The sequence below is a fragment of the Pelmatolapia mariae genome, linkage group LG20 (genome assembly GCF_036321145.2).
Source record: "Pelmatolapia mariae isolate MD_Pm_ZW linkage group LG20, Pm_UMD_F_2, whole genome shotgun sequence".
In the NCBI taxonomy this organism is placed as follows: Eukaryota; Metazoa; Chordata; class Actinopteri; order Cichliformes; family Cichlidae; genus Pelmatolapia; species Pelmatolapia mariae.
In genome coordinates this window covers 34,538,530-34,610,618 of record NC_086244.1, presented here as the reverse complement: position 1 = coordinate 34,610,618, position 72,089 = coordinate 34,538,530, and the positions used below count along the sequence as shown (strand labels likewise).

The 72,089-nt window shown below is 41.0% G+C and overlaps 1 protein-coding gene and 3 long non-coding RNA genes across 9 annotated transcripts; 2 read left to right on the top strand and 2 right to left on the bottom strand.

Moving 5' to 3' along the window:
- The first annotated feature begins 1,562 nt into the window (after positions 1–1,562).
- Positions 1,563–9,358, top strand: LOC134618166 (uncharacterized). 3 transcript variants are annotated; one of them, XR_010091840.1, is made up of 10 exons: positions 1,563–1,689; positions 1,953–2,015; positions 3,693–3,818; positions 3,925–4,043; positions 4,210–4,307; positions 4,736–4,844; positions 4,963–5,029; positions 7,523–7,715; positions 7,890–8,008; positions 8,108–9,358. It is a non-coding gene; the product is annotated as an uncharacterized LOC134618166 (long non-coding RNA). The 3 variants fall into 3 exon arrangements; XR_010573370.1 differs by lacking the exons at positions 1,563–1,689; positions 1,953–2,015 and adding an exon at positions 2,048–2,302; XR_010091839.2 differs by lacking the exons at positions 1,563–1,689; positions 1,953–2,015; positions 3,693–3,818 and adding an exon at positions 2,048–2,302.
- A 4,949-nt stretch (positions 9,359–14,307) lies between these two features.
- On the top strand, positions 14,308–17,597 carry LOC134618181 (uncharacterized). Of its 3 annotated transcripts, XR_010573373.1 has the most exons (6): positions 14,308–14,434; positions 14,698–14,760; positions 16,438–16,563; positions 16,670–16,788; positions 16,955–17,052; positions 17,492–17,597. It is a non-coding gene; the product is annotated as an uncharacterized LOC134618181 (long non-coding RNA). The 3 variants fall into 3 exon arrangements; XR_010573372.1 differs by lacking the exons at positions 14,308–14,434; positions 14,698–14,760 and adding an exon at positions 14,793–15,047; XR_010091859.2 differs by lacking the exons at positions 14,308–14,434; positions 14,698–14,760; positions 16,438–16,563 and adding an exon at positions 14,793–15,047.
- Positions 17,598–38,966: 21,369 nt separating this feature from the next.
- On the bottom strand, positions 38,967–46,132 carry LOC134618131 (polynucleotide 5'-hydroxyl-kinase NOL9-like). The gene is made up of 12 exons (XM_063463423.1): positions 45,806–46,132; positions 45,511–45,718; positions 44,296–44,426; positions 44,042–44,177; positions 42,993–43,089; positions 42,697–42,794; positions 41,919–42,101; positions 41,253–41,505; positions 41,047–41,161; positions 40,675–40,849; positions 40,035–40,168; positions 38,967–39,041 (listed from the first exon to the last, which is right to left on the bottom strand). Exons 1-12 carry the CDS (start codon positions 46,130–46,132, stop codon positions 38,967–38,969), a joined length of 1,932 nt encoding a protein of 643 aa, XP_063319493.1.
- A 17,008-nt stretch (positions 46,133–63,140) lies between these two features.
- On the bottom strand, positions 63,141–66,047 carry LOC134618186 (uncharacterized). Of its 2 annotated transcripts, XR_010091864.1 has the most exons (6): positions 65,870–66,047; positions 64,361–64,486; positions 64,136–64,254; positions 63,872–63,969; positions 63,303–63,411; positions 63,141–63,184 (listed from the first exon to the last, which is right to left on the bottom strand). It is a non-coding gene; the product is annotated as an uncharacterized LOC134618186 (long non-coding RNA). The 2 variants fall into 2 exon arrangements; XR_010091865.1 differs by lacking the exon at positions 64,361–64,486.
- Between the last annotated feature and the right edge of the window lie 6,042 nt (positions 66,048–72,089).

Genomic DNA, 72,089 nt, shown 5'->3' with positions numbered 1-72,089 from the left:
TCAGACTGTTACTCAAACTCTTATATCCTCTGGTGGCCCCCACCTAGCCATAAAACCAACAATCAGAAAAGCAAGGCCACGATTGTCTGCAAACAGTATTCTCTTTATAAATCAGCAGGATGGAATGTCATAAAACAGTGTAACTCATTCACAGTAAATCAGCAGTATAATGTAATACAAATCAGTCTAATAAATCTTATAGTTGTCACCTTCTTCTAAGTCAGGAGTATAATGCAAACTAAACTACATAATGATTACACCATCTATAATAAGTATAAGTGTAATGTGGCCTACAGCAGTATCATGATTCAACCATTCTTTGATTAAAAGTATAATGTAACATATGACAGTATAATAACCTCACACTCATTAGATGCAGCACGGATGACATCTTGGAGAAGCTTGCGGCTGCTGTGAGTACTGAGACTCTGACAACATCTGACAACATCTGGGAGAGGCTCGCGGCTGTCGTGAACACTGGTGGTGAGAGACCAGTGATGGACCTTAGACGACTGTAAAATTGACATGCAGTGGTTCGCGCTAAAGAAAGAACAGCACCGTTATTTCATGCGGCTACCATATCGGCGCCAGCTGCGGTCTGGAGGCTGGAGCTGAACATAGCAAACAATCTCTCCCCTGATAGCAAACTGTGTTTAGACTGTTAGACTTTTCCAAACGCCTTGGTATGCTGATCTCCAAGGCCGAGTCGGAACGGCGGGTGTGTATGTAGCTGCTGAGGGACAGAGTGCAGATGCAAGTGATTTGTGTCCATTTTGTGAGGAAACAAAGAGTTTGTGAGCAAGTCCTACAATAATAACAGTAAGATTTTGAGAAAGCCCCCCAAAATAGCTAAGTTTTGATGAATAGATTGTGTGTACAGAGCGTAAATTGAGTGAGTTAGAAGCATTTGTTGGGAGGTGAGAGAGCAGATTGAGATGGGCTGTTGAGCAGCTGAGAGAGCTGATTGTGGCAGTGTTTTGCTGAGAAGAGAGAAGAGGAAAGAAAGAGCAAGTGTCATTATTTGAAAGAGAGAAAGATGGCGGGCAGGCCGCCTTTGCGCAAAGAAAAAGGAAAAGAAAAGGGCAAAAGAGTGAGGGGCTCCGGTTCTTTAAGCGCAGCCCAGAAGCCCACTAGCTGCTGAGGGACAGCGTGGATTCGAACCAGCGACCTCAGGTGTCACACACGAGCTAGTAGCCTGGCAGTATACTCCTGCGCCACCTGCGCAAGCCGGAAGAATCGGGACATATTTGGTATATTTAAGTTCTATAAACATGCTCCTACGCAGGGGCGATTTTAGCCCATTTCTGGGGGTGCTTCAGCTCCCCCAAAATGAATCAAAGCACCCCCAAAGATTTCTTACTTCTTTTTTTTTTTTTTTTGACAATATTTGCTGTTTGTGTGACACACTACTAAAAATATAAAAAGCATACAGTACTTGGTTGAGACGGAACATTTGAACAACAAAAGTATAGAGAACCCCTCCCCCCTCCCAAAATGGTTTGTTCCAGCTCGCCCCCACTCTGGCTCTAGGGTCGTTGCTGCCACAGCGATGGTAGCTGAGACGCAGCGGAGCGGAGGTGGATTGGCTGGATTAAAACAGGACATATTAGCAGCATTTAACCTTCAGTTACTCTTTATGTAGTTAGGTAGGAGTCGTGTTTCTTTTTAGCTGAAAAACCTTACACCCAGGTAACCTGCAGTGCTGAAAACGTGTTTTCCAATGATGTTTGCTACCCTACAATCCGTCCTACTCTGTAGTAAATTCTGCGACATTTGACCGTCCTGTTGCTCCCACTGAAATGTATACAGCCTATTTAAAATCTAAAACTTAAAATTGTCCGTAGCCTGCCGTTGTTACCACTGTCCTGTTTGAAATGGATACTAACTAGCTAACTGACTGAATGCCCATTAACCTTATAACTCCTGTTGTGTGTGTGTGTGTTTGTGTACAGAGAGACAGCCAGGTTCATAATGGATATAAGGAAGGCTTTTTCAAAAACAGGAGCCACATTCAGGTAAAAGTGTAAGAACAAATGATCCATCAATAAAGGATAATGTTGGATCAGTGTTTCAATATTTTATATCTTTTATTAGATGTTCATGTGGTTTGGTTATTTGCCTTTTGGTTGAAAGTACACTGAGAGAGGACTTTTCGTTAGTGATCTTAATAATTTTTTTTTTCACATGAATGTAATTTTTTCATCTAATTGAATACAATCTATTTGTGTATGATTGTCAGTCCAAAGAGGGAGAGAGGAAAGAGGGGAACGTGAGGAGAAAGTACAAGGTCAGGAAGAACCAGGTAAGAAAACAGACAGGGAACAGTGACAGGCAAAAGAGAAACTATGAAACTGACGAAGAGAAAAAACCTGATTTTACTCATACAGTCTGGAAGTTGTGTCCTCCCTATATTAAAGCTGCTATCTGCAAAACAAACTGGGTTGAAACATTTTTGACCCTCTTTAACAACATTCCAACATAACATTATCATTGATTGGGGAGATTAAAATGAATGATATATTTTTATGTGGTTCAGCCACAACTCTACTAAAACCTCAGCCAGTAATAGGTAGGCCAACTTTTGGACTGTCCAGTTGTGTGTATGACTGCCGCATACAGACCCCCTTATCAGTGTTTCTCAAACTTTTTACAGTGCACACCACCTGAGAAAAATGTCAAGCTCTCCCAAGTACCACTATGAAAGCATGAAACTCATAAATCTTACAACACAAAATTAGTATTATTAAATTAGTATCTGCAGTAAAGATTTTTTCATACATTGTATACATTCTACCACAGGCAAAGTTGCCTCCATTTTTATAGTACTTGTTGACCACCTCCACCTCCTCTCTCTCTATCTGAACTGTCAGTGGACCTGGTCTGGACCTCCCGAAGTCCACAACCAGTTCCTTGGTCTTTGAAGTGTTGAGTTGCAGGTGGTTTGTGTGACTCCATGTAACAAAGTTTCTCACAAGACTCCTGTACTCCTCTTCCTGGTCATCCTAGATGAGGGGTAGGCAACTCCAGGCCTCGAGTGCCGGTGTCCTGGAGGTTTTAGATGTGTCCATGATCCATCACAGCTGATTTAAAGGGCTAAATGGCTCCTCAGCATTTCTTGACGTTCTCCAGAGGCCTGGTAATGAACTAATCATTTGATTCAGGTGTGTTAACCCAGGGTGTGATCTAAAACCTGCAGGACACTGGCACTCGAGGCCTGGAGTTGCCTACCCCTGTCCTAGATACACCCCATGATGACTGTGTCGTCCACAAACATCTGAGATTCAGAGTTGTAGCAGACATCAGAGGTGTACAGGGTGGAGAGAAGAGGGGACAGCACAGTTCCCTGTGGTGCTCCTGTGCTGCTGACCACAGTGTCAGACGTGACGTCCTTCAGCTTGACGTACTGTGGTCTGTCAGTGAGGTAGTTGGTTTTTAATAGTATTCATTTATTTCTCCTCTGACTTTGGCCTGGGTCTTGCGGTTCCAGTGAAAGGAAATCTTAACGCTTCAGGTTACCAAGACGTTTTGGACCAGTCTGTGCTTAAAACACTGTGAGAACAGTTTAGGGAGGGTGTTTTTCCCTTCCAACACGACTGTGACCTAATGCACAAACATGGTCCATAAAGACATGATTGAATGTGTCTGGCATAGAAGCAGAGTGGCTTGCTTTGAGCCCTGATCTTAACTCCTAGATCACCATTGTGATGAACCAGAATGAACCCCTCAGTTTCTTGCACCGTCACAATGAGGCTTTTTCCACCGAGCCTCTGAAAAACACTGGCAAAGGAGCTCCTCTGGGCTTTTACCACGTCCAGAATGTGAGTGCACACACACACATCTGCACCTACACACACACTAACTGTGCTTCAACGATTTTATTCTAACTCAGTTTGTCAAACCCTTTATTTTTATCTGTTGGAGCAGATTTCTGTCGAAGTTACAGAGTCTTTTATTGAGAACATCAAGAGCAAGCCCGTCGTGTTTGAAGTGTTCAGCCACTACCAGCAGCACCCGCTGCACCTCCATGGCCAGGACGTGAACAGGTTGGTGGGGGTCAAACAGCAGATCCAGTCATGCAGTGATAATTCATATTTAATGCAGCAGATTTTGTTAGAAATGTGTAAACGATTGTATTCTAATCACATTGGCTAATTTTATATGCATATATAAATAAAAGGTATTTTTATTAAGTCAACATTCCTCCAACAGCATCCAGGAAATACTATCCTATTCCCATCCGTTGCTTAGAAACTGTCCTGAGGAGACAGCTTCAGGATCAATGACGTGTCATTCACACCAATGAAGACGTGAGTAGAGCAGTTTTCAAGTGTAATAACATTCCTTTCGATCATATTGAGTATAGACGAATGCAACTGTGAGCTTTAGCGATTAGCCCGTTTCAACAGGACCGTGATCCTGATGTGTGAGACAGCAGGGTGCTGCCACTGGTGTTGTAATCTGTGATTTAGTTCCTCCTAATATTTCAGTTTGCTTCCAGTATCTATCCTCTGTGATTACTGGCTCTATAGACAGATTTAATAGAAGTGTGTGAGCTACTGGCTCAGTATAAAGGGTCAGTAGTGTTTTCACGTCACCTATCCATCCTCCATTCAGTCACCCAAAGCATGTAGTAAATACTCCTCACTTTTATTCATCTTCTCTTCAATTCAGAAAATTTTCAGCTTGATAACATTGGGCTTCTGTGTGTGTGTGTGTGTGTGTGTGTGTGTGTCAGTTCCAGCCACCAAGTTGAACACCATCACCAAATCCAACCTGGGTCAGTGTGTCAGCAAGTACGACCTGCTGGTCTGGTTTGAGATCAGCGAGTTGGAGCCCACTGGAGAGTGAGTATCCACCTGGAGTGTTATATTCACGCACAAGCTTTAAAGGAACCATAAAAATGATCTCCATGAAGAATATTATAAGTTGGGATGCTGTGTCTCCTCCTCCCTCCATGCACAGGTGCATCCCAGCCATCGTGGATCACAGTGGAGGCCTGCCCTGCCATGGTACCTACCTGCTGCACCAGGTACAGGATTGGTGCACATGTTGTTTTCTTATTAAAATGGCCTGTATTTGTATAGCACTTTACTAGTCCCTAAGGACCCCAAAGCGCTTTACACATCCAGTTCACATTCACGCACTGGTGATGGCAAGCTACAGCCCCCCTGGGGTGCACTGACAGAGGCGAGGCTGCCGGACACTGGCGCCACCGGGCCCTCTGACCACAACCAGTAGTCAGACAAGGGTGAAGTGTCTTGCCCAAGGATACAACTACCGAGACTGTCCGGGCCGGGGCTCGAACCGGTTTACAAGGCGAACTCCCAACTCTTGAGCCACGATCGCCCGCTTACTCACACAGTGGTAACTGCTTCCTTTGTACACAGTTTAATATCTTCTTTTAAAGCGTAATGTTGCTCTAGCTGTGCTCACTGTGATCCTGAGCTCCTGTTATGTTTGCTGCAGGATCAAGGGTGACCCTCATCCACGAGAAGGGCAGCGAGATATTTTCAGTCTGGAAAGATGAATCTGTCGGGCTTTAGGCTGCTTCTCACTTTAAGCAGTTCATGCTGTAGCTGTAGCTGATGGACCAAAAAATTACATTTCATATTTTAGACATTCAGCTGCTGACTCTGAAGCCAGCAGGGCTCTTGAGTGTGGATGATTGTGTTGGTACTGGATGCTGTGATCAAACAGCTGTTCTGATCTGTCTTCATTCATGCCTGTCGATATTAAGCCTCCTAAGCTCCAAACCAGTAAAAGCAATATTTGGAGGCAACACCCTTTTTACTACTTTTCTGTATTTGTTTGTGATTGTGTGACACTGAACCACAGTGCTATGTATATCCTCTGTAACACTCAGACGTTTCCAGATCAATGTTTTCCCCCTCAGCTGTTTCTCACTATAGAGTCTTACCTCAGGAACAATGAGGCCAATGAGGCACCAGCAGAGCATATCTGGCTCTCAGTCTGTGGCTGATAGTGCCCCCTGCTGTTAATAACAGGAACAGTGTAACCTTGTATAGAGCTCATAGTGATGGTCTTAAGATTGCTGCTGCAAGGCAGTCATTTGTATCCATGTGTGCTGTATATATTCTGAGCATATGCAGTTATGTGAGCTCTCAGGTTTTATGTTTTAGGACATAATTAAAAATAAATCAGGTCCTTAGTAGGTCTTAATATGAGGTAAATGCAACCTCAGATGAACAACACATAACACGTTATACCACGTCATTATTTATTTAACAAACACTGAGCCGAAATTCAGATGTTTAAAAAACTAAGTACATCCAAGACTATTTCCATAATTAGTTAAGAGGGTCAGTATTAGCCAAGTGCTAATCAAATGCACTAGATCAGCGGTCTCCAACCCCCGGGCCTCGGACCGGTACCGGTCCGTGAGTCGTTTGGTACCGGGCCGCAAGAGTTGAGGCTCAGGTGTGAAATGTATGGTTTTCAGGGTTTTTATCAGTTTTCAGCGTTATTTTGTTATCGTTTTTATCGTTAACTCGGTTTTCCTGGGTCTTTTCACGTGTGTTATGAATAAATCGTGATGATTATTTGGGCTTTTTTTGCTGCCAAAGAACCTGCAAAGTGTCTAGGTCACTGAGTGAGCCATGAAGTACTCTAGAGTCAAATGAGATCATCGTTGGGTCAGTGACTCCAGAGCGCAGCAGCAAAGCAACAACAGAGTGGTGCTGCAGTGGCTCAAAGTTGAGACTTCAACATGATTGAACGTTAAGAAAGCTGTGAATGAATAAATATCTGCAAACTTCAATGAACCGAAGAAACATTGTAAAGACAAATGGGCCACAAATCCGTCCACACTGCTGTGAAACACTAATAAAAAACGATTACCTCAAGTTTTTGCTGCTAAAGTTGGTTCCATCAGCTGCTGAATCACAGGTACTCACAGGTCACATGTACTTGGTTATAGTCATTTGTGCATTTTGGGTTGTTTTAAATAAATAATGATGTGTTGTAATAATCTAGATCCAGAACCTTAGACTGCTTTTTCACGTGTCTGTAAATGAATTTCTCTCTTATCATTGTCCCGATTGGTGTCGGCTGACACTTGACACTCTGTGGCTCCTGATTTATCTGTTGTCAAGGTCTCACCTCAGTGCGATTCCTCACGTTTTGTCATGATTCAAGGATGAATGTGAACACCGCTTCAGTCACTGTGTTCACTTCCTGATATGTCAGAACTCTGCTCACGTCACTCACTTTTTTTTTTAGCAACATGACACACTGCTGTAAACAGACACCCTGTAATGTTAGCACCAAGTAGGACTTCATAAAAAATAATGCTGTTAAACTAACTTTTCCTCTTTCTGTCTATACTCGTATACTCTATACTCGACACTCATGTTCTCTAGTTCAAGCAGAAATGATGTGGATCGATTCAAATTCCTGAACCTGGATGATTTCAGCTGGAAACAAACCAACTCTGCTTCTTCCTCAGAAAAACAAGCACTCTCTTAAAAAAAAAAAATAAATGAATCAAATCTCTTCTTTTCAGATCTGTTGTGTCCAAGAAGGGTTTTCTAAGCTTCGTGGAGCCTCGCTCTAACTCATAGGTGAAGCATTTTGTGGTTGTTCACCGGCCCTACGTCTTCATCTACAACAGCGACAAGGACCCCGTGGAGCGAGGCGCCGTCAACCTCTCCACAGCACAGGTGGAATACAGCAAAGACCAGCAGGCCATGCTTAAGGTTTGAGGCAGGATAGAGAAAGGCTCGATGTAACACGTTTGTTTTTAATGAGATTCATTCAAATGGTTTTGGTGCACGTTGGCCAATTTTGGACACATTGACTGATGAAATGGCAAATGGACTGGGATTTATCATTTGAATGAACATGAATATAATGTGATGTTTTCTTTTCAGATGCCCAACACATTTGCAGTGTACACAAAACATCGAGGCATCCTCCTGCAGGCCAACAATGAGAAAGACATGAACGAATGGCTGTACGCTTTTAGTCCTCTGCTAGCAGGAAGGATAAGGTACACACACACGCTCCTCTCACACCACAGTCAAACGTGCAGCTTCTGCACCCTTCAAAAACATTCCCTTCTCCTCACAACATAAAACTCTCCCCGCAGATCTAAGCTGGCGAGGCGGCGCAGCGGCCTGACGAAGAACTGAGCGGGCGGAGCGGTTCCACTGTCGTCCACGTCATACGTAGATCCTCCTCAATCTGTGTACATACGCCGCCTCTAAACCCCCAATAGTGCCAGTGTCAGTTAGTGAGTCAGTAAAATACTCATGCATTTGTGTTAACATTAAAACTGCAGACTAACTAGAGACAAACAAGCGAGGATCGCTTCATATCTCAGCAGTTTAAAAAAACAAACAATGACCAATTGTTCCTGCAGGAGTAGATTTGGGCCCCTTTTTGCTTTTTCATCCCAAGGAATATAAACAAGGTTACAAGGAGATGAGGAGGAGGAGGACTAGGAGGATGAAAACGAACTAAGGAGAAAACTTGATTTGTACATCGGGTGTGTTCTGGGATCAGTGTGTTAGTTAACCCTCATTTAACACATTCCTCTCTGCTCCTCTAGCTTGCTCTATCTCACTGAGAATCAGAAGCCTTGACATTTACTGCTATTAACTTTACACTCTTGTTGTCAAGACGCAAAGAAAACACAGTGAAAAGGTTAGAAGGACGTAAGGAAAAAAGAATGAAGGTGCAATGTTTCTTTAGTTTTTTTGCTTTGACGGCAGTGGTTAGCCAGCAAAGCTGCTTTTAAATGGCCCGCAGGACAGATTGCGATGTAGTCCCATGACTCCCCTCGCTGTCACACCAGCGTCGGCTGAAATCTCTGAAGTGAAGTACTCGTGTTCAGCTGTCTGTTACATATAGATAAAAAATAAAGCTCTGACGTGACCTCGGGTCAGCCAGCCTGACAGTCAGAGAAACAGAAACGTGCTGGATTGTGGATCTCTGAGCTGCACATCAAAGATGCACCTATGCACAGATCAAGTCTCAAAAGTGCAATGTACCTCATATACATGTTGATGCGAAGCGCTGCCAGAGCAAACGTTTCCACTTCATTTGCAGAGGTGTTTTTATTTTGGATTGTGTATTTATTGTTTGCAATGTATATGTATTTGTTTGCAGCTCTTTGCACATATTAATAAAAGGTTGAACTAACTGATCAGATAAAGTCTGTGCGGTTTAGTTGTTCCACTCATATTAAACCAAATGAAAGGAAAAGGAGACCTAACATGTAACCCCTGCACCTCCACTGAGGAGGTGAGTTACATTAGTGCTTCCTCTTTATTAGAAAGTGGTTTGAGTGAATTAGAAGTCTGTTGTTTTTTTGGAGGAGATCTACTCATTAGTCATGCTAGGCATCCATCTGAACTCTATCAAAATAAAGGTGTATTTTAACTCATTTTAATTTTTTAATATCAGAGATATAGGACTATACAAAGTAGCTGGTGACATCTAAAACGACAGCAGACTTATTGTGTCTTTCTTCACCTCATCACTTTTTTCTGTGTTTGTTTTTCTGTTGATGCCTTTCAAACAAAACTAGCCGTGATATTTCCCACCTTCCCCCTCTGAAATTTAATATCAGTTAACCCCAGATGTGTCATGCAGATATCCTAATTCTGTGTATGGTAATCTTGCACCATTGAACTGTTAGTGAATGAGGCAACAATAAAAGTGGGAAACGTGCATTAGCAGATGAAGTGCTGCCTGCTTATTTCCTGCTTTATGTGAGCTTCTGCTGTAGTTTATTATGTGCTTTTAGTCCCAAGAAACCAGCCTTTTACTGTGGCGCACAATAAGATCTTCTGATGTTTGGTGTCATCTTCCTGTGATCTCCTGTGAACAGGTGGATTAATTCACTTCAAGTTTATGTATGTAGAACCAAATCACAGCAGGGGCTGAACACTGTAAAGACTCTAGAATAATTATGGAGGCACAACATTTAAAGCTCCAGTCCTTCTATCCCACATACCTAAAAGTTAGTTATATGATAAATAGCCCCGTGTTTGTTTACTTGATTTGTAAAATGCAAAGTGGTGACTTTTTCTCTTCAAGTACGTCCTCGTATGGAGACATGTTTCTTTTTAATGGCATAAAACAAGTCATTGTTTACAAAAATGTACATTTTATTGGGCAGAATGAGGTAAACAGTGAAGAAAAGTATGAGAAAACAGAGCATAGGATCTCCGGAGACTGTGGCAACTAGAATTATTGTATACATGTGTGTGTATTAAGGACTGACACAGACAAAGAACTAATCATACAATGAAGCAATGCCATTTTAAAATGTTTATTTATAAACAGGATAAAACCATTCAAGTATTGAGTCATGAATAAAACAGCACCCTCTGATCTGCTAATTGGGAAACAGAGGATGTCAGTGTGTTTTTCAGTGCTAGTCCAAATTGAGTGAGAGGACTTTACATTTGAATAGATTCGATTACAAGTTATATTTGGCTTTAATTGAATGCAGTTCAGTTTGATTTAAATCAAGCCAATTCACAACATATAAACTTGAAATATATGGTAAGATAAAGGTTGTGCAATAATACAGAAAAAGCCCCAACAATCAAATGATCCCCTATGAGCAAGCACTTGGCAACAGTGGGAAGGAAAAACTCCATTTTCGGCAGAACCAGGCTCAGGGAGGGCGGCCATCTGCCTCCACCGGTTGGGGGTGGGGTAAGAAAATGAAACTAAACTATAGGAAGACAAATAGGAAAGATGTTCATGATATATATGAAACTTTCTGCTAGCCCTGACTAAAATGTTGTTTTTGACAGGAAAGTATTGTTTCATTCATCCATTTAGAGACAATCTGAACCATTTAAGGTGAAGGATTAAGCCTCAACCTAACCCGATTTAGTACTTTGACTTGCAAAGTACTTTTCAACTCTAATAATTGCTAAGAGTATATTTCTTATCATCTATTGGTCATCTGACCTGAGAAACTTCAGTTAACATTATAACACAGAAGTGATTGTCTGATCAGAAACTGTTTATTCCACCAGGTGGACAGCAGGAATAAGACAAACCAGATACTAAGAAATAAATTATACAATAAAATATTCTCAATATGCTAAAATTCCCACCGAGACTAGATAAGATTATTCTAAAACTGGTCAAAATACAATTCTCTTCGTGCACAAAAATCCCACCCAGTCCCACAACCCAGGACGAATATTCCTTGTGTGTTCTTGAGCTGGACAGAAATTCCTCTTGCTGAGCGGGGTCCAGGCCAGCCTCGTGCCAGGCAGACGAGGAGCCTCCTGTCCCAGTCTCGTCCGTCCACTGGGCCCATCACATCCCAGCCCAGTTAGCATTCTGCACTGGAGTCCGTCGCTCGATACCACCGTGGCTCCCCTCACGTCATCACCTGTAAGTAAAAACAAATAGGAGCCAGAACCATCATCCCGGAAGCTGCCCTGGCTTATAGCCATGGCGACCCTCTCCCAACACGGCTGCACCCACTGAACAACAGTGAGACACTACTCACAAATGCAGGCAGTGCTATACATCTGATTTAATCAGATTACAAACAGAAAATGGGATGATCCGTCACAAACTTCGACAATTTACTGTTTTTAATCCGCACAGTGATTTTGGTTTGTGCTGATATCTTTGGAAAAAGGTTTCTTGACTGACAAGTTGGGATCTAACATCACAAACTGACATCTGGTAACACGATGTACCAAATGAAAATGGGTCTCTGTAGACGTCATCGTTCCCTTGCCCTCTTTTGCTGGCCTGCTTCTTTCTCTCTCTCCTCTTTCGGTGTATGCCTGTGTTGTTGTCCGTGTGCTTGTCTTTTTTAGGGGATGCTCCTCCACCTTCCTGTCCCTCGGTCACTTGTCAACAATCAGCTGATTACTCGCCTGTTCCTCATGAGGTCTTCAAGCTGGCTTCTAAACAACCAGATCATTGCATTACCAAGGTATCATGCCACAGTCATGTCACATTTTCCATCAGTTCTTGCCTTTGCTCACTCTCTGTTTCTGTGCAGACGTTTCAACGTTACGGATCTCCGCAACCTTCTGTGACAGTGTCTGAGTGTGCCTTCAGACAACCTTCACTACCTCTGCCCCGTCTCCTGGAGCCCACAGTGTTTATCCTGTATTCATAACTATCTGCAAATAAACCTCTAAAACTTTACCACAGTGTCTCATCATCATTCTGTTGTTTTCATAACAGTACACTGTAGAAATATTGGACTGTGTATTAGGTATTGAGGTCATAGTGAATGTAGTTTATTAGTGTGTGTCGTAGTATGATTTTGTTGTTGATAGGATCAATTTCTTTGGGGGGGGATAACCGACACTGGTTACCCCAGGCTGCACTTTTTTTGCCCAAAGAGGAAGGTGGACAAGGGCTGGTTCGCCTAGAGAGCAGAACTGTGTCTCGTTTGGCTCTTGATGAAGGCGGTCACACTTTCTCCCTCTCCCTTATCTTTCCTGCTTGGCTTTCTCGTGCCTCTGTCTAGTCTTGTCTACTTGTCTCCCTTTACACTGGAAGAGTCTTACAGTCTGTTCTCAAACACCTAAAAGAAGAATTACGGATTTGATCAACTGGTCCCTGAATGCAATTGACGCCCTCTTCTCCACGAGAAGCCTGGGTTCGGGAGAGCCCTCGTGCCCTTTATTCCATACAATTATTATTATTATCCCATACAAACACTTTTGAGCATTAACCATCCGGATGGGAGATGTGCATGAAGAGGGTCACAGCAGATCTCAAAATGTCAGACTGTTACTCAAACTCTTATATCCTCTGGTGGCCCCCACCTAGCCATAAAACCAACAATCAGAAAAGCAAGGCCACGATTGTCTGCAAACAGTATTCTCTTTATAAATCAGCAGGATGGAATGTCATAAAACAGTGTAACTCGTTCACAGTAAATCAGCAGTATAATGTAATACAAATCAGTCTAATAAATCTTATAGTTGTCACCTTCTTCTAAGTCAGGAGTATAATGCAAACTAAACTACATAATGATTACACCATCTATAATAAGTATAAGTGTAATGTGGCCTACAGCAGTATCATGATTCAACCATTCTTTGATTAAAAGTATAATGTAACATATGACAGTATAATAACCTCACACTCATTAGATGCAGCACGGATGACATCTTGGAGAAGCTTGCGGCTGCTGTGAGTACTGAGACTCTGACAACATCTGACAACATCTGGGAGAGGCTCGCGGCTGTCGTGAACACTGGTGGTGAGAGACCAGTGATGGACCTTAGACGACTGTAAAATTGACATGCAGTGGTTCGCGCTAAAGAAAGAACAGCACCGTTATTTCATGCGGCTACCATATCGGCGCCAGCTGCGGTCTGGAGGCTGGAGCTGAACATAGCAAACAATCTCTCCCCTGATAGCAAACTGTGTTTAGACTGTTAGACTTTTCCAAACGCCTTGGTATGCTGATCTCCAAGGCCGAGTCGGAACGGCGGGTGTGTATGTAGCTGCTGAGGGACAGAGTGCAGATGCAAGTGATTTGTGTCCATTTTGTGAGGAAACAAAGAGTTTGTGAGCAAGTCCTACAATAATAACAGTAAGATTTTGAGAAAGCCCCCCAAAATAGCTAAGTTTTGATGAATAGATTGTGTGTACAGAGCGTAAATTGAGTGAGTTAGAAGCATTTGTTGGGAGGTGAGAGAGCAGATTGAGATGGGCTGTTGAGCAGCTGAGAGAGCTGATTGTGGCAGTGTTTTGCTGAGAAGAGAGAAGAGGAAAGAAAGAGCAAGTGTCATTATTTGAAAGAGAGAAAGATGGCGGGCAGGCCGCCTTTGCGCAAAGAAAAAGGAAAAGAAAAGGGCAAAAGAGTGAGGGGCTCCGGTTCTTTAAGCGCAGCCCAGAAGCCCACTAGCTGCTGAGGGACAGCGTGGATTCGAACCAGCGACCTCAGGTGTCACACACGAGCTAGTAGCCTGGCAGTATACTCCTGCGCCACCTGCGCAAGCCGGAAGAATCGGGACATATTTGGTATATTTAAGTTCTATAAACATGCTCCTACGCAGGGGCGATTTTAGCCCATTTCTGGGGGTGCTTCAGCTCCCCCAAAATGAATCAAAGCACCCCCAAAGATTTCTTACTTCTTTTTTTTTTTTTTTTGACAATATTTGCTGTTTGTGTGACACACTACTAAAAATATAAAAAGCATACAGTACTTGGTTGAGACGGAACATTTGAACAACAAAAGTATAGAGAACCCCTCCCCCCTCCCAAAATGGTTTGTTCCAGCTCGCCCCCACTCTGGCTCTAGGGTCGTTGCTGCCACAGCGATGGTAGCTGAGACGCAGCGGAGCGGAGGTGGATTGGCTGGATTAAAACAGGACATATTAGCAGCATTTAACCTTCAGTTACTCTTTATGTAGTTAGGTAGGAGTCGTGTTTCTTTTTAGCTGAAAAACCTTACACCCAGGTAACCTGCAGTGCTGAAAACGTGTTTTCCAATGATGTTTGCTACCCTACAATCCGTCCTACTCTGTAGTAAATTCTGCGACATTTGACCGTCCTGTTGCTCCCACTGAAATGTATACAGCCTATTTAAAATCTAAAACTTAAAATTGTCCGTAGCCTGCCGTTGTTACCACTGTCCTGTTTGAAATGGATACTAACTAGCTAACTGACTGAATGCCCATTAACCTTATAACTCCTGTTGTGTGTGTGTGTGTTTGTGTACAGAGAGACAGCCAGGTTCATAATGGATATAAGGAAGGCTTTTTCAAAAACAGGAGCCACATTCAGGTAAAAGTGTAAGAACAAATGATCCATCAATAAAGGATAATGTTGGATCAGTGTTTCAATATTTTATATCTTTTATTAGATGTTCATGTGGTTTGGTTATTTGCCTTTTGGTTGAAAGTACACTGAGAGAGGACTTTTCGTTAGTGATCTTAATAATTTTTTTTTTCACATGAATGTAATTTTTTCATCTAATTGAATACAATCTATTTGTGTATGATTGTCAGTCCAAAGAGGGAGAGAGGAAAGAGGGGAACGTGAGGAGAAAGTACAAGGTCAGGAAGAACCAGGTAAGAAAACAGACAGGGAACAGTGACAGGCAAAAGAGAAACTATGAAACTGACGAAGAGAAAAAACCTGATTTTACTCATACAGTCTGGAAGTTGTGTCCTCCCTATATTAAAGCTGCTATCTGCAAAACAAACTGGGTTGAAACATTTTTGACCCTCTTTAACAACATTCCAACATAACATTATCATTGATTGGGGAGATTAAAATGAATGATATATTTTTATGTGGTTCAGCCACAACTCTACTAAAACCTCAGCCAGTAATAGGTAGGCCAACTTTTGGACTGTCCAGTTGTGTGTATGACTGCCGCATACAGACCCCCTTATCAGTGTTTCTCAAACTTTTTACAGTGCACACCACCTGAGAAAAATGTCAAGCTCTCCCAAGTACCACTATGAAAGCATGAAACTCATAAATCTTACAACACAAAATTAGTATTATTAAATTAGTATCTGCAGTAAAGATTTTTTCATACATTGTATACATTCTACCACAGGCAAAGTTGCCTCCATTTTTATAGTACTTGTTGACCACCTCCACCTCCTCTCTCTCTATCTGAACTGTCAGTGGACCTGGTCTGGACCTCCCGAAGTCCACAACCAGTTCCTTGGTCTTTGAAGTGTTGAGTTGCAGGTGGTTTGTGTGACTCCATGTAACAAAGTTTCTCACAAGACTCCTGTACTCCTCTTCCTGGTCATCCTAGATGAGGGGTAGGCAACTCCAGGCCTCGAGTGCCGGTGTCCTGGAGGTTTTAGATGTGTCCATGATCCATCACAGCTGATTTAAAGGGCTAAATGGCTCCTCAGCATTTCTTGAAGTTCTCCAGAGGCCTGGTAATGAACTAATCATTTGATTCAGGTGTGTTAACCCAGGGTGTGATCTAAAACCTGCAGGACACTGGCACTCGAGGCCTGGAGTTGCCTACCCCTGTCCTAGATACACCCCATGATGACTGTGTCGTCCACAAACATCTGAGATTCAGAGTTGTAGCAGACATCAGAGGTGTACAGGGTGGAGAGAAGAGGGGACAGCACAGTTCCCTGTGGTGCTCCTGTGCTGCTGACCACAGTGTCAGACGTGACGTCCTTCAGCTTGACGTACTGTGGTCTGTCAGTGAGGTAGTTGGTTTTTAATAGTATTCATTTATTTCTCCTCTGACTTTGGCCTGGGTCTTGCGGTTCCAGTGAAAGGAAATCTTAACGCTTCAGGTTACCAAGACGTTTTGGACCAGTCTGTGCTTAAAACACTGTGAGAACAGTTTAGGGAGGGTGTTTTTCCCTTCCAACACGACTGTGACCTAATGCACAAACATGGTCCATAAAGACATGATTGAATGTGTCTGGCATAGAAGCAGAGTGGCTTGCTTTGAGCCCTGATCTTAACTCCTAGATCACCATTGTGATGAACCAGAATGAACCCCTCAGTTTCTTGCACCGTCACAATGAGGCTTTTTCCACCGAGCCTCTGAAAAACACTGGCAAAGGAGCTCCTCTGGGCTTTTACCACGTCCAGAATGTGAGTGCACACACACACATCTGCACCTACACACACACTAACTGTGCTTCAACGATTTTATTCTAACTCAGTTTGTCAAACCCTTTATTTTTATCTGTTGGAGCAGATTTCTGTCGAAGTTACAGAGTCTTTTATTGAGAACATCAAGAGCAAGCCCGTCGTGTTTGAAGTGTTCAGCCACTACCAGCAGCACCCGCTGCACCTCCATGGCCAGGACGTGAACAGGTTGGTGGGGGTCAAACAGCAGATCCAGTCATGCAGTGATAATTCATATTTAATGCAGCAGATTTTGTTAGAAATGTGTAAACGATTGTATTCTAATCACATTGGCTAATTTTATATGCATATATAAATAAAAGGTATTTTTATTAAGTCAACATTCCTCCAACAGCATCCAGGAAATACTATCCTATTCCCATCCGTTGCTTAGAAACTGTCCTGAGGAGACAGCTTCAGGATCAATGACATGTCATTCACACCAATGAAGACGTGAGTAGAGCAGTTTTCAAGTGTAATAACATTCCTTTCGATCATATTGAGTATAGACGAATGCAACTGTGAGCTTTAGCGATTAGCCCGTTTCAACAGGACCGTGATCCTGATGTGTGAGACAGCAAGGTGCTGCCACTGGTGTTGTAATCTGTGATTTAGTTCCTCCTAATATTTCAGTTTGCTTCCAGTATCTATCCTCTGTGATTACTGGCTCTATAGACAGATTTAATAGAAGTGTGTGAGCTTCTATTGTGTGAGCTACTGGCTCAGTATAAAGGGTCAGTAGTGTTTTCACGTCACCTATCCATCCTCCATTCAGTCACCCAAAGCATGTAGTAAATACTCCTCACTTTTATTCATCTTCTCTTCAATTCAGAAAATTTTCAGCTTGATAACATTGAGCTTCTGTGTGTGTGTGTGTGTGTGTGTGTGTCAGTTCCAGCCACCAAGTTGAACACCATCACCAAATCCAACCTGGGTCAGTGTGTCAGCAAGTACGACCTGCTGGTCTGGTTTGAGATCAGCGAGTTGGAGCCCACTGGAGAGTGAGTATCCACCTGGAGTGTTATATTCACGCACAAGCTTTAAAGGAACCATAAAAATGATCTCCATGAAGAATATTATAAGTTGGGATGCTGTGTCTCCTCCTCCCTCCATGCACAGGTGCATTCCAGCCATCGTGGATCACAGTGGAGGCCTGCCCTGCCATGGTACCTACCTGCTGCACCAGGTACAGGATTGGTGCACATGTTGTTTTCTTATTAAAATGGCCTGTATTTGTATAGCACTTTACTAGTCCCTAAGGACCCCAAAGCGCTTTACACATCCAGTTCACATTCACGCACTGGTGATGGCAAGCTACAGCCCCCCTGGGGTGCACTGACAGAGGCGAGGCTGCCGGACACTGGCGCCACCGGGCCCTCTGACCACAACCAGTAGTCAGACAAGGGTGAAGTGTCTTGCCCAAGGATACAACTACCGAGACTGTCCGGGCCGGGGCTCGAACCGGTTTACAAGGCGAACTCCCAACTCTTGAGCCACGATCGCCCGCTTACTCACACAGTGGTAACTGCTTCCTTTGTACACAGTTTAATATCTTCTTTTAAAGCGTAATGTTGCTCTAGCTGTGCTCACTGTGATCCTGAGCTCCTGTTATGTTTGCTGCAGGATCAAGGGTGACCCTCATCCACGAGAAGGGCAGCGAGATATTTTCAGTCTGGAAAGATGAATCTGTCGGGCTTTAGGCTGCTTCTCACTTTAAGCAGTTCATGCTGTAGCTGTAGCTGATGGACCAAAAAATTGCATTTCATATTTTAGACATTCAGCTGCTGACTCTGAAGCCAACAGGGCTCTTGAGTGTGGATGATTGTGTTGGTACTGGATGCTGTGATCAAACAGCTGTTCTGATCTGTCTTCATTCATGCCTGTCGATATTAAGCCTCCTAAGCTCCAAAAAAGCAATATTTGGAGGCAACACCCTTTTTACTACTTTTCTGTATTTGTTTGTGATTGTGTGACACTGAACCACAGTGCTATGTATATCCTCTGTAACACTCAGACGTTTCCAGATCAATGTTTTCCCCCTCAGCTGTTTCTCACTATAGAGTCTTACCTCAGGAACAATGAGGCCAATGAGGCACCAGCAGAGCATATCTGGCTCTCAGTCTGTGGCTGATAGTGCCCCCTGCTGTTAATAACAGGAACAGTGTAACCTTGTATAGAGCTCATAGTGATGGTCTTAAGATTGCTGCTGCAAGGCAGTCATTTGTATCCATGTGTGCTGTATATATTCTGAGCATATGCAGTTATGTGAGCTCTCAGGTTTTATGTTTTAGGACATAATTAAAAATAAATCAGGTCCTTAGTAGGTCTTAATATGAGGTAAATGCAACCTCAGATGAACAACACATAACACGTTATACCACGTCATTATTTATTTAACAAACACTGAGCCGAAATTCAGATGTTTAAAAAAACTAAGTACATCCAAGACTATTTCCATAATTAGTTAAGAGGGTCAGTATTAGCCAAGTGCTAATCAAATGCACTAGATCAGCGGTCCCCAACCCCCGGGCCTCGGACCGGTACCGGTCCGTGAGTCGTTTGGTACCGGGCCGCAAGAGTTGAGGCTCAGGTGTGAAATGTATGGTTTTCAGGGTTTTTATCAGTTTTCAGCGTTATTTTGTTATCGTTTTTATCGTTAACTCGGTTTTCCTGGGTCTTTTCACGTGTGTTATGAATAAATCGTGATGATTATTTGGGCTTTTTTTGCTGCCAAAGAACCTGCAAAGTGTCTAGGTCACTGAGTGAGCCATGAAGTACTCTAGAGTCAAATGAGATCATCGTTGGGTCAGTGACTCCAGAGCGCAGCAGCAAAGCAACAACAGAGTGATGCTGCAGTGGCTCAAAGTTGAGACTTCAACATGATTGAACGTTAAGAAAGCTGTGAATGAATAAATATCTGCAAACTTCAATGAACCGAGGAAACATTGTAAAGACAAATGGGCCACAAATCCGTCCACACTGCTGTGAAACACTAATAAAAAACGATTACCTCAAGTTTTTGCTGCTAAAGTTGGTTCCATCAGCTGCTGAATCACAGGTACTCACAGGTCACATGTACTTGGTTATAGTCATTTGTGCATTTTGGGTTGTTTTAAATAAATAATGATGTGTTGTAATAATCTAGATCCAGAACCTTAGACTGCTTTTTCACGTGTCTGTAAATGAATTTCTCTCTTATCATTGTCCCGATTGGTGTCGGCTGACACTTGACACTCTGTGGCTCCTGATTTATCTGTTGTCAAGGTCTCACCTCAGTGCGATTCCTCACGTTTTGTCATGATTCAAGGATGAATGTGAACACCGCTTCAGTCACTGTGTTCACTTCCTGATATGTCAGAACTCTGCTCACGTCACTCCCTTTTTTTGACAACATGACACACTGCTGTAAACAGAGAGATGTTAGCACCAAGTAGGACTTCATAAAAAATAATGCTGTCAAGCTAACTTTCCCTCTTTCTTTCTTTTTCAGCACTTTCTATCGCTTTGAGGCAGTGTGGGACAGCTCCCTGCACAACTCCCTCCTGCTCAACCGCGTAACTCCCTATGGAGAGAAGATCTACATGACCTTATCTGCGTATCTGGAGGTCAGCCGCTGCTCCGCCGTGTTCTACCTGTTTGTACGTGTTTTTAAGTCTGGTGGATCGTGAGAAGGAGCTGGCCACCAAGGTGAGAAAAACGTCGGAGGCAGGATAGACGTACAACTCTCCCAGCAGATCTAAGCTGGCGAGGCGGCCTGACCAAGAACTGAGCGGGCGGAGCGGTACGCGGGAAAACCACCGCTTCCATCCTTTCTGAAAAGCCATTGAAAATACAGAAAATACCAAGTGTTAAAACTAATTAATCATTGTGATTCTTGATGGTTTTCTCTTGTAAGTAGACTTGTGGCTTAAGTCTCTTTTCATGCGACTCAAAGGTTTAAGTTGCACAGAACTTTTGCCTCCCCGCTTCCCTCCAGCAACCCCGCTGCCAGCTCAGCTTTCCTCCTCTCTATTCCCTCCCGTCAGCTTTTTGTGTTTTCGTTTCGATGACAATGTTTGGGCCTAATTTTGTTCCGCTTGGTTGTCATTCCCAAACTCCCCTAACTAAGTAGCATGTTGTAGTAGTCTACTTGTGTGTCCACGACTCTTTAGAAACTTTCCGTTTGCCAATCATCTGTACAAAAAATGTCTCTGTCAGTGTTAATTGTCTCCTGAAATGAGTTTCATTCTATTTGAGGTTTTTTTTGTGTTTGTTTTTTTATTAAATTAAGATGCTTGCATGATACCTGCAGCAGTCCTCAGGAGAAAACCAGGTTTGCTCAGTGTCAATGGAAAATTGTACTGGTAGTCAGTATAAGCTTTTAATGATATAAGTTTGCATATGATAGAATACTGTATGTTGACCTTTTGATGACTTAGACTGTTGTCAACTACAAGACTGTTTTATAAATTCTTTTTTACAGCTGAACAAGCTGTTATTATTTCACTCCTGCCAGGAAGAGGAGAGCTGGACACTCTTATCTGACGCTCCCTAACAAGAAAAGGGGCCGCGTCTTTCTGTATCCCACAACACACACATATACATCTGAACCACCCTTATCTTCACTCCCTACGCACTAACATTCCTCTGCCTATGAATGGACGTATTCACTGTTGTATTGCTTTGTATATAAATAAAGACCAGGGCGGTAACAGAGCGCGCATCGCAGGGCCCCCACTCTGGTGTGAGCGTTCTGTGATCGCCCTTGTATACAAGTAAATGCTGCAGCGTCTGTGTGTTTCTACCCTTAGACTCTTAGCTGAAGAAGTGTCTTTAGAATAAATCTCTTGACACTCAGTTTAAAACAAAAAACAAAAATTAACCAAATCAGCCAGCTTACATTTGAAACCATGAAGGAAAAATCTACAGATATCTCCAAGTGACGTGTTATTTACGCTCTGCTACCTAAACTATAGCTGCTAATAGATTTATAGGGTATTTTTCTTCTCGCAGTGAATTTGCATCAGGCTGAACCGTCTCTGAAACAAAAACTCAAAGTGGGAATGAACTTTGACAGGAGGGCCACGACCGATTTCCACTGTCGTCCACGTCATACTTAGATCCTCCTCAATCTGTGTACATACGCCGCCTCTAAGCCCCCGATAGTGCCAGTGTCAGTTAGTGAGTCAGTAAAATACTCATGCATTTGTGTTAACATTAAAACTGCAGACTAACTAGAGACAAACAAGCGAGGATCGCTTCATATCTCAGCAGTTTAAAAAAACAAACAATGACCGATTGTTCCTGCAGGAGTAGATTCGGGTCCCTTTTTGCTTTTTCATCCCAAGGAATAAAAACAGGCTTACAAGGAGATGAGGAGGAGGAGGACTAGGAGGATGAAAACAAACTAAGGAGAGAACTTGATTTGTACATCGGGTGTGTTCTGGGATCAGTGTGTTAGTTAACCCTCATTTAACACATCCCTCTCTGCTCCTCTAGTTTGCTCTATCTCACTGAGAATCAGAAGCCTTGACATTTACTGCTATTAACTTTACACTCTTGTTGTAAAGACGCAAAGAAAACACAGTGAAAAGGTTAGAAGGACGTAAGGAAAAAAGAATGAAGGTGCAATGTTTCTTTAGTTTTTTTGCTTTGACGGCAGTGGTTAGCCAGCAAAGCTGCTTTTAAATGGCCCGCAGGACAGATTACGATGTAGTCCCATGACTCCCCTCGCTGTCACACCAGCGTCGGCTGAAATCTCTGAAGTGAAGTACTCGTGTTCAGCATCACCACAGGGAGCCATGTGTTTATTTTTCTAGTCTTATTCTTGAATCAAAACCTCATCTAACTCTCATTGTGTTCATATTTTTTTTATTTTAACATTGTTATTTTTTTCTTATGCTTTTAATTATTCCACAATGAAGGTTTCTATGAAATGTAACAGAGGGCATTTATTTCTTAATTTAACCTTATTTTGCACATTAACACATGTCTATAGCAAGGACAGAGACACAGCCACATACAGTCAGGTCCATAAATATTGGGACATCGACACAATTCTAACATTTTTGGCTCCATACACCACCACAATGGATCCCAAATGAAACGAACAAGACGTGCTTTAACTGCAGACTGTCAGCTTTTATTTGAGGGTATTTACATCCAAATCAGGTGAACGGTGTAGGAATTACAGCAGTTTGCAAATGTGCCTCCCACTTCTCAAGGGACCAAAAGTAATGGGACAATTGGCTTCTCAGCTGTTCCATGGCCAGGTGTGTGTTATTCCCTCATTACCCCAATTACAATGAACAAATAAAAGGTCCAGAGTTCATTTCAAGTGTGCTGTTTGCTTTTTGAACCTGTTGCTGTCAACTGCCAGGATGCGATCCAAAGAGCTGTCACTATCAGTGAAGCAAGCCATCATTAGGCTGAAAAAACAAAACAAACCCATCAGAGAGATAGCAAAAACATCAGGCATGGCCAAAACAACTGTTTGGAACATTCTCAAAAAGAAGGAACGCACCGGTGAGCTCAGCAACACCAAAAGACCCGGAAGACCACGGAAAACAACTGTGGTGGATGACCGAAGAATCCTTTCCCTGGTGAAGAAAACACCCTTCACAACAGTTGGCCAGATCAAGAACACTCTCCAGGAGGTAGGTGTATGTGTGTCAAAGTCAACAATCAAGAGAAGACTCCACCAGTGTGAATACAGAGGGTTCACCACAAGATGTAAACCTTTGGTGAGCCCCAAAAACAGGAAGGTCAGATTAGAGTTTGCCAAACAACATCTAAAAAAGCCGTCACAGTTCTGGAACAACATCCTATGGACAGACGAGACCAACATCAACTTGTACCAGAGTGATGGGAAGAGAAGAGTATGGAGAAGGAAAGGAACTGCTCATGATCCTAAGTATACCACCTCATCAGTGAAGCATTGTGGTGGAAGTGTCATGGTGTGGGCATGTATGGCTGACAGTGGAACTGGTTCTCTTGTATTTATTGATGATGTGACTGCTGACAAAAGCAGCACGATGAATTCTGAAGTGTTTCGGGCAATATTTTCTGCTCATATTGAGACAAATGCTTCAAAACTCATTGGACGGCGCTTCACAGTGCAGGTGGACAACAACCCAAAGCATACTGCAAAAGCAACCAAAGAGTTTTTGAAGGGAAAGAAGTGGACCGTTTTGCAATGGCCAAGTCAATCACCTGACCTGAATCCGATTGAGCATGCATTTCACTTGCTGAAGACAAAACTGAAGGGAAACTGTTCCAAGAACAAGCAGGAACTGAAGACTGTTGCAGTAGAGGCCTGGCAGAGCATCACCAGGGATGAAAGCCGGCGTCTGGTGATGTCTATGTGTTCCCGACTTCACGCTGTGATTGACTGCAAAGGATTTGCAACCAAGTATTAAAAAATGAATGTTTGATTTATGGTTCTTATTCTGTCCCATTACTTTTAGTCCCTTGAGAAGTGGGAGGCACATTTGCAAACTGTTGTAATTCCTACACCGTTCACCTGATTTGGATGTAAATACCCTCAAATAAAAGCTGACAGTCTGCAGTTAAAGCACGTCTTGTTCGTTTCATTTGGAATCCATTGTGGTGGTGTATGGAGCCAAAAATGTTAGAATTGTGTCGATGTCCCAATATTTATGGACCTGACTGTATGTTGAGTCCAGGATTGTATCTGAGCATCAGGAACAAATGATAAGGGCTCATATCGGGAGTTCACTGGATAGCTGTTTCTCAAAGGGTTTAATAGAAGGAAAGAAGTTAAAGGGACTACATATTCAAAGGTCTTATTTCTGATATTACCCCAGGAAAATATTTGCTCTGTGTGCCGTGCTGCAGCTGCTACATTCGGCTCCGGATTCACTTTTTGGCACCTACGCCTCTCGAGATGTGTTAATGCAGAAAGGTACTGAAAAACTCTGGTCAACCAACCAGCAGTCTGCCTGCTGTGTCGTATGAAATGCATGGAAGGAGAGGAACCAACTGTCTGTTACATATAGATAAAAAATAAAGCTCTGACGTGACCTCGGGTCAGCCAGCCTGACGGTCAGAGAAACTTTTCAACTTTTCAACTCTAATAATTGCTAAGAGTATATTTCTTATCATCTATTGGTCATCTGACCTGATAAACTTCAGTAAACATTATAACACAGAAGTGATTGTCTGATCAGAAACTGTTTATTCCACCAGGTGGACAGCAGTAATAAAACAAACCAGATACTAAGAAAAAAAAGTATACAATGAAATATTCTCAATATGCTAAAATTCCCACAGAGACTGGATAAGATTATTCTAAAACTGGTAAAAATACAATTCTTTTCATTCACAAAAATCCCACCCAGTCCCACAACCCAGGACAAATATTCCTCGTGTGTTCTTGAGCTGGACAGAAATTCCTCTTGCTGAGCGAGGTCCACGCCAGCCTCGTGCCAGGCAGACGAGGAGCCTCCTGTCCCAGTCTCGTCCGTCCACTGGGCCCATCACATCCCAGCCCAGTTAACATTCTGCATTGGAGTCCGTCGCTCGATACCACCGTGGCTCCCCTCACGTCATCACCTGTAAGTAAAAACAAATAGGAGCCAGAACCATCATCCCGGAAGCTGCCCTGGCTTATAGCCATGGCGACCGTCTCCCAACACGGCTGTACCCAGTGAACAACAGTGAGACACTACTCACAGATGCAGGCAAACAGTCACTCACTGATCCTGTAAGAGCAGGAATTTAACTGCAAACCCTCACAGTCCCCGTCAGTATCATTCATTCTGCTCTGCAGCAATGGTCACACTGGCTGGTTTAAGTACGTTTGCCCCATAGAAATCCACTGATGTTCAGTGAGTCCCTTTGATACATGTTTAGACCTTCATAATTTTCAGGGTGCATGAGTGTTATATCTCCATCTCATCCTAAACATTTTACCAAAATGTAAAAGGAGATGGCCCTCAGGCCTCTAAATCCACATCCAGGTTTGGGTGACTACTTGGATTAGGGGAGTATTATTTAGAGCAATGTTTGTCACTTTAGTTAATGGCTCAACTCAGGCCGTTTTTGTTCAGTCTTTTTCTAACTGAACTTTCACATTTAACAATGCCAACTGAAGCCTGTAGAGTCTGAGATGTAGCTCTTTTATTTTCTGTATTGTACAGTCTGACTTAGTGGTGAATTTGCTGGGATTGGTGACTGTGTTGCATGTTTTGAATAATCTTACTCAGAGTAGACTTTTGGTGTAAGCTGATAGTGAATGAAAAGAACTATAAAAAGCTGCTGTGGTTTTAATTTTCCAAGAGAGGTAATGCACACAATGCAGAGACGAGCGCACGGGGGATATCCAAATGCTAGGAAGGCAGCCTGCTGCTGTACACAGGTGGATTCTTCTCAGTCATAGTTCTAAACAACTTGACTGTTTTCTCAAACCACACAAAGAGTGCTGTTTCCATTCTGGGAAGTCTACTCATTGGTGTAGGTAGCTCTTCAAATTGTAAGTAGCTATATATGAGCAGCTATATTAGCTTTGACTTAACATATGTTAAACAGTATACTTTCCTGTTTTAAAATTTATGATGGCTCAAAATTCAAACCTTACAAATTAAAACCCTGAATCATCACCACTTGTGTAAACTACAAGGGTGCCATCATTTTTGTTTTCAATCCATTAAGTGCCACATTTTACACACTGAGCAAGAAAGGAAGTAAGCTCTTCATGGTGACCTCAGAGATTTTAATGTATCACTTTCTAGCATACGGCTGACACTGCTCGACATCTTACAGTGCAGTATAAGAGTCCCACCACAAGGAGACACTAAAGGCTTTCAAACCAACAGTTTCTGCTTCCAAAGCGACGCCAACCGTTAATAGTCGACATTGGTTGCACACAGATGTTTTGCTTTGGCACGAGCTTGAACAATTGAGTTGAATTACACAAGTTATTCATATTCAATAAACCTGTGCAATTTGTGTTGATAAAATATGATTGAAACATGTTTTGGTGAAGTGTTTTGAGCTCTTGGAATATTTTAATCCTTCACAATTTTCACACTTTATTCCAACACTATTCAGTGACAAACAAACAAAACACTACATTTTCTGAACTATTTGTGGGGTTTTCTTGTTTGTTTTTATACTACTTGTAAACTAAAGTGGCCCTCCAATGTGATGACAGTGCCAGCAGTGGCCCACAGCTCATTTAACACTTTCTCTTAATTGGCTCATAACAGTCTCTCATATGTATGAACTATGTAGGCTATCTCTATTTTAAAATAATGAGTGGGCAATGAAAGCATCTCCTCACTGTGCACATTACTGACAACAGGACAACAGGGAATACAGAGAACTGACTGAGGACTTTTTCCAACTGGTGCCAGCAGAACCACTTCCAGATCAAGACTCCGAAAACCAAGGAGCAGGTAGTGGACTCCACCTACACCAGTGAACATCCAGAGAATGGGCATTAAGATAGCTGACTCATATAAGTGATCTGACCAATAAACTGATCTGGAGTAACAACAGAGAGTCTATCTAGACAAAAGGATAGAGACGGTTGTATTTGCAACAGAGAAGTCATTTGGAAGGGAGCAGGGAGAGCTCCTGAAGACCTTCTAGGACTCTGTGGTGGTATTGTCCATGTTTTATGGTGTGGTCTGCTGGGGATAGGAAGAAACTGAACAGGTTGATCAAGAAAACTAGCTCTGTTCTGGGATGCCCCCTTGACCCAGTGGAGGTAGTTATCTCTGTCAGATAACAGCTCCCATCCCATACAGGTCACTCTGACAACACTAAGCAGTCCCTTCAGTGACAGGCTGCTGCACCCACAGTGTGCAAAGGGGACGTTTTGGAGGCCTTTCCCTCCAGCTGTTGTCAGACTGTACACTGCACAACAGCAGTGAATGTACACCACATATGCACACACTGGGCTCTTTACATGTATCAGTGTGCAATACTAAATACCTGCTACTATTAACACCCAAACACTGCACTATGAAATGTTTCATTCTTCTTCTAATAGTAATCTGTATTATTGCATCATATATATGTATATGTATGTATACAGATATATATAGATAGATGGATATAGGCATAGATATATAGACTTAAATATATAAGTACATATCTATTTCTTAGTCTATATTTCTTCTATTTTTGCATTATTGCTGTCAGGTATGCTGCATGTGTTCATTTGTTCCTGCCGTGTGTACTCTGCTGCAGTAACAATTTGAATTTCCCAACTCTGGGACTAACAAAGGTTATCTTATCTGAAATGTGTCTAAACCCAGCTGATATCTGGCTACATTTTCTGGTAAGCATCCAAATCACACTAGACTGAGGTTTACAGACTGTATAATGCCAGATTTCTTGTAAATATTTAACGATGGCCTTATGAAATATATATTGATACAATGTTTACCAGGCCACAGTGAACAATGAAGAATAAAATTAAAACAAATAATTGAAAACACTGAAAAACACTCACAAATATATATTTTTAGAGATGACGCATTTGTCTTAACCTGGTTATGCTGTACCATCCAGATGAAGACGTGAGCCAAAGAGCCTTTAAGTTTCATTTAATGAACTGACCTTTTCCTACATATGAGAAATGAGCTGGTGTGAAGTAAATCGGGTTTTGTATATCTGTAGCCTCAGATGAGCATGAAATTTCATTTTTGACTTGACCTGCTTAACAGCAGTCTCCAATATTAAAGTCTTGGTGTTAGGATGTGGAGGATGTGCCTGAAATGTTTGTTAAAACAAATAACTGGACCTTACTTGTTAAGCTCAATGTTCTCACTGTCACATGGAGAAATCAATGTTTTTTCCCTAATAAATGTACATTAATTTTAGGTCTAAAGTGTCTAAAATCTGCAGTTTTGGAACTTTCCATGTGGGACAACAAAATTAAAAAACAAACAAACAAAAGAAAACACTCAAAAAACAAGTGATGCATGTGATGAAAGACTGGCATAATTTGATTCATAAGACTTTATTTGATATTCACATACTGTAAGCAGAAAACAGCTTTAACAAAGCAAACTTGGTGGAAAAGACTAACACCAAGCTTATCCATCTTTTCCTGTAAAGAAAAACTAAAAAAATCAAACCAAAGTAATAAATTACAGATCTATTCAGCTGGATATAAAAGTTAATGTTAACAGTACCAAATTCATGGAACACATGTCACGTGGAATAAAAACTGTCTCTGGCCTGAAATGGATAAAAATAAGGGTGTAAACCTTTATTGTTTTGATGGATAGAAGTGTGTGTTATACGAAACCATTTTAATGAAAAGAAAATCAATTCTGAATCAGTTCTATACACCATAAAACTGTTGTTCTGCACTCACAGACAATAGAATAATAACATAAAAAAGCAAGCATAAAAACTGGCTGTACAAGAGTTGCACATAAGCAAAGCACTTGTTCAGCACAGTAGAAACTTTTCACTTCTGAGTTATCAAATATCCCTTTGTTTCATTCCAGTGAACAAAGTCATTAAGGAATCATCTCAGCCTTCATTTAACAAGCAGTTCCCATTAGTAAGTCAAAGGTATCAGCGCCTACGCAGGCCGCATTGACTCTGTCAGGAAGGAAGTGAGGTGAAGGCGCATGGTTCTCCCGGGTTTTCTCATCTCAGCAACAGGAGTGGAGGCATCTGCTACTCAAACCAAGAAACACAGGGAAGAAAGAGGAAAAACTCAGAATTGAGAGGAAGGAAAGCCAGCATACTTACCTGGAAGTCCACAGTCGAATGGCTGGATGAAGGAGAGAAGCAACCACTCACCGTTCATCCGGAGAGCTGCTGCAATTCCAACACCAGTGTGTGTTCGGCTTGGTGAAACAGAGCAACGGTCAGGTTTTTGGAGAGGACAGGAAAAGTCCGATGACCAGGACAAGATTCCGGTAGATGGCGAGCCAACCACGCTGAGGACAATTCACCCCGAAGAAGATACACACCCACACATACGTTCCAGTTACACTCACAAGGACCTTTGAAGTTGGCTGTTGTCAACATAACTTGAATTCTTAAAGGGCCCCAACGAGTAAATTTATTTTGTTTAAGTGTGCACACTATTTATTTTATACTTTTTTTCCTGTACAAATTTGACACTCATTTTTTACACTTTGTACCAATACAAGAGTGGCTACTCAAAAGTTATCAACACTGTCTCCGAGTCATTATAGACTATGTGCACCTTAGCATATGCTACTTCAGGTGGGGAAACTCCTGTAGGGCGCTTCGTTTCCGGTGTGATATTCGCGTCTTGTTTACGGTCGGGTTTCCCCCCCCCCCAAAAAAAGTCAACCAAATGGATGAATCAAGCGGCGAGTTACATTTCTCAAGATGTCTTGGGCATTTACCGAATATGTCTGTAGATGATGTTCATCGACTTGTCGATATTTTTCCCTTGCCCCTCAGAGCAAAAGAGAGAAGAGATTGAAATTTCTCAGTATTTGTATATAGAGTTCCCTCGTTTATCGCGGATGTTATGTTCTAAAAATAACCAGTGATAGGTGAAATCTGTGAAGTAGCCAGCTTTATTTTTTACAATTATTTTAGATGTTTTAAGGCTGTAAAACCAGTCACTACACACTTTATACACTTTTCTCAGACAGGCATGAACAGTTTCACACTTTTGTCTCTTGTTTAAACTCTCAAAGTTCAAACCTTCGTAAAAAAAAAAAAAAAGTCCATTATAGAATGAAACCAAAGATCAAAACCTGTTTTCAGTCCCAAACATTTATTTGAGAAATAACCATGCAGTATATTTGTTTTTCTATAAATAATAATGACAGATTTTAGAACCAATGAATTTAACTTTAAGCTTAATTGCTTAATTTAAGCTTAATGCACTTTATAATCTGGTGCGCGGTATGGTTAAAAAAATGAAATAAAAAATGGTAATTTCTACCTTTCTTTAGTATGACCAGAAGTCCAGCTTTTTGTGCATAGTGCTACCGCCGGTGCCTTTGACGGTGCAAAAATTGCACTAAAAGAATCCGTGAAACAGCGAGGCTGCAAAAGGTGAACCGCGTTATAGCAAGGGACCACTGTAATTGTGAAGTCACAACATACCCTTCGTAAATACTAGTATATAGAGACCCTTACCAGCAATCATTCATGTATTTTTTTATGTCCTGTGGCTTTTTTTTTATGGTTTGTTGACATGCTGTGTAGGTGTGTACTGATATCGAAACATCTGGCTTTGACTATTGTTCATCTGTAGTCTGAATGCTGGACATTTGCCTGTTTAAATCATAAGAACTGTCACTATACAGAGATGTGCTTCTGAGTGTGGACGATGTGTCTTCTGCATGCAGTAATGCACTTCTGCTTGTGCTGAGTGATGTAAACAAACAATCGATCTACGCTCTTCAAACATCAAAATTGATCATTTGATATTTTTTATGACACCTCAATGGCGAGTGTTCCCACCCTCTGCTCTTTGTAACTTAACGTAATCTTTCTGTTTTCGTATTTTGGACATGATTTTTGAGTCCACCTTCGCAGTAGCAATTGACTGCAAAATAAAGCTACCGGAAATGTACAACCCTACATCCGGTCTTAAAACAGGACGTTAGCATTTTCTAGTGCACAGGGTCTGTTGCTGCTCAATACTTTGGCTCCTCACGAATTTGGTGTCTTCTGATTCTGGTCAGTAGTTATTGTGCTGTAATTCACCTTTACATCTCTAAAGTTGGTTACATATGGCATACAAGAGTTAATGGTGGCACTGACGGCAAGATCATCATCCATATTACACTCCACACAAACTGTCTCACTGGCACGTGAAAATTAAAATCTGGTAACACCGGGAGCATTAGAGAAGTTAAACAATTTACCATTGTAAGAAAAATTCTTTTTTTCTGCTTTCTGACTGGGGGGAGGTGCCACCGCATAACGAGGGTATTTATTAATCGTTTAAAGCCATCTTGGATGGAATTCCCCGACACTCTTTTGCCATGTGTCCACTGGCTCCACACTTACTACAGATGGGTCGCCCTTGTTCATCCCACTTATGCCGTGGCCGTTCCACCGGCCGTGAAATTTGTTTTGTCTCTGGGGGTGGCTCAGACACTTCAGCACATCTCCTATACTGACAGGAACTAAAGAGCTGGGAGCTGGACATGTCTGTGGCATTGGTGCTGGTCACACATGGGAAATTTGAGGCAACATTGCAGACGATAATTGGCCGGCAAACACAAAAGCTAACTTAATAACAATTTTTATATATGAATAGTAATAAACTTATAAATTATCCAATATAAATCATTTCAATGCCATGTTGTTACAGCTGTGGCTCCAGCCCGAATTTCCATCCATCAGGGGATGGAAATTTCATCAGGGGAGAGTCTGATGAAACCATTTGCCTAAGTCACATTAGCAGTAGTGTTCAGCCTAAAAAATACACAAGTTAAAAGTCGTGCATTTGAGTCATGCACCCATATCATTTCTTTATTTATGACATTATTTTCGAGACACTGTTAGTTGTTAGAAGCCAATGTTTTAATGATAGGATATATATGACAGTAACGAGACAGCCTAAGGTATCCAAGATTAGCACAAAAACACAGAAATAAAAATCATAGAGTCACAGAAAGCTTGTTTTGCTCCCGTTAGTCTATAGGCCCAGTTACCTTTTACTTTTCTGTGGTCAGTAGCCCTTCGTGTCATATTTTGTCTCTATGTAAAATATAGCATTACTAATACAATAACCTGTACGTAAATGAACTTCATTGTGTAATTGATGGCAGTTCTCAAAGTACTAGTCAGTTAAAGATTAAATTTCACATTTGAATTCTCATCTTTGAGTAACTAGAACTCTGAGCTATGAAATAAATGTAGTGAGGGTAAAAGTATCAAATCAAAGTATCAAATTCTCCGTTGTATAAAACAAACCCTTTTGGTTGCACCCAGCAGGATTTGTGGGAGGTCTTCGTTGTCATGGCTACTGAGGACCGCTTGGATCAAGCTGGCCATGAATGGTTATGAATGAGTTCAATTTATCCTTTCTCCATTGTCCAATGTCATTTCTATAGCAGGTTTGAAGGCGATACAGCTGACCAAAGGGCTTTACACCTTAGTTCATGCACAGTTTTGGCCACGAACAAGCTGAGAGGGATTTTATTTTGTTTTTCTCTCACTGCACAAAAAAACAAAGATGCATAAAACTCATTGATACTTTTAATTATTGCTATGCATCTAACCTCCATCATGGTTAGAAAATAAATCAGTTTGCATGTATTATTTAGAAAAAAAATGGGGATTTTATGCTTTTATCCCTATGTAAATCATTAAAATTATGTGATTTAACTGGTATTTAAAGGGTTAAAATTATGAATTTGATTGAAATTTTGGTCTTGATGAACAGCACTGATACTAATCTAAAATATCAAGTCAAAAAAAGTGGAGATTTTTCTTAATATATATGAATTTTATAGCATTTTGTAAATGTAAACAGGGGGTGGCCATTTTTGGCCACGAACAAGCTGAGAGGGAGTTTTTTTGTTTTTCTGTCACTGTACAAAAAAACAAAGATGCATAAATGTCATTGATGCTGTTAATTATTGCTATGCATCTAACCTTCATCATGGTTAGCAAATAAATCAGATGGCATGTGTTATTTAGAAAAAAAAACTGGGATTTTATGATTTTCTCTATTTATGAGTTGTTATGATTATGTGCTCTAACTGGTATTTAAAGGGTTAAATTTCAGAATTTTAATGAAATTTTGATTTTCATGAACAGCCCTGATGCTAATCTAAAAAATCAAGTAAAAAAAATGGACTTTTTTTTTTTTAATATATATGAATTTTATAGCATTTTGTAAATGTAAACAAGGGGTGGCCATTTGCGGCCACGAACAAGCTGAAGGGGAGTTTTTATGTTTTTGCTCTCTCTGCACTAAAATAACAATGCATTATAATTAATGTTGATGTGAATCAATTATATGCCCCAGACTCTACTATTAATAATACAAGAAATTTCAGTAGCAATGCAATTATATAAAATTGCGAAATTTGAGGTTGTCGTCCAGCTGGTGCAGTGGACAAACAAACTGGTGTTTAAAGGGTTAAAAAATAAAAAAGTAATAATTATTTTATATCTATGGAAAGAACTGAAGTTACTTAAAAGCTTTATGCAGAAAAAATGGCATAAAAAAATAAAAATAAAAATTACAGGCCTAACCTGTAGGTGGCCACTTGTGGCCACGATCAAGCTGAAAGGGTAGTGATTTTGAACAAGACCAGAGGGTTAAAAAAAAAAAAAAAAGGTGGCGCACAAGACCTCAGACAACTTTATGTATTAAAAACCGTTTTACAAAACGATAAAACAAGTAGCCTATTAAATAAAAGCCACAGTAATAGCTTAGCATTAAAATGTACTCAAATAAGCTAAAGTAACTGAGGTAAAAGTAACTGTTTTGGAGCACATGTACGTTACAGCACTATTGATTTATTAATGTGTATATCAAATTAATGTTGCAACTGGAAATTATTTTATTTACTTATATACTTAAATTTAGCTTTATTTATATTAAGCCAGCATCAGTAGTACCAAAGCTTTAAAATACATGATGTGGACTACAAAGTACATTATTTCCAATAAGAATGTTGTGGAATAGAAGCGGAAGGTAATAGAGAACTTCTTAATGTACAAGTAGATTAAAACAGTACTTCTGTAAAGTATTACATCACATTTTGGTCACTGGTTCTATGCTCTCTTCCAATGGCAGTGGGCGTTGCAGGATTAACTGTCCTCGCATCACTGTACTCTAATGCAGTAACAGTGGTGGTGAGGTGTGGCACCAGGGCAGTGATTTTTAATTTTAATGGTCACCAGAACATAATAACTGCTTCTATGGAATCACCAGTTAAATATATGATAGAGAAACTTTAAAAAAAAGTAAAATAAATAAAGTAAAAATATTTTCTATTAATATCAATACAGATATCAAGTGACATAATGAAGACTATTAAATGGGTTCTACTGTACCAAAACTAAGCAGACATCAAGTATTCATGCTAGCTACTGTGAAAATCAATGTAATCAAACAGTCTGAAGAATCTGTAATTGCATGCATGTTTACACTGAATGTGGACAACACTGTCTCTACATTGTTGTTGTTGTTGCAGGAAGAAGATGAACATCGCATAAAGAGTGAGGCACAGATTTTTTTGTGAGGAAAAATACAGCAACAAAACCAGGATTTGTGCACAGCTTTGCCTTTTGGCAGGTGTCCACGATACTTTCTGGTTGATGTTCCAAGTTTTAACCAGATCAAAAACCTCACCAACTCTGCCAAACCCACCACAGGAACAAAAAAAAAAAAAAAGAAGAAGAAAAAAAAAAAAAAAAAAAAAAGCTCACATCTCCTATTAAAACAAAAACTAAAATTTTCATACTTAACTGGACTGCCAAATATTTTCCCTTTAAAAGTAATGGGGTGGTATGCAAAATGTAGACAATATAAGGAAAGTATGTGAATTTCAATTACTCAAAGGTCAGGCTGATGTAATAAAAAGCCTGTGATAAGTTTCTATTTGATTTTTAATTGAAATTGAACCAAATAGAGAGTGATTTTAGAGAAATGTTGCTGCTATCAAACCTGGGAAGAGTTATAAACTCTTTTCCAAATAATTTGAAGCTCATCATTATTCACAAGTGAAAAATATTCAAGACAGTTGACAATCACAGGAAACTCACCACAATGTCAGAACATGCAATGCTCAGAGAAACTGCATAAATCCCAAGCACTAGATCTCAGACTCTTTAGGCCTTTATCAGCATGTTAAATGTTAATGTTCATGATAGCAGAATTAGAAGAAGACTGAATGAGTATGGCTAGTTCGAGGGGGTTACCAGAACAAGCGATTCGGCCATGTTCTTTAATGTTCTTTATGGCTGGACTGTCACGCCGAGTGAGAGGAGCCGTGTGGAAAATAAAGGAGGATCCAAACGCAGGCACTTGTACAGGTGAGAGGATGGTTTATTAAACACAAAAGAAATGGACAAAACAGCAAACGGAGAACTGGGGCCCGTTCTTCGTACCTCGCTTACTACATCCAAGATCAAATGACACATCCAAGATCAAATCATCGCGCTAACCTTGAGCTCGCTAATCCGGTTCTCCGAACACACCTGTTGTTGACGATTAGTATAGCTGGATGAAGTAATGTGAGATCACTGGGTGGCTTAAAAGGGGCTACGCATCGATAGTAGAAACATTGATCGGCAACCCTGTGATTGGTCGGCGAAGATGTCGAAGGAGCGCGCTCAGTATTTTACGGCAGCAGAGCAAGAACTCTTGATTGAGGGATTTCAGGAGTTCCAGAGTTTAATTAAAACGCAGGGGAACACTGCAAAGGCTGCAAAAGCAAGGAGAGAGGGCTGGCAGAAAGTTGCTGACAAATTAAACTCGTAAGTAATTTATTATATTATATTACATCATATCCTCTTTCACATTAGAGCCACAACAGGACCCACTAGAACATGGGAACAAGTAAAAGTGAAATATAAGAATATTCTACAGAATGGTAATATTTATCACCTATATTGCTTTTAGTCTCTTGAAAAGAGACCCTGAAATAATCGGTTTGTTTGTTTATAACAGCAACCAAGAAAAGGGCAGAGCAAATAAAGACAGGTGGTGGTCCTGCACCCCCTCGTCACACCCCAGCAGAGGAGCTGGCCCTAGGGTTGAATGCCACCAGACCCATTGTGGAGGGCATCCCTGGGGGCAGCTCTTCCTTAGACCAGCAACCGGGGTGCAGTAGCAGCAGCACCTTCATAACTGGTAAATGAGCTCATAATTCTATTTGTACAACGTAAAATATTTGGTTGTTGCCTTAATTAAAATGCTTTTTGTACTGTGTAATTTATTGACATTGTGTGTTTTTTTGTGTGTAGTTTCACATAACACTCCATCACTTTTACCTGTTCCTGAAACGTGCCACTTGCAAAGAAACGCAAGGCAATGCACACAGTTTGTGCAGTTGTTAATGCCCGACTACGGTGAGTGGAACTCTTAACATAGGGATCCAACAAGTTGGTTAAGTAAATAATACCCTCACTGGAAAAACGATATCTCTCTATGAGCACACTGTCGCGCTGAGCTAAAGGTTCCTGTCTATCCCGCAATATACGCTGAATTCTGAAAACTCTCCTTATCAATCTTGCACCTTCCGCAATGGGTTGCTCGCGTACAAACGGACAGGACATGGCTGCGACAGACTTCCCAAATCCACCTTCGCTTTTATAGCCGTGATCTCTCATCTTGATTACACGAAGTAATTTACTATTACTACTCTAAAATATGTATTACATCTGAAATAATCAAATACATGAAATAGAATGATTAATAGTACATTTCCCTTTTTTTCGGAAATGATCTGTATGTATCTGTATGAAATCAATAAAAGCATCAAATGCTGCATTATATTTAGTTACATTGATAATATTTATTTATGGTAAAACAGTGGCGAAATATCACTGTTGCTTTCATATAACTGCAGCGGACATACCTGAGTGGCCGCGATCTAATCCTGTTTACATAAAGTAAACCTGCTCCCACGCAGGTTTACGCTTACGGATCTGTTGCTACAGCAAGTCCCAGATGAGCTTCGGAGAACCGAACGATCCAAGATCACGCGAAATCGTCAACAATCAAATCCGGCTAACTTATTTAGCGAGGTACGAAGAACGGGCCCCTGATCTATACTGGGTTAACTAAACTACGGAGCCTGAACAAGAGCACAAACCTGAACACGAATAACAGCGAGCAGAAGACGGAATGATGGTTGACGGCAGGGAAACACACAGAATGAAACAGGGTGGATACACAGACGGACCAGCAACAACAATGACTAAAGACGTGACTTAAATACACACAGAGAAACACAGGGAGATTACACACAGGTGGTGGACACAGCTGGGAGTAATTAACAAGACGAGACAGAGGTAAAACTGAACACACTCACATGAGACGCAGACCTTCACAATAAAACAGGAAACAAGAACACTACACCAAGACGCAGACCTGACACTGAGAAACAGACAGAAAATGACACATGGAACTTGAACTAAACCTGCAATAAACATGGGAACACAAACCCTACGAACTAATCCCTAAACAAGAATAACCAAAACATAGATTCATAATCATCATCATCATCATAAGAAAAGAATCCAAAATGCAAAAACACACCAAAACATAACAACTCAAAATACTGGGTCCAACGGACCCAGAACCGTGACAAGGACAGCTTAAGTTTGAAAAGTTACATCTGAACAAACCACAAGATTCTGGAGCAGCGTCCTCACTTTGGACATATATGACCAAAGTGGAGATGTTTGGACATAATGCACGGCACCAACCAAACACAGCACATTTGCACAAACACCTCATAACAACTGTCAAGCTCGATGGTGGCCTGATGATTTGGGCTTGTTTTGCAGCCACATGACCTGGGCACCTTGCAGTCACCTTACACTTAGTTTATTCACACACCGGTTCTGCATTTTGGCTTTTCTTTTTTTTGCAAATAAACAATGGCATAATTATTAACATATTTAAACTTTTGATAGAACAAGTTGATTTTTATTATGTCCTGATATGCAAAACCTTAGAACTGAAATAGGGGATTGCATCTATGTTATCTTAAATCACATTTCTGGTTTGTTTTTTGAGATGAGTGGCATGTGCACTACAGCTGAGACTTTTCACACATTTAAATGTACTCTGAACTGAAATATACCCCACCAGTTTCATGTAGACTGCCTAGTGGCACATCTACAGTGGGCTCTGGGTTGCATGAGGTCTAGAGGAAAACATCTGACGTGACAAAGCCAAAACAATGACTCTGCCAAAATGTAGCTGTGCTGTGTTTGTGCGCTCCCACCCTCAAATAAAGAGGCGGGCAACGGTGAACAAAGACGAGCGAGGGGGTAGAAAGGGGATGTTAAAACAGCCCACTTAACAAATTAGCAATTCTCCACTGGGTGACCGGTTGTTTACAGCCGAGTCCTTACAGTCCTTCAGGTCTTCCACCGAGATAAGATAAAGGTCAGTCTTCGTGCAGCAGCATCTCGGTCCAGCGATCTTCTTCCTCTAATCTTAATTTGCATTGTAAATTCATTACGAAACATTATAGTTTAACAGAATTACAATCTTATTAAGGCTAGAGTTCTTCTGCTGTTCAAAACAAAGTGGCAACATAATTGTCTGCTGCCCCCTTGAGGGGAAAAACCCAAACATCTAGAAACAACAAGCTCTTTATTTTCATGCCACATAGAACACTGACTGATGGGGAAATGTAAAGGGCAATAAAATGCTGCAGAAATGTCACTGCATGCCCACTTGACTGGGCCTCGTCATTCCCTTAAGACTCGCAGCTTTCCTGCTCCAGTGAGATCAAACCTGTAGTAGTATAGGGCATCTCCCCGTCAATGCCCGGCTGAAATAGAGATAAAGACACTACAGGTCACAATAGAACAGTAATGTCATCTTTAGATATAGTTAAACACAACTCCAGATCTGAGAACTTTGGGACTCTGAATGTAAATAAATGTAAATAAAAACAGAATGCAAATGATTTTATTCACAACAGATCAAAGAAAAACATATCAAATATTTAAACTGACACATTTTACTATTTGATGAAAAACTGTTTTTTAAATCTGATTTTTAAATTTAATGGCAGCAACAGATCTCAAAAGAAACTGGGACGGATGAACAAAAGTCTGGAAAAGTAAGTAACACTAAAAAGAAACAGCTGGAGCAAAACTGTAAAGATGTAAAACATCTCATCATCTACGTGCCTGTGATAGTCGGGCCCTCAGGGAGCAGTGCATTAAATAAAAAAGAAGACATAATTCTGTCAAGGCAATCACTACGTGGGCTTGGACACTTCCAGGAATCACTGTATGTGAACATAGTTCACTGTGCCATCCAGGTTATGCAAAGAAGAAGCCATATATGAACGTGATCGATCAATGTCACCATCTTCTCTCATTTAAAATGGACTAATGGAAAAGTGGAAAACTGTTCTGTGGTCAGATGAACCAAATTCGGGCTTTTTTAGGCAGGAAAACATGAATGCCAAGTCCTCAGGTACCACCTGGGTTGTTATCAGTGCTTACTTAAAGAGCCTTCATCTCTAATGCTATCGAGGTGCACTTGTGCCTACAGATAAAACAGCCTGCACATCTGGAAAGGCAACACCAGTGCTGCAAGGTCCATACAGGTTTTAGAGCAACACATGAGCCCTTTCAGATGGCATCGTTTTTAAGGCGGGGGGGCCTGCATGTTCCAACAAGACAATGCTTATTAACTGCATCTATTATAACAACGCAGCTTTAAAATAGAACAGTCTGAAGTGACTTTTCAGCAACTGAAAACATTTTTCATAACATGAATACAAAATAAAAAACATGAAAGAGGAACTGACCTGTGTTGTGAGGACACATGACGGCACTGAAATTGCTCCAAAGAGGAGACAGTTGACTTCACGGAGAACTGACGGATCTACAGGCGTCAGCAGGAAGTACAGACCCCGTGCCATGTCAATACCTCGGAGGACCCCTGGAAGACAGTATCAAGTAAATATAACGACATATAACGACTCTTTAATTCTCCCCAACTTCAAATTAGTCGGAGTGAATTTAGAACTGTACAAGAATTGTACAATTGTTAAATGGATTTGGGTGCTCTTATCTATTACATATAATAAATTTGTTTCTTTATTCCCGAGCTTAAGAATTGAATCTGGTGCTGAAACTTCAGTTTATGAAAAAAAATCTTCACTACATAATCTGCAAAAAGTTTTCAGCTTTTCGCAAATATTTTTATTTCCTTCCTTCCTAGACTTTCTGGACCACAACCCCATTAAATATAATCTTATTTTTCTGACCAGTTATTAAAAGGAAGAAAGCTTCAATAAACTGAAAAGCCAGTTTATTGTGGCTGTAACAATAACTTGAGATTTTTTTTTTAAGATATCACCAACATACATTTTCACTTGATGAAAATGTTTCAGTCAATGAGGAAGTAAAGCCAAGTCAACACAATAACTCAGAAAGGACACTTACCAAATCCCACACATGGGCAGATGGGTGCCTGGGAAAGAAAGACTGGACCTCCCTTGCTTGCTACTTTCTCTGCCAGGCAGCAGAGTCCTACCAGACTACCACTGGAAGCATGAAACATGTGCGAGGGCACCATGTCGCCGTGGGTAACACCTAACGCAATCGCTGTGTGTGGAATCTGTGGGTTTAGCAAGAAAATTGTTAGGTGGTTGTTTAATGAATATAAAAAAAATCTTTAAAAGCAACAGTTTGCAGGTTAAGGAGGTTTAAACCAAAACTGGAGCATAGACAGCCATTTCTCTCTGATTTAAATGTCATGAATTGTATTCATATATGTATAGACTGTGATCAGAGAGTCATGTGTTTCTTGTGTACCTGGTATGGTGTGAGGCTGTGCAGAGGTCTGACTGGTCCAGGGTCAGGATACTGCAGCTGACTCAGATAGGCCAGGAGAGATAGATCCCTCTGCTCATTACTACGCTGGTGTTTCCTGTCAAATGCAGCGATATGAGATGTAGCCAAGAGTCTGGAATAATGTTTTTACACCAGTATATTAATAATGGTAGCAGTGGTGTACTTACGCTGTTCCTTGACTCCCAACTCCTTGAAACTCCGCTTGTATGCTAATGTGACTGTACATTCTAGGGTGGCTGTGGCTTTCTGTAACCTCATCCAGAGCGGTCTGGGCGGGTGGTTGAGTCTGAAAGCCATTTGCCGTCCTCAGAAAGTCTGGAGTGAGGGCGGGGCAATCATTGAAACCACTATGACTGAGCTGGACAACATGGGAAACTGGGAAGAAGCGGATCATGTCAACCAGCAGCTGGAATCCATATCCTGTGAACAGAAACACATTCAGAGACATTTTTTATTATTAGTGCATTTAAATTCCCCTACATTGTTTCATCGGGGCGATCGTGGCTCAAGAGTTGGGAGTTGTAATCGGAAGGTTGCCGATTCGAGCCCCGGCTTGGACAGTCTCGGTCGTTGTGTCCTTGGGCAAGACACTTCACCCGTTGCCTACTGGTGGTGGTCAGGGGGCCCGGTGGTGCCAGTGTCCGGCAGCCTCGCCTCTCCCAGTGCGCCCCAGGGTGGCTGTGGCTACAACGTAGCTTGCCATCACCAGTGTGTGAATGGGTGGATGACTCGATATGTAAAGCGCTTTGGGGTCCTTAGGGACTAGTGAAACGCTATTGAAATACAGGCCATTTACCATTTCACTGATGTCACAGAAAGCAGCTCACACTGACCTTTGACCCAGCCCATGGTGTTGATAATAATCGGAGCCTCTCTGGTCTGGGATCTTCTGCACCATAAGGACTTAAGAGATTCCAAATATCGATCCAGGTCTGAGTCGCATTGGTATGAGTCGAATGATGACTGACCGTAGTAGATCATGTGGTCTGGAGTCTGCTGATGTGTGAAAGGAGGACCTGCAAAGCAGATCATTATAAGTCTTTTAACCCACTCTTACTAATCAAGCAGGAGTCAGAAATGAAGAAAACACTAAAGAGCCTGGTTCTGCTGGAGGTTTCCTATTAAAAGGGAGTTTTTCCTTCCCATTGTCGCCAAAGTGCCTGCTCATAAGGGATCATATGATTGTTGGGTTTTTCACTGTATGTATTATTGTAGGGTCTACCTCACAATATAAAGCACCTTGAGGCAAATGTTGATTTGGCACTGTATAAATAAAACTGAATTGAATTGAACTATAGAGGCATAATTCTACACAAAACCCACCATAAAATAACAATTTTGACATTGCATTTTGAATCACACATGATTCTCACATAGCTACATAGGTTTAAAAGAAGCTGAAAGGCTAACACTTTTACTCCTAGACACAGGTGGACTGGCTGTGTCAGTTTCCAATCTTTAATCTAAGGTAACCAAGGAATGGCTCTTCCAACACATTGTTGTTAATAATTTAGCCCCAGTTGTAAAGATGTGAATGCGCTATGTTTCATATAGTATTTTAAATTAAAAAAAAACATGTTTTTTGAACATATAATGAGGATTGAAACATACCTAAAAGGGGTTCTCTGACAGTGAGGAGAGACAGGCAACCAGCAGGGGTGAATTCTGTCTGACCGAGGTCACCTTCCAAATATTCGACACTAGCAGTGCTGAAGGAAAACAAAACATATCGTTATTCTCCACTTTAAATGACCCACAGAGATGTTTGTAGGCTGTAAAGACCCTTGTGTAAATGTGAACCAAAGCAAACCAAACATTACAATAAAAAGGATAGAGAGAGGACCAGAGCAGGACCAATGACATAGTGAACAGGACATTATAAAAACTGTAGTTAGTGAGAAACTTACTAATTCAGCAAGGTGTTAATGAGCACGCGGATAAATGTTGACTTTCCAACATTCTTGGTCCCGCACACCAGGATAACAGGACAGCCATCTATGTCTCCTGTCAGTGAAAAACATGTCAAGTTTTCATGAAAGCAACCAAAGTGAGCATTTTGTTTTGGTATGTTCTTATCACATAAACGTCTGTGGTTCGATTCAGTTACAGAACAATTCTGCAGCACTCCTACTAAGAGTGAAGAGCAAAACTTACACTGACTATTATATTCTGTTTTTCTACTGATCACTGTTAAACCAACACAAGAACTGTGACTGGTAATTCTCAGCAACTGACCAATTTATTGTTAAAGCCCTCAAGAGTGTGAAACACTTCCTACTGAAGTCAGTTAAGTTACACTTGGTATCTGTTAAGTTCTTCTATGAACCCTTTTAGGAACATTGATAACTAAACCTCCTTGTTTTGAACTAGTAAATGGAGCGGCTCTTACGCTTTGCACAACATCACCCAGTCCCACACGCACTTTCTTCTACACAAGTGTTTCCTATTGAACATTCACACACATTCATACTCTGATGGATGCATCAGAGAGAAACATGGGGTTAGTATCTTGCCCAAGGATACTTGGTTAGTAAGTGATCTGCTTTACTACCTGAGCTACAGCCACCCCAAAACATGACAGAAAAAATATTCATCCAGAATTAAAACTCTTTAGAAGAGCTAACATGATACTTTATGAAATAAATACTCAAACAAAAAACAAAATAAAGCAAAAAGCACAACAGAGGGCCACTTAAGGACCAAACGAGTCTCTAAACCTGTGCTAAATATTTAATATGTACTTTTCTTAATGGAAAGCAATAATTTTGTTCTCATTTTTTATTTTACTTAATTTTAAATAATAAAACCCAAAGAATTTTAAATGATTATGATACAATGAACTTTATTCAGTACTGTTCTGTGTGTGTGTGTGTAAGGGTTACATAAAGGGTATAAATTTAGCCTTGTAGCATAAAAGTGACTCGTGTATAATTTGGCACATCTAAAAGTGGGTTACCTTTGCACACACTGACTACTGTGTTAAGAGCATGTCTGTAGCTCTTCGACATTTTCAGCCCTTCAATGTTGCTGTCGAGAGGAATCATACCCAAACCGTTGAGTGGAGTGTCAAGAACAGCTGACATGAGTTCAGTCTGCAAACAAGCAGGAGAAGCTTTCAGATCATACTCAACATTAATCTGCATGTAAATTATGTTGAAATTTGTCTGCTTTGCTGATTATATCCAAGTGTGAACATATCTGCCACCTTACCGTGGGGAGGTTGAACAATTCGCTGAGATCTGGAAAACTGGAAAGAAACCGTGTCACAGGTGTCTCGATGGGTTCCAGCAGGATGATGGATGAATTTGTCGTTATGCTTTTTAACAGCTTCTTTCGTGATGCTGCAAAATGCATATTCATAGCAATTTAAAGCCAGAAAAAACACATTCTAATACTATATATTCAGTATTTTACTGATATAGCTATATCAGTCTCTGTGTTTTATGATACATATCTCTTTATTAAAACTTCCTTTCAAAGAAAATAATGTAGAAAAAGATGCTCAGATTAATTCAGATTCATCACAGTTTCTGTTTAAAATCATATGTGTACATGTCACAATTGTTACAATTTATTTACAGTGTAGTCGGCATGTTTTTATACACCACTTTGCATTTAATCATTAGTTATTATTAATCTATGGCTCTCTCCCATAGCATGTCTTTTATACGGTCTTCTTCCCCTATTAACCAACCGGTCATGGCAGACGGCTGCCCCTCGCTGAGCCTGATTCTGCCCGTTTCTTCTTCTTAAAAAAGAGTTTTCCTTTCCACCGTCACCAAGTGCTTGCTCATAGGGAGGGTTATCTGCTTTTCAAGGATTTCTCTCTTTTATTGTAGGGGCTTTACCTTGCAATATAAAGGGCCTTGAGTTGACTGTTGTTGTGTTATGGTGTTATATAAGTAAAAATAAAGTGATGTTTTATTAATGCAGCCTTGAGTTGTATATTACCAACACTACTAAAGGAAGCTCTGCTATAACAGCTGCACATGCATTATACCTGCTGTCTCATATTTATGACTCAAACATTAAGCACTCAAAGAGTAAACATCCTCTTTTAGTGTGAGTGTGCACAGAAACTGAAGCAGAAAGCCTGGGCTAACAGAGAAAGTTGATGACCACTTTTTTTTTTTTTAGAAATGCTTCACAGGACACCCTTTAGCTCATCTTCTATTGTTTACATTTCACTTAAGACAGTGATAAACATGCATTGCAGTGCAACAGGTGGGGTAAAGAAATTATAATTATTATATAATTATAAGCTTAAGAAATCCAGTATTCGCAAAGAGAAATAAGGTCCAGCTAAGTATTTTTGCCTATATGATATGAATTCTAACCAATCAGACTTCCTAGAGATATATTTTAACTGGAAAAACCAATACAAATGCCTAACTTCAAACATAAAAGAAAAAGTGTGCTGCTCACCTTGTGGGAGATACCTTTGGAGGATGTGCGATGCCTCATTTCTACTTTCCAACGCTCTGATGCTTTCTAATCCTCTAATACTCAGTGGACAATGTGACGCTGGGGAGAAAAGCGAATATGACTGCTGACCCTCTTCGATGGTAAATCCCATAACTTCTACACGTCCATAAAGACAGGTCAGAAGGCACTTTCCGCGGAAACACAGCGTCTGCAGGTAAGACATTTTAAATCACGGAACTTAATTGACATCAGATTAAACATCTACATGTCCAACTAAAAATCAACTGATGCATACCTGATCCTTCTGCATGACAAGTACTGTGCGGTTCTGCCGATCGTCTCTCTGCGCACAGTGATGCAGAGCCTCTCCCTCCAATCTACCTCTCCGGACATCCTCAGTTGTCCAGCCATACTTGCGGTTAGAGACAGACTTCACTTTATTTTTCAGCCTCTTGACAGATCGTTTTTTCCTTACAGACTGCCGGAGCGCCTTCACCATGCTGATCACCACAGGGCTAGAGTTTACATTAGAGGAACTGACGGGAGGTCTGCACCGTTTTCCCTTCGCACCTTTCCACTTGTGAGATTTATGTTTTACCTCTGCGTGTTTGTTCACTTTCATGATTGTCAGCAGTCATTCAGCTACAAGAAAAATGAAAAGGTGAACCTGCAAAGAAAAGGATGCACTTCATCAACCTAAGAATAAAGAATGGAAACAAAGCATTTACACTCAAGCCATTTTTAGTTTAGTTCTGTGGAACCCATCTAGTTTACTTAAAGAGCAACTTTACTTCATGGCATTTAACTTTTGCACAGAGATTTATATTGTAATAATATGATAATTATTATTATAATAATCTTCTGTTATTTTTAATAAGTGCTCATCTACCCCAATGCCTGGGTATTTGTGGGTTGAAACTGTTGCAGTCAAGTTCCCTCTATGGTGTTAAACATCAGTGGTAGCTTCCATCACAGGTAGCAGTCAGTTTATGCTTAAGCTGACTTGTCTGCTTATATCTTATATCTTGAGTTCAGTTAAATCCACAAAGAGCAGTAAATGTCAGAGGAGCAGTGGTGCAGGTCAGCTGATCATAACACACACACAGGAGCTGGTGAGTGAGAGGAGAATGGTGGCTAAGCTGCCATCCCTGCTGGACAACATCTCCCATCCCATGCAGGTGACTCACAGCACTAAGCAGCTCCTTCAGTGTTAGGCTGTGGCTCCCAAGTGTGGGACTAATAAAGGTTATCTTATCTTAAATAAATCTACTGGAGCTCACAACACCAGTTTTTACATGTGTTATTCCTAAGGGACGTTTTTTCCCCCAATAGTTTTTTCCATAATTTAATGTCTCAAAATGTGAACAGAGCAATGAATAAAATCACCTTCGCGCAGTAGGACAAGAATGCAACCTCAATTTTAAACTTGGGTTGAAGTCATCAAGACCAACTTCACCTAACACCGCCTCAAAAACTAGCATTAGCTGCTAGCTAACGTTGTTGCTTCCCGAGAAAACACTGCTTTAAAACAGATGGCACAAAGCTGTAGTTATAATCCCTGTGCCTTGGCTGCGAACATGTACAAGTAATGTTTAGAATTATCTTAAGAGACACACGCAGGATATAAAACCCTGTGAGTCAAAGCGCAGGGCACAGGACCCTGGCACACAGCGCACAGCTGCAGAGAGGAGGCGGGAAAACAGCGGTAGCAGGGGGAGGAGGAGATCGCGGACTAGCAATGTGACGGGTCAGCGGCACAAAGTGTAACCAGTGTGATTCTGCATTGTGTCTCTGATAAAAAAGGTAAAAGAAAGAAAGGCCTCCAAGTAAATAATTTGCCCACTCCAGCTCCTACAACCAAATACAAACAGTGGGGAAGAGGGTTAGCTCAACCCACCACAACTTCCAAGCTAGCAAGGAGTATATATATCCATGCTAGCATTTGTGGTCCTTAAACACATTTATGATACATACATACTACACACTTGTAACATCTAACAAAAAAACAGGCTTAACAATGACAATAATTGAACTAAAATCACAATCAGAAACATCCAGGTGGCTAAATATGCATTATATGAGCGTTTTACAGTGTTGGGAAAGAAATGACACCAACCTCTCCCACAGGGGAATTGTAGAAAAGGGGAGAGGCAAACAGGGTACACTGTATTTATAAGGTTGCACCAAAGAAGAAGAAGAAAAGAATGAGGAGGGGCTCTAACTGATAATGAACATAACTACAGGCTTGGAGGTCCTATAGGTCAGGTATAAAAGGAACGGTTTGGGGGTTTAGAACACATTTTGTGTAATTATAACAATGTGATTTATGACCCTGTTACACTAACAGGCTAATACTTACATGTGTGAGCCGCCAACAGACGTCAAGTCCGGATGGTCAACTATGACTTTACCCAAAGTGTTATTATCTGCTAAAAGAAGCGTCTAACACCTTAATTAGCTTTTTTAGTTTTTTCCCCCCAATACTTCGATAATATTATAGACAAATGGAGCCACGAGTAAGAATATGGTTACTCTTAGATTTTGAGTCATGTAATCCTTAATTAGTATGAATGCTTTTCAAGCATTCATTCAAGTATTGTTATTCAAATCATTTCAAAATAAACCACAGCAGGTTGTGATGGAAATACACATGATCTAAAAAATTACACATGATGAAGTAGATTTCTTTAAGAAAAAAAGATAATTTAAACAAGTATTTTAAGCACTTTTACATGTGATATATTTCATAATGTTTAATAAGCTTCATATAGTTAAGCACAATCACTGCATGACAGAAACACAAACTTAATCTCTCTTAATAATAATAGTGTACAGCTACGCTGCTTATTAAATAAAAACAAACAGGTTACAATGCTTTTATTTTTATTTTAGTAGAGACTCAAAACTTAGAACAGACAGCTGCTGGGGTTTGGAAAAGAACTGAACAAATATTTTCAATATACTTTAATCGTTTCTCATCTCCTTTGGGATGCTGTTTTCTGCTCCTGGTGAAAATGGTTCCTTCTGAATGAAAATATGTTAATGTTAAATGTAATTCAGAGTCTGCTGTTTACATTAGAACAGAACATTTTTCATCCGGGGATGCGACAGGTGAAATATTCAGTTTAAAATCTACTGACAGCTCTCCAAGTAAGACTTTAAACTTAAATAAAACAGTCTGGTTATGAAGCTGAACTTTAATCTCAGCCAAAATGATTTTCTCAGGAACAAATAAAACACCGAAATAAACCAAACATTAAGATTAGAACAAGAGTGAAATTGTAAGAAGTCATCAGCTGATACAGTTTAAGGACGCTTGTTCTTCTGTGCAGTCTCACCTGGAGCTCACGTTTCTAGTTCATGACCAAAGAGTCTTAAATTAATAGTTTAAAGATGTCCATGAATGCACTGCTAACTGCTCTTCAACTTTATAAACATCAACATGCATGTTGAATAAGAAACACTTTTACAAAACCAAAAGCTTCACTGTGTTTAGTGATTTATATGTCTAAAAAAAACAGGTTCAGTTTGTAACTGAGAGAGCGGCTCGGTGGCGCTGAATTATATTTCCAATAGAAATACAATTTCATGTGTTGTAGTAACAACACACTGCCACAAGATGGCAACCTAGGCCTACTTTGCCATGCTGTTCCAGTAAAAAAGAAAAAGTGACACTTTTTATGAACTCATCTGTAATGTGTCACCTTTTCTGTAGAATGAAGAAGTGCTTCCCTTCTTTCAAAGTAAATACAGGCTTACAAAGATCCTCTAAACATGTTTCTGAAATAATCCTAAACACAATCATTAAATCAAAAGTGCAAGAAACAATTTATTTAATCACTCTTCTTCACTTAATTCCTTAACTTATTACAAAAATAAACAAAAACCCTTCTGCTGTCTCACCTCTGTCTGTGTTCATGCTGTTGCAAGAAAAGGTGGAGGTGCAGGTGGAACTTTGACTTCACTGTGGTTTGTATGTGCAGGCAGGAGTGTGACATCTCAGGACAGCAGAGGATTGTGGAGCACGGTGACTCCTGCTGCGACGCCCCCGTCTGAGTGTCCTGAGCTCTTGGTTCTCAGCAGATGGCCCACACACTCATTTATCACCGTGTCTTTACCCTGCCTGTAAGAAAGCAAAGAAAAGGCTAACATTAGAAACAACCACCAACCAATCCCTTTTACTCCACCGCCCAAAAACCAGTGACAAACACTAGCAAGTATTAAGTTGGAATCAAAGTCCACTAATCCCCAGGCTCCCAGCATAACATATATGTACTGCATGGTTAGTTCTCAAATAAATGTTTGGGACTGAAAACAGGTTTTGATCTTTGGTTTCATTCTATAATGGACTTTTTTTTTTTTTTTACGAAGGTTTGAACTTTGAGAGTTTAAACAAGAGACAAAAGTGTGAAACTGTTCATGCCTGTCTGAGAAAAGTGTATAAAGTGTGTAGTGACTGGTTTTACAGCCTTAAAACATCTAAAATAATTGTAAAAAATAAAGCTGGCTACTTCACAGATTTCACCTATCACTGGTTATTTTTAGAACATAACATCCGCGATAAACGAGGGAACTCTATATACAAATACTGAGAAATTTCAATCTCTTCTCTCTTTTGCTCTGAGGGGCAAGGGAAAAATATCGACAAGTCGATGAACATCATCTACAGACATATTCGGTAAATGCCCAAGACATCTTGAGAAATGTAACTCGCCGCTTGATTCATCCATTTGGTTGACTTTTTTTGGGGGGGGGGGAAAACCCGACCGTAAACAAGACGCGAATATCACACCGGAAACGAAGCGCCCTACAGGAGTTTCCCCACCTGAAGTAGCATATGCTAAGGTGCACATAGTCTATAATGACTCGGAGACAGTGTTGATAACTTTTGAGTAGCCACTCTTGTATTGGTACAAAGTGTAAAAAATGAGTGTCAAATTTGTACAGGAAAAAAAGTATAAAATAAATAGTGTGCACACTTAAACAAAATAAATTTACTCGTTGGGGCCCTTTAAGAATTCAAGTTATGTTGACAACAGCCAACTTCAAAGGTCCTTGTGAGTGTAACTGGAACGTATGTGTGGGTGTGTATCTTCTTCGGGGTGAATTGTCCTCAGCGTGGTTGGCTCGCCATCTACCGGAATCTTGTCCTGGTCATCGGACTTTTCCTGTCCTCTCCAAAAACCTGACCGTTGCTCTGTTTCACCAAGCCGAACACACACTGGTGTTGGAATTGCAGCAGCTCTCCGGATGAACGGTGAGTGGTTGCTTCTCTCCTTCATCCAGCCATTCGACTGTGGACTTCCAGGTAAGTATGCTGGCTTTCCTTCCTCTCAATTCTGAGTTTTTCCTCTTTCTTCCCTGTGTTTCTTGGTTTGAGTAGCAGATGCCTCCACTCCTGTTGCTGAGATGAGAAAACCCGGGAGAACCATGCGCCTTCACCTCACTTCCTTCCTGACAGAGTCAATGCGGCCTGCGTAGGCGCTGATACCTTTGACTTACTAATGGGAACTGCTTGTTAAATGAAGGCTGAGATGATTCCTTAATGACTTTGTTCACTGGAATGAAACAAAGGGATATTTAAAAACTCAGAAGTGAAAAGTTTCTACTGTGCTGAACAAGTGCTTTGCTTATGTGCAACTCTTGTACAGCCAGTTTTTATGCTTGCTTTTTTATGTTATTATTCTATTGTCTGTGAGTGCAGAACAACAGTTTTATGGTGTATAGAACTGATTCAGAATTGATTTTCTTTTCATTAAAATGGTTTCGTATAACACACACTTCTATCCATCAAAACAATAAAGGTTTACACCCTTATTTTTATCCATTTCAGGCCAGAGACAGTTTTTATTCCACGTGACATGTGTTCCATGAATTTGGTACTGTTAACATTAACTTTTATATCCAGCTGAATAGATCTGTAATTTATTACTTTGGTTTGATTTTTTTAGTTTTTCTTTACAGGAAAAGATGGATAAGCTTGGTGTTAGTCCTTTCCACCAAGTTTGCTTTGTTAAAGCTGTTTTCTGCTTACAGTATGTGAATATCAAATAAAGTCTTATGAATCAAATTATGCCAGTCTTTCATCACATGCATCACTTGTTTTTTGAGTGTTTTCTTTTGTTTGTTTGTTTTTTAATTTTGTTGTCCCACATGGAAAGTTCCAAAACTGCAGATTTTAGACACTTTAGACCTAAAATTAATGTACATTTATTAGGGAAAAAACATTGATTTCTCCATGTGACAGTGAGAACATTGAGCTTAACAAGTAAGGTCCAGTTATTTGTTTTAACAAACATTTCAGGCACATCCTCCACATCCTAACACCAAGACTTTAATATTGGAGACTGCTGTTAAGCAAGTCAAGTCAAAAATGAAATTTCATGCTCATCTGAGGCTACAGATATACAAAACCCGATTTACTTCGCACCAGCTCATTTCTCATATGTAGGAAAAGGTAAGTTCATTAAATGAAACTTAAAGGCTCTTTGGCTCACGTCTTCATCTGGATGGTACAGCATAACCAGGTTAAGACAAATGCGTCATCTCTAAAAAATATATATTTGTGAGTGTTTTTCAGTGTTTTCAATTATTTGTTTTAATTTTATTCTTAATTGTTCACTGTGGCCTGGTAAACATTGTATCAATATATATTTCATAAGGCCATCATTAAATATTTACAAGAAATCTGGCATTATACAGTCTGTAAACCTCAGTCTAGTGTGATTTGGATGCTCACCAGAAAATGTAGCCAGATATCAGCTGGGTTTAGACACATTTCAGATAAGATAACCTTTGTTAGTCCCAGAGTTGGGAAATTCAAATTGTTACTGCAGCAGAGTACACACGGCAGGAACAAATGAACACATGCAGCATACCTGACAGCAATAATGCAAAAATAGAAGAAATATAGACTAAGAAATAGATATGTACTTATATATTTAAGTCTATATATCTATGCCTATATCCATCTATCTATATATATCTGTATACATACATATACATATATATGATGCAATAATACAGATTACTATTAGAAGAATGAAACATTTCATAGTGCAGTGTTTGGGTGTTAATAGTAGCAGGTATTTAGTATTGCACACTGATATATGTAAAGAGCCCAGTGTGTGCAGATGTGGTGTACATTCACTGCTGTTGTGCAGTGTACAGTCTGACAACAGCTGGAGGGAAAGGCCTCCAAAACGTCCCCTTTGCACACTGTGGGTGCAGCAGCCTGTCACTGAAGGGACTGCTTAGTGTTGTCAGAGTGACCTGTATGGGATGGGAGCTGTTATCTGACAGAGATAACTACCTCCACTGGGTCAAGGGGGCATCCCAGAACAGAGCTAGTTTTCTTGATCAACCTGTTCAGTTTCTTCCTATCCCCAGCAGACCACACCATAAAACATGGACAATACCACCAAAGAGTTCTAGAAGGTCTTCAGGAGCTCTCCCTGCTCCCTTCCAAATGACTTCTCTGTTGCAAATACAACCGTCTCTATCCTTTTGTCTAGATAGACTCTCTGTTGTTACTCCAGATCAGTTTATTGGTCAGATCACTTATATGAGTCAGCTATCTTAATGCCCATTCTCTGGATGTTCACTGGTGTAGGTGGAGTCCACTACCTGCTCCTTGGTTTTCGGAGTCTTGATCTGGAAGTGGTTCTGCTGGCACCAGTTGGAAAAAGTCCTCAGTCAGTTCTCTGTATTCCCTGTTGTCCTGTTGTCAGTAATGTACACAGTGAGGAGATGCTTTCATTGCCCACTCATTATTTTAAAATAGAGATAGCCTACATAGTTCATACATATGAGAGACTGTTATGAGCCAATTAGGAGAAAGTGTTAAATGAGCTGTGGGCCACTGCTGGCACTGTCATCACATTGGAGGGCCACTTTAGTTTACAAGTAGTATAAAAACAAACAAGAAAACCCCACAAATAGTTCAGAAAATGTAGTGTTTTGTTTGTTTGTCACTGAATAGTGTTGGAATAAAGTGTGAAAATTGTGAAGGATTAAAATATTCCAAGAGCTCAAAACACTTCACCAAAACATGTTTCAATCATATTTTATCAACACAAATTGCACAGGTTTATTGAATATGAATAACTTGTGTAATTCAACTCAATTGTTCAAGCTCGTGCCAAAGCAAAACATCTGTGTGCAACCAATGTCGACTATTAACGGTTGGCGTCGCTTTGGAAGCAGAAACTGTTGGTTTGAAAGCCTTTAGTGTCTCCTTGTGGTGGGACTCTTATACTGCACCGTAAGATGTCGAGCAGTGTCAGCCGTATGCTAGAAAGTGATACATTAAAATCTCTGAGGTCACCATGAAGAGCTTACTTCCTTTCTTGCTCAGTGTGTAAAATGTGGCACTTAATGGATTGAAAACAAAAATGATGGCACCCTTGTAGTTCACACAAGTGGTGATGATTCAGGGTTTTAATTTGTAAGGTTTGAATTTTGAGCCATCATAAATTTTAAAACAGGAAAGTATACTGTTTAACATATGTTAAGTCAAAGCTAATATAGCTGCTCATATATAGCTACATACAATTTGAAGAGCTACCTACACCAATGAGTAGACTTCCCAGAATGGAAACAGCACTCTTTGTGTGGTTTGAGAAAACAGTCAAGTTGTTTAGAACTATGACTGAGAAGAATCCGCCTGTGTACAGCAGCAGGCTGCCTTCCTAGCATTTGGATATCCCCCGTGCACTCGTCTCTGCATTATGTGCATTACCTCTCTTGGAAAATTAAAACCACAGCAGCTTTTTATAGTTCTTTTCATTCACTATCAGCTTACACCAAAAGTCTACTCTGAGTAAGATTATTCAAAACATGCAACACAGTCACCAATCCCAGCAAATTCACCACTAAGTCAGACTGTACAATACAGAAAATAAAAGAGCTACATCTCAGACTCTACAGGCTTCAGTTGGCATTGTTAAATGTGAAAGTTCAGTTAGAAAAAGAGTTGAGCCATTAACTAAAGTGACAAACATTGCTCTAAATAATACTCCCCTAATCCAAGTAGTCACCCAAACCTGGATGTGGATTTAGAGGCCTGAGGGCCATCTCCTTTTACATTTTGGTAAAATGTTTAGGATGAGATGGAGATATAACACTCATGCACCCTGAAAATTATGAAGGTCTAAACATGTATCAAAGGGACTCACTGAACATCAGTGGATTTCTATGGGGCAAACGTACTTAAACCAGCCACTGTGACCATTGCTGCAGAGCAGAATGAATGATACTGACGGGGACTGTGAGGGTTTGCAGTTAAATTCCTGCTCTTACAAGATCAGTGAGTGACTGTTTGAAGATTATTAACATAGTTTTACATTGGTATGGAACACCAGCATCTCTGCAGAGGACAGAACCACCTGCTTTAATCTACCATGATGCTCTGTGCTATGTTGTCTTGGCAATATGAAGTCAAATAAATACAAATGTAGAAAAATGCACATTTAAAGGAGGACAACAAGACAGGCAACTGGAAGAGCTTTTGAAGCAGGAAAGCTTTTCTGGATTTCTCTTAATTTAACTGGAAATTTTGCTAATACAAGTCAAGGAGGAAACAAGGAGGCAGGTTGGATTATATCTGAGGACAGGACGCATGAAGGAGAAGCATGAGGAGAGAGAAAACAGCAGAGCGATGGTGAAGAGCTAATCGTGCATCAAGTCGAAGAAGCAAGCATCAAAACTGTGAGTAAACATAACACACAAAAAGTTAAAAATTACTGTGCTGATTAAGGAAACATTAAATTTGGTTAGTTTGGGGTCTCGAGCTTCAGGTTTGTGGCTTCAGTTACTCTCAAAATTGATGAAAGACGAAAAATGTTTCTTTTGAAAGTTTTTCGGAGGATTTTTACTGTAAGAAATATCTGGGTCTGCATCTGCTTTTATTTAAAAAAAAAAGTTGAATTTTATTTAGTCACATTGGAAAGGGAAAATTGGAGGATCAGGACAATAATGTGGCCAAATTTACTGTTTCCTTAATCAGAACAATAATTTTGATCTGAAGTAGAAATGTTGAAATGGGTTATTTTCTTTCTTCTCTACTGATCACTGAGTTACATGTTGAGTTACTTGTCAGTCTACATTAATGTTAATGGTACTTTAAAAAAACAAATGCAGTTTATTCATAATTTTGTAGAAAGAGGCTCTGCACCTGTGAAAAAAATAGGTATCCACACCCCCAAATCTACACACTCACTATTATTGTTGTAATACACACACCAACATTACTGTTGCATCCATACACCAGGTAATATTTTATCAAACATCAATCAAAATTGGTGATCAAAGCAAGTTTTAAACAATTATATTTATTTGCATTCACAACTAATTTACAAAATATAAAAAAGAATCTTGGTTTTTAAAGATAAAAAGACATTTCTAACTGACTTCAAACTTTTGAGCTGTAGAGGAGATTGATTGCAATGATAGCGTATAGTTATCTATTACAGAAGAATATATAGAAATATGAGGACAGGGAGACACTGTTAAAAAGTTATGAGCTGTCTTGATGCAGAGAAAGTGGAGTTTGTCATCCTGGAGCTGCTGCCAAGATTGAATGATGCTCTGGCTCTGTGCTCAAGTTCAGACATAGGCTTTAAAAGCACTTCTGTAAAGCACTTTGAATCACCTTGTTGTTGAATTGTGCTATATAAATAAGCTTGCCTTGCCTTGCCTTGCCTTTAAGCAACCATGAGCCACTGATTAGCGTGATAGATTAATAAGCATGTATAAAGTGGACTTGTTAAACAGCTCTGATAGGAGAAAGTCAATGAGCACGCAATAAAGTGGACTTGTTAGGGCCAGTTTACCATCAGCCTTGATAAAGTTGAACTTCATTTGTATTTAATTATTTGAAACTGGTGAGAAAATCCAGGTCAGACACAGTTACATACAAACATACAGTACACACTACTGCTCAAAGGTCGGAGGTCAGAAAAGTCCCTGATTTTAATAGAAAATTGGCTTGAATGTAACATCACATGAAGTTTATCAGTAATGTTTTCACAGCTCTAATCAAATCTTTCATCATCCATAAGTTGTGATGGAAAAATATCAGGTCAGATGACCAATAGATGATAAGAAATATACTCTTACTAATTATTAGAGTTGAAAAGTACTTTGCTAAGCAAAATTAAATGAGGTTAGGCTGCAACTTGAAACGTTAACATAAAAGGTTCAGTTGGTGATGCATGAAAGAAAATAACTTTCTTCTAAAAATCTATTGGAGAATTCTGATTGTAAGAAATGAAAAATAATGAAAGACTGAAACAGTTGCACACAGTAGAAATTTTGTATTCATCGGCTATATTGGTTTTCTTCTGATTTTAGTATCTATTTGTGAGTGTAGTTTTTATTTGCATGATTTTATTCTGTTTGTATCACATGTTTTTAGTGTGTTATTTTACATTGTTTTAATCCACTGTGGATTAGCTGGGCATGGGAAAAATGAGCTGATAGTGATCACATGTTGAGGCATGGGTGTGTTCAGAGGTGTCCTTTCAGCTGTTTAAAGGTCGTATTAAAAGGAAGCAAGCTGAGCATTGGAAGGAGAGAGGCCCTAGATTGGAAGAGGAACGCATGAAGGCCAGGTGGAAAAGAGGGAGCTGCTGCGTGATCGTGGGGGGTGCGACGCCTCGTCTGGAGAGCGGTCAGCGTGATGTGGTGACCCAGTCCCGACAGCAGGAACGGCGACAGTAGGAGACAACATGTGTGAGTGACATCAGGGCAGATGTATACCACTGCCTGCATCTGTGAGTAGTGTCTCACTGTTGTTCACTGGGTACAGCCGTGTTGGGAGAGGGTCGCCATGGCTATAAGCCAGGGCAGCTTCCGGGATGATGGTTCTGGCTCCTATTTGTTTTTACTTATGATGACGTGAGGGGAGCCGCGGTGGTATCGAGCGACGGACTCCAGTGCAGAATGCTAACTGGGCTGGGATGTGATGGGCCCAGTGGACGGACGAGACTGGGACAGGAGGCTCCTCGTCTGCCTGGCACGAGGCTGGCGTGGACCCCGCTCAGCAAGAGGAATTTCTGTCCAGCTCAAGAACACACAAGGAATATTTGTCCTGGGTTGTGGGACTGGGTGGGATTTTTGTGAATGAAGAGAATTGTATTTTTACCAGTTTTAGAATAATCTTATCCAGTCTCTGTGGGAATTTTAGCATATTGAGAATATTTCATTGTATACTTTTTTTCTTAGTATCTGGTTTGTTTTATTCCTGCTGTCCACCTCGTGGAATAAACAGTTTCTGATCAGACAATCACTCCTGTGTTATAATGTTTACTGAAGTTTATCAGGTCAGATGACCAATAGATGATAAGAAATATACTCTTAGCAATTATTAGAGTTGAAAAGTTGAAAAGTTTCTCTGACCGTCAGGCTGGCTGACCCGAGGTCACGTCAGAGCTTTATTTTTTATCTATATGTAACAGACAGTTGGTTCCTCTCCTTCCACGCATTTCATACGACACAGCAGGCAGACTGCTGGTTGGTTGACCAGAGTTTTTCAATACCTTTCTGCATTAACACATCTCGAGAGGCGTAGGTGCCAAAAAGTGAATCCGGAGCCGAATGTAGCAGCTGCAGCACGGCACACAGAGCAAATATTTTCCTGGGGTAATATCAGAAATAAGACCTTTGAATATGTAGTCCCTTTAACTTCTTTCCTTCTATTAAACCCTTTGAGAAACAGCTATCCAGTGAACTCCCGATATGAGCTCTTATCATTTGTTCCTGATGCTCAGATACAATCCTGGACTCAACATATGTGGCTGTGTCTCTGTCCTTGCTATAGACATGTGTTAATGTGCAAAATAAGGTTAAATTAAGAAATAAATGCCCTCTGTTACATTTCATAGAAACCTTCATTGTGGAATAATTAAAAGCATAAGAAAAAAATAACAATGTTAAAATAAAAAAAATATGAACACAATGAGAGTTAGATGAGGTTTTGATTCAAGAATAAGACTAGAAAAATAAACACATGGCTCCCTGTGGTGATGCTGAACACGAGTACATCACCTCAGAGATTTCAGCCGACGCTGGTGTGACAGCGAGGGGAGTCATGGGACTACATCGTAATCTGTCCTGCGGGCCATTTAAAGCAGCTTTGCTGGCTAACCACTGCCGTCAAAGCAAAAAAACTAAAGAAACATTGCACCTTCATTCTTTTTTCCTTACGTCCTTCTAACCTTTTCACTGTGTTTTCTTTGCGTCTTTACAACAAGAGTGTAAAGTTAATAGCAGTAAATGTCAAGGCTTCTGATTCTCAGTGAGATAGAGCAAGCTAGAGGAGCAGAGAGGGATGTGTTAAATGAGGGTTAACTAACACACTGATCCCAGAACAGACCGCATGTACAAATCAAGTTTTCTCCTTAGTTGGTTTTCATCCTCCTAGTCCTCCTCCTCCTCATCTCCTTGTAAGCCTGTTTTTATTCCTTGGGATGAAAAAGCAAAAAGGGACCCGAATCTACTCCTGCAGGAACAATCGGTCATTGTTTGTTTTTTTAAACTGCTGAGATATGAAGCGATCCTCGCTTGTTTGTCTCTAGTTAGTCTGCAGTTTTAATGTTAACACAAATGCATGAGTATTTTACTGACTCACTAACTGACACTGGCACTATCGGGGGTTTAGAGGCGGCGTATGTACACAGATTGAGGAGGATCTAAGTATGACGTGGACGACAGTGGAAATCGGTCGTGGCCCTCCTGTCAAAGTTCATTCCCACTTTGAGTTTTTGTTTCAGAGACGGTTCAGCCTGATGCAAATTCACTGCGAGAAGAAAAATACCCTATAAATCTATTAGCAGCTATAGTTTAGGTAGCAGAGCGTAAATAACACGTCACTTGGAGATATCTGTAGATTTTTCCTTCATGGTTTCAAATGTAAGCTGGCTGATTTGGTTAATTTTTGTTTTTTGTTTTAAACTGAGTGTCAAGAGATTTATTCTAAAGACACTTCTTCAGCTAAGAGTCTAAGGGTAGAAACACACAGACGCTGCAGCATTTACTTGTATACAAGGGCGATCACAGAACGCTCACACCAGAGTGGGGGCCCTGCGATGCGCGCTCTGTTACCGCCCTGGTCTTTATTTATATACAAAGCAATACAACAGTGAATACGTCCATTCATAGGCAGAGGAATGTTAGTGCGTAGGGAGTGAAGATAAGGGTGGTTCAGATGTATATGTGTGTGTTGTGGGATACAGAAAGACGCGGCCCCTTTTCTTGTTAGGGAGCGTCAGATAAGAGTGTCCAGCTCTCCTCTTCCTGGCAGGAGTGAAATAATAACAGCTTGTTCAGCTGTAAAAAAGAATTTATAAAACAGTCTTGTAGTTGACAACAGTCTAAGTCATCAAAAGGTCAACATACAGTATTCTATCATATGCAAACTTATATCATTAAAAGCTTATACTGACTACCAGTACAATTTTCCATTGACACTGAGCAAACCTGGTTTTCTCCTGAGGACTGCTGCAGGTATCATGCAAGCATCTTAATTTAATAAAAAAACAAACACAAAAAAAACCTCAAATAGAATGAAACTCATTTCAGGAGACAATTAACACTGACAGAGACATTTTTTGTACAGATGATTGGCAAACGGAAAGTTTCTAAAGAGTCGTGGACACACAAGTAGACTACTACAACATGCTACTTAGTTAGGGGAGTTTGGGAATGACAACCAAGCGGAACAAAATTAGGCCCAAACATTGTCATCGAAACGAAAACACAAAAAGCTGACGGGAGGGAATAGAGAGGAGGAAAGCTGAGCTGGCAGCGGGGTTGCTGGAGGGAAGCGGGGAGGCAAAAGTTCTGTGCAACTTAAACCTTTGAGTCGCATGAAAAGAGACTTAAGCCACAAGTCTACTTACAAGAGAAAACCATCAAGAATCACAATGATTAATTAGTTTTAACACTTGGTATTTTCTGTATTTTCAATGGCTTTTCAGAAAGGATGGAAGCGGTGGTTTTCCCGCGTACCGCTCCGCCCGCTCAGTTCTTGGTCAGGCCGCCTCGCCAGCTTAGATCTGCTGGGAGAGTTGTACGTCTATCCTGCCTCCGACGTTTTTCTCACCTTGGTGGCCAGCTCCTTCTCACGATCCACCAGACTTAAAAACACGTACAAACAGGTAGAACACGGCGGAGCAGCGGCTGACCTCCAGATACGCAGATAAGGTCATGTAGATCTTCTCTCCATAGGGAGTTACGCGGTTGAGCAGGAGGGAGTTGTGCAGGGAGCTGTCCCACACTGCCTCAAAGCGATAGAAAGTGCTGAAAAAGAAAGAAAGAGGGAAAGTTAGCTTGACAGCATTATTTTTTATGAAGTCCTACTTGGTGCTAACATCTCTGTTTACAGCAGTGTGTCATGTTGTTAAAAAAAGTGAGTGACGTGAGCAGAGTTCTGACATATCAGGAAGTGAACACAGTGACTGAAGCGGTGTTCACATTCATCCTTGAATCATGACAAAACGTGAGGAATCGCACTGAGGTGAGACCTTGACAACAGATAAATCAGGAGCCACAAAGTGTCAAGTGTCAGCCGACACCAATCGGGACAATGATAAGAGAGAAATTCATTTACAGACACGTGAAAAAGCAGTCTAAGGTTCTGGATCTAGATTATTACAACACATCATAATTTATTTAAAACAACCCAAAATGCACAAATGACTATAACCAAGTACATGTGACCTGTGAGTACCTGTGATTCAGCAGCTGATGGAACCAACTTTAGCAGCAAAAACTTGAGGTAATCGTTTTTTGTTAGTGTTTCACAGCAGTGTGGACGGATTTGTGGCCCATTTGTCTTTACAATGTTTCTTCGGTTCATTGAAGTTTGCAGATATTTATTCATTCACAGCTTTCTTAACGTTCAATCATGTTGAAGTCTCAACTTTGAGCCACTGCAGCACCACTCTGGTGTTGCTTTGCTGCTGCGCTCTGGAGTCACTGACCCAACGATGATCTCATTTGACTCTAGAGTACTTCATGGCTCACTCAGTGACCTAGACACTTTGCAGGTTCTTTGGCAGCAAAAAAAGCCCAAATAATCATCACGATTTATTCATAACACACGTGAAAAGACCCAGGAAAACCGAGTTAACGATAAAAACGATAACAAAATAACGCTGAAAACTGATAAAAACCCTGAAAACCATACATTTCACACCTGAGCCTCAACTCTTGCGGCCCGGTACCAAACGACTCACGGACCGGTACCGGTCCGAGGCCCGGGGGTTGGGGACCGCTGATCTAGTGCATTTGATTAGCACTTGGCTAATACTGACCCTCTTAACTAATTATGGAAATAGTCTTGGATGTACTTAGTTTTTTAAACATCTGAATTTCGGCTCAGTGTTTGTTAAATAAATAATGACGTGGTATAACGTGTTATGTGTTGTTCATCTGAGGTTGCATTTACCTCATATTAAGACCTACTAAGGACCTGATTTATTTTTAATTATGTCCTAAAACATAAAACCTGAGAGCTCACATAACTGCATATGCTCAGAATATATACAGCACACATGGATACAAATGACTGCCTTGCAGCAGCAATCTTAAGACCATCACTATGAGCTCTATACAAGGTTACACTGTTCCTGTTATTAACAGCAGGGGGCACTATCAGCCACAGACTGAGAGCCAGATATGCTCTGCTGGTGCCTCATTGGCCTCATTGTTCCTGAGGTAAGACTCTATAGTGAGAAACAGCTGAGGGGGAAAACATTGATCTGGAAACGTCTGAGTGTTACAGAGGATATACATAGCACTGTGGTTCAGTGTCACACAATCACAAACAAATACAGAAAAGTAGTAAAAAGGGTGTTGCCTCCAAATATTGCTTTTACTGGTTTGGAGCTTAGGAGGCTTAATATCGACAGGCATGAATGAAGACAGATCAGAACAGCTGTTTGATCACAGCATCCAGTACCAACACAATCATCCACACTCAAGAGCCCTGTTGGCTTCAGAGTCAGCAGCTGAATGTCTAAAATATGAAATGTAATTTTTTGGTCCATCAGCTACAGCTACAGCATGAACTGCTTAAAGTGAGAAGCAGCCTAAAGCCCGACAGATTCATCTTTCCAGACTGAAAATATCTCGCTGCCCTTCTCGTGGATGAGGGTCACCCTTGATCCTGCAGCAAACATAACAGGAGCTCAGGATCACAGTGAGCACAGCTAGAGCAACATTACGCTTTAAAAGAAGATATTAAACTGTGTACAAAGGAAGCAGTTACCACTGTGTGAGTAAGCGGGCGATCGTGGCTCAAGAGTTGGGAGTTCGCCTTGTAAACCGGTTCGAGCCCCGGCCCGGACAGTCTCGGTAGTTGTATCCTTGGGCAAGACACTTCACCCTTGTCTGACTACTGGTTGTGGTCAGAGGGCCCGGTGGCGCCAGTGTCCGGCAGCCTCGCCTCTGTCAGTGCACCCCAGGGGGGCTGTAGCTTGCCATCACCAGTGCGTGAATGTGAACTGGATGTGTAAAGCGCTTTGGGGTCCTTAGGGACTAGTAAAGTGCTATACAAATACAGGCCATTTTAATAAGAAAACAACATGTGCACCAATCCTGTACCTGGTGCAGCAGGTAGGTACAATGGCAGGGCAGGCCTCCACTGTGATCCACGATGGCTGGGATGCACCTGTGCATGGAGGGAGGAGGAGACACAGCATCCCAACTTATAATATTCTTCATGGAGATCATTTTTATGGTTCCTTTAAAGCTTGTGCGTGAATATAACACTCCAGGTGGATACTCACTCTCCAGTGGGCTCCAACTCGCTGATCTCAAACCAGACCAGCAGGTCGTACTTGCTGACACACTGACCCAGGTTGGATTTGGTGATGGTGTTCAACTTGGTGGCTGGAACTGACACACACACACACACTCACACACACACACACACACACACACACACACACACACACACACACAGAAGCTCAATGTTATCAAGCTGAAAATTTTCTGAATTGAAGAGAAGATGAATAAAAGTGAGGAGTATTTACTACATGCTTTGGGTGACTGAATGGAGGATGGATAGGTGACGTGAAAACACTACTGACCCTTTATACTGAGCCAGTAGCTCACACACTTCTATTAAATCTGTCTATAGAGCCAGTAATCACAGAGGATAGATACTGGAAGCAAACTGAAATATTAGGAGGAACTAAATCACAGATTACAACACCAGTGGCAGCACCCTGCTGTCTCACACATCAGGATCACGGTCCTGTTGAAACGGGCTAATCGCTAAAGCTCACAGTTGCATTCGTCTATACTCAATATGATCGAAAGGAATGTTATTACACTTGAAAACTGCTCTACTCACGTCTTCATTGGTGTGAATGACACGTCATTGATCCTGAAGCTGTCTCCTCAGGACAGTTTCTAAGCAACGGATGGGAATAGGATAGTATTTCCTGGATGCTGTTGGAGGAATGTTGACTTAATAAAAATACCTTTTATTTATATATGCATATAAAATTAGCCAATGTGATTAGAATACAATCGTTTACACATTTCTAACAAAATCTGCTGCATTAAATATGAATTATCACTGCATGACTGGATCTGCTGTTTGACCCCCACCAACCTGTTCACGTCCTGGCCATGGAGGTGCAGCGGGTGCTGCTGGTAGTGGCTGAACACTTCAAACACGACGGGCTTGCTCTTGATGTTCTCAATAAAAGACTCTGTAACTTCGACAGAAATCTGCTCCAACAGATAAAAATAAAGGGTTTGACAAACTGAGTTAGAATAAAATCGTTGAAGCACAGTTAGTGTGTGTGTAGGTGCAGATGTGTGTGTGTGCACTCACATTCTGGACGTGGTAAAAGCCCAGAGGAGCTCCTTTGCCAGTGTTTTTCAGAGGCTCGGTGGAAAAAGCCTCATTGTGACGGTGCAAGAAACTGAGGGGTTCATTCTGGTTCATCACAATGGTGATCTAGGAGTTAAGATCAGGGCTCAAAGCAAGCCACTCTGCTTCTATGCCAGACACATTCAATCATGTCTTTATGGACCATGTTTGTGCATTAGGTCACAGTCGTGTTGGAAGGGAAAAACACCCTCCCTAAACTGTTCTCACAGTGTTTTAAGCACAGACTGGTCCAAAACGTCTTGGTAACCTGAAGCGTTAAGATTTCCTTTCACTGGAACCGCAAGACCCAGGCCAAAGTCAGAGGAGAAATAAATGAATACTATTAAAAACCAACTACCTCACTGACAGACCACAGTACGTCAAGCTGAAGGACGTCACGTCTGACACTGTGGTCAGCAGCACAGGAGCACCACAGGGAACTGTGCTGTCCCCTCTTCTCTCCACCCTGTACACCTCTGATGTCTGCTACAACTCTGAATCTCAGATGTTTGTGGACGACACAGTCATCATGGGGTGTATCTAGGACAGGGGTAGGCAACTCCAGGCCTCGAGTGCCAGTGTCCTGCAGGTTTTAGATCACACCCTGGGTTAACACACCTGAATCAAATGATTAGTTCATTACCAGGCCTCTGGAGAACTTCAAGAAATGCTGAGGAGCCATTTAGCCCTTTAAATCAGCTGTGATGGATCATGGACACATCTAAAACCTCCAGGACCTCGAGGCCTGGAGTTGCCTACCCCTCATCTAGGATGACCAGGAAGAGGAGTACAGGAGTCTGGTGAGAAACTTTGTTACATGGAGTCACACAAACCACCTGCAACTCAACACTTCAAAGACCAAGGAACTGGTTGTGGACTTCGGGAGGTCCAGACCAGGTCCACTGACAGTTCAGATAGAGAGAGAGGAGGTGGAGGTGGTCAACAAGTACTATAAAAATGGAGGCAACTTTGCCTGTGGTAGAATGTATACAATGTATGAAAAAATCTTTACTGCAGATACTAATTTAATAATACTAATTTTGTGTTGTAAGATTTATGAGTTTCATGCTTTCATAGTGGTACTTGGGAGAGCTTGACATTTTTCTCAGGTGGTGTGCACTGTAAAAAGTTTGAGAAACACTGATAAGGGGGTCTGTATGCGGCAGTCATACACACAACTGGACAGTCCAAAAGTTGGCCTACCTATTACTGGCTGAGGTTTTAGTAGAGTTGTGGCTGAACCACATAAAAATATATCATTCATTTTAATCTCCCCAATCAATGATAATGTTATGTTGGAATGTTGTTAAAGAGGGTCAAAAATGTTTCAACCCAGTTTGTTTTGCAGATAGCAGCTTTAATATAGGGAGGACACAACTTCCAGACTGTATGAGTAAAATCAGATTTTTTCTCTTCGTCAGTTTCATAGTTTCTCTTTTGCCTGTCACTGTTCCCTGTCTGTTTTCTTACCTGGTTCTTCCTGACCTTGTACTTTCTCCTCACGTTCCCCTCTTTCCTCTCTCCCTCTTTGGACTGACAATCATACACAAATAGATTGTATTCAATTAGATGAAAAAATTACATTCATGTGAAAAAAAAAATTATTAAGATCACTAACGAAAAGTCCTCTCTCAGTGTACTTTCAACCAAAAGGCAAATAACCAAACCACATGAACATCTAATAAAAGATATAAAATATTGAAACACTGATCCAACATTATCCTTTATTGATGGATCATTTGTTCTTACACTTTTACCTGAATGTGGCTCCTGCTTTTGAAAAAGCCTTCCTTATATCCATTATGAACCTGGCTGTCTCTCTGTACACAAACACACACACACAACAGGAGTTATAAGGTTAATGGGCATTCAGTCAGTTAGCTAGTTAGTATCCATTTCAAACAGGACAGTGGTAACAACGGCAGGCTACGGACAATTTTAAGTTTTAGATTTTAAATAGGCTGTATACATTTCAGTGGGAGCAACAGGACGGTCAAATGTCGCAGAATTTACTACAGAGTAGGACGGATTGTAGGGTAGCAAACATCATTGGAAAACACGTTTTCAGCACTGCAGGTTACCTGGGTGTAAGGTTTTTCAGCTAAAAAGAAACACGACTCCTATCTAACTACATAAAGAGTAACTGAAGGTTAAATGCTGCTAATATGTCCTGTTTTAATCCAGCCAATCCACCTCCGCTCCGCTGCGTCTCAGCTACCATCGCTGTGGCAGCAACGACCCTAGAGCCAGAGTGGGGGCGAGCTGGAACAAACCATTTTGGGAGGGGGGAGGGGTTCTCTATACTTTTGTTGTTCAAATGTTCCGTCTCAACCAAGTACTGTATGCTTTTTATATTTTTAGTAGTGTGTCACACAAACAGCAAATATTGTCAAAAAAAAAAAAAAAAAGAAGTAAGAAATCTTTGGGGGTGCTTTGATTCATTTTGGGGGAGCTGAAGCACCCCCAGAAATGGGCTAAAATCGCCCCTGCGTAGGAGCATGTTTATAGAACTTAAATATACCAAATATGTCCCGATTCTTCCGGCTTGCGCAGGTGGCGCAGGAGTATACTGCCAGGCTACTAGCTCGTGTGTGACACCTGAGGTCGCTGGTTCGAATCCACGCTGTCCCTCAGCAGCTAGTGGGCTTCTGGGCTGCGCTTAAAGAACCGGAGCCCCTCACTCTTTTGCCCTTTTCTTTTCCTTTTTCTTTGCGCAAAGGCGGCCTGCCCGCCATCTTTCTCTCTTTCAAATAATGACACTTGCTCTTTCTTTCCTCTTCTCTCTTCTCAGCAAAACACTGCCACAATCAGCTCTCTCAGCTGCTCAACAGCCCATCTCAATCTGCTCTCTCACCTCCCAACAAATGCTTCTAACTCACTCAATTTACGCTCTGTACACACAATCTATTCATCAAAACTTAGCTATTTTGGGGGGCTTTCTCAAAATCTTACTGTTATTATTGTAGGACTTGCTCACAAACTCTTTGTTTCCTCACAAAATGGACACAAATCACTTGCATCTGCACTCTGTCCCTCAGCAGCTACATACACACCCGCCGTTCCGACTCGGCCTTGGAGATCAGCATACCAAGGCGTTTGGAAAAGTCTAACAGTCTAAACACAGTTTGCTATCAGGGGAGAGATTGTTTGCTATGTTCAGCTCCAGCCTCCAGACCGCAGCTGGCGCCGATATGGTAGCCGCATGAAATAACGGTGGTGTTCTTTCTTTAGCGCGAACCACTGCATGTCAATTTTACAGTCGTCTAAGGTCCTTCACTGGTCTCTCACCACCAGTGTTCACGACAGCCGCGAGCCTCTCCCAGATGTTGTCAGATGTTGTCAGAGTCTCAGTACTCACAGCAGCCGCAAGCTTCTCCAAGATGTCATTATACTCCTGACTTAGAAGAAGGTGACAACTATAAGATTTATTAGACTGATTTGTATTACATTATACTGCTGATTTACTGTGAATGAGTTACACTGTTTTATGACATTCCATCCTGCTGATTTATAAAGAGAATACTGTTTGCAGACAATCGTGGCCTTGCTTTTCTGATTGTTGGTTTTATGGCTAGGTGGGGGCCACCAGAGGCTATAAGAGTTTGAGTAACAGTCTGACATTTTGAGATCTGCTGTGACCCTCTTCATGCACATCTCCCATCCGGATGGTTAATGCTCAAAAGTGTTTGTATGGAATAATAATAATAATTGTATGGAATAAAGGGCACGGGGGCTCTCCCGAACCCAGGCTTCTCGTGGAGAAGAGGGCGTCAATTGCATTCAGGGACCAGTTGATCAAATCCGTAATTCTTCTTTTAGGTGTTTGAGAACAGACTGTAAGACTCTTCCAGTGTAAAGGGAGACAAGTAGACAAGACTAGACAGAGACACGAGAAAGCCAAGCAGGAAAGATAAGGGAGAGGGAAAAAGTGTGACCGCCTTCATCAAGAGCCAAACGAGACACAGTTCTGCTCTCTAGGCGAACCAGCCCTTGTCCACCTTCCTCTTTGGGCAAAAAAAGTGCAGCCTGGGGTAACCAGTGTCGGTTATCCCCCCCAAAAAATTGATCAACAAAGATTGATGTTTACACAATAAGCCAGGCAGTGGCTCCAGACAAGCTAATCGATGCCACAATACAGAAGCAACTAAGCTGTTTATAATCAGCGCCCTCCCCCTATATGACATCTGGGGTAATAACCATCTCCACTTCCCTAATTTCCCCTCAACTGTACCCAACACCCCTTCCCAGTTCTTGTTAACTGTATCTTCATCTCCCAAGTACACACCCAAATATTTCAAACAACGACTTTTCCACTTCAAAACACCTGGAAGTTGCGGGAGTCCAGCACGACAATATCCTACTGCAAGAGCCTCATTATTAGCCCAGTTTACTCGTGCAGCTGAAAATCTGCAGAAGTTTTCAACAATCATTCCTAACTTATTGACATCTTTTTGACTTCTAACAAAAGCAATAATATCACCAGCATATGCAGATAGGTTAAAAGACATGTTCAAACCTGCTGAACTCATCCCAGCAATAGAACACCTAACATCATTTAACACTGGTTCAATAGACAGAGCATATGACATACCAGACAGCGAACAACCTTGCCTGATACCTCTGGTCACTTTAAAAGGTTTACACAAACAACAGTTTATTTTCAGTACACTTTCAATGTCTTTGTACAACACCATAATCTTGGTAATTAAGTCAGTGCCGAGAACAAACCTTTGCAACACACTCCAGAGGTAACGGTGCTCAACTCTGTCAAAAGCCTTTTCTTGGTCCAGAGAAATCAGACCAATATCACATCCCAATGAACTGGAGACCTCCAAAATAGCTCTGACTAGTGACACATTATAAGAATAAGAACAACTTTATTTATCCCGAGGGAAATTCTTTTGTCATGTACATGCTCAAAGCAGCAGGAGAGACCGAGGAACAGATGAAATAGATATAAGATATACAATATATACAATAAGAATAGTGTACAGTAATATACAGTAGGATAGTGCAAGACAACTAATCGGATAACTCTAACAAAGTAATATGCATAACTATATCCTGGTGAATAAATAACTAAACTATCAGTGCAGGCGGTTCTAGAAAGTGACAAAGTATTGTGCAATAAAATTCGAGTAGCAGAATATGATGGGGCAATGAAAACAAATATTCAATAAGTACTCTTGGGTAATATTGCACGGTCTGGAGGGAACAGAATAACATAGGTAATAGTCTCAGGAGAATCACCTACAGAGTGAGGAAGAGTTAAACAGTCTTATTGCCACCGGTACAAAGGATTTCCTGTGGCGGTCAGTTCTGCATTTCGGGGCAATGAGTCTTTTGCTGCGTTTGCTCCGATGGTCCATCATGGGGGCGTGCACGGGGTGGGAGGGGTTGTCCATGATAGAAAGAAGCTTTTTTAGCATTCTCCTCTCAGACACCTCCTCCAGGTTCTCAAGTCTGACACCCAGGACAGAACCAGCCTTTCTAATCAGTTTGTTCAGCCTGTTGGCATCAGCTGTCTTCACCCCACTTCCCCAGCACACAGCTGCAAAGAACACGACGCTCTCCAACACCGAGTGATAGAACATGGTCAGCATTTTCCTACCAACATTGAAGGACCTGAGCCGCCTCAGTAGGAAAAGCCGACTCTGCCCTTTTTTGTAGATAGCATTGGTGTTCTTGGTCCAGTCCAGTTTACAGTCCAAGTGTACCCCCAGGTACCGGTAGTCCTCAACGATCTCCACGTCAGCCCCTCTGATGGTGACAGGGGTAGGAGGAGGAGCCTGCTTCCTAAAGTCCATAATCAGTTCCTTTGTCTTTGTGATGTTAAGTTGTAGGTGGTTTAGCTCACACCACTCGACAAAGCTGTCCACCACACTCCTGTACTCCTCCTCCTGTCCATCCCTGATACAGCCCACGATGGCAGAGTCATCTGAGAATTTCTGCAGATGGCATGACTGAGACTTGTACCTGAAGTCAGATGTGTAGAGGGTGAAGAGGAGGGGTGATAGGACCGTCCCCTGCGGCGCCCCTGTGCTGCTCAGAATGTTATCTGAGCGGCAGCTCTTCAGGCGGACATGCTGTGGTCGACTTGTTAAATAGTCCGTAATCCAACCTACCAGTGGGGCGTCCACCTGCATTTCCGTGAGCTTATTCCCCAGCAGTGAAATCAGACAATAGACCTGCCTGGCACGCAGTAGGTTTGTGTTTGATGGACAACTTGATCCATCACCTTCTTCAGTCTGTTTGCCAGCACTTTTGCAGCATTTTATAATCAGTGCATAATAAAGAGACAGGCCTTCAGTCCTTAATATCTTGAAGATCACCGTTTTGGGTAACAGTGTTAGAACCGCTCTCCTACAGCTCTGAGGTAAAGATCCTGTAGCAAAGCTCTCTTCAAAAACCTCCATGACATCAATACCAAGGTCAGACCAAAAAGCTTTATAAAATTCGACTGGAAGTCCATTTATGCCAGGGGCCTTCCCTCCTTGCATACTTTGTAAGGCAGTATTAATTTCAGTCATTGTTAGAGGCTCCCCCAGCTCCTTGGTGAAATCCTCAGAAATTCTGGGGGGACTGCTGCAGAAGGCATTAAAAGTCTCTTCATCCTCCAAGTACTCAGAACGATAAAGCTCTGAGTAAACATCTGCCGCTCTCCGCCTGATGTCACCATCCACTGTCAAAGATCCCCAGCAGCTCAATTTCAAGGCAAGCAATTTAAGTGAGTGCTAATAAGAGTGACAGATACCGGCTAATACGGGTTCTGTGACACAAAGACACCAAATATATTAAAGCTGACCGCAAACAAAAACTAGTTTGTAAATAAAACCATTTCAAAAATCACGAGGGTACACAAAACAACATTTTTCACATTTATTTTGTCCAACAACTGTGATTTTACGTAACTGTATTCCAAAGTGCGTAAACTTTTAAAAAACTAGAAATGTCAAACTACATCAAAATTCCTTAGATATTCGGAACTGTTGCAACAGTGAGAAAAAGTCAGATGGAAAACTCAAAAGCTTATCTTGAATCAGCAGGGTTTCTTTTTTTGTTTTTTTACAGAGCCGTAAGTCTATTTTGTACCCTTGCAGCCCTCGGTCCTTCTCTGTCTTTAGCTCCAGTGAACCACTTGGACAGAGCCTTCTCTGCTTCTTGCAAGTTGACTTTTGATGTTAAATAATTCTTCTTCAGTGCCTCTGCAAATGAAGTAGAAAAATGGGCAAGCCAAAGTAAAGTTAATCTTAGCTTACTTAATTTGGTGATGATTTGCAAAGAACAATGTTTATTTCACTTTATTGCCTCAAAAAATATATATAAATTGCATGATAACCAATCTCAGTTACACTTGACTGATATGATGAAACTGGGATTTTGTTACACTTAATTAATGCAAACACAACTAAAACTATAACTGAAACTAATCAAAACTAAACTGAAACTAAGGATTTTCAAAAAAAAATTAAAACTAAACTAAACTAGCAAACAATTGGTAAAAACTAATTAAAACGAATATAAAATTGAAAATCTGAGGTCAAAACTAAATAAAAATAAAAACTAATGAAAATTGCAAAACTATTAAAACCCTGGTGTGCACGATGTGTCTTCTGCATGCAGTAATGCACTTCTGCTTGTGCTGAGTGATGTAAACAAACAATCGATCTACGCTCTTCAAACATCAAAA

What these genes read in the sequence shown, in the direction of transcription:
- LOC134618131 (XM_063463423.1), bottom strand. Translation starts at nt 46,132, where the DNA reads ATGAAAGTGAACAAACACGCAGAGGTAAAACATAAATCTCACAAGTGG. An exon ending in TTGTCATGCAGAAGGATCAG is followed by an intron (nt 45,719 to 45,805) that starts GTATGCATCAGT and finishes TCTTACCTGCAG; the next exon opens with ACGCTGTGTTTCCGCGGAAA. An exon ending in GTTGGGAGTCAAGGAACAGC is followed by an intron (nt 41,162 to 41,252) that starts GTAAGTACACCA and finishes TGCATTTGACAG; the next exon opens with GAAACACCAGCGTAGTAATG.